This window comes from Micromys minutus (assembly GCF_963924665.1).
Source record: "Micromys minutus genome assembly, chromosome: X".
Classification (NCBI taxonomy): Eukaryota; Metazoa; Chordata; class Mammalia; order Rodentia; family Muridae; genus Micromys; species Micromys minutus.
Window position 1 is genome coordinate 105,574,161 of NC_137970.1, and position 70,035 is coordinate 105,644,195.

At 39.7% G+C, this 70,035-nt stretch overlaps 1 protein-coding gene across 1 annotated transcript; it reads left to right on the plus strand.

Moving 5' to 3' along the window:
* Positions 1 to 7,793: 7,793 nt before the first annotated feature.
* On the plus strand, positions 7,794 to 41,353 carry LOC308415176 (P2R1A-PPP2R2A-interacting phosphatase regulator 1-like; the record flags this gene model as incomplete). The annotated part of the gene is made up of 7 exons (XM_080910208.1): positions 7,794 to 7,978; positions 12,901 to 12,979; positions 24,020 to 24,076; positions 24,690 to 24,733; positions 24,832 to 24,886; positions 26,932 to 27,027; positions 41,177 to 41,353. The coding sequence occupies 7 exons, from the start codon at positions 7,794 to 7,796 to the stop codon at positions 41,351 to 41,353; spliced, it is 693 nt and encodes a 230-aa protein (XP_080766334.1).
* Between the last annotated feature and the right edge of the window lie 28,682 nt (positions 41,354 to 70,035).

The window sequence follows — 70,035 nt, forward strand, 5'->3', positions numbered from 1 at the left end:
AAGGATAGATGGGAATGCAGGGCATAGCACTAATGGAAGAGGATAGAAGTGGGAAAGGGGGACAAGGGCCAGGGCAAAGGGGCACAGGGATGGGAAAGGAGGGGGAAGGAGAGTGTGAAAGAGGCCAGCACAGAAGGGGGAAAAAACTAGGCAGCGGTAGAACTCATGTTGTCATTTTTCCCGCCTAGGACCACAAGCGCTGCTCGGCTACATTTATAGTGGCTGCTTTTGCAGCGCTAGCAGTGAGGACTTGACAGCTGGCCAGGCGGCCTCGGCTGCTCCACCTCCACATGCTCAGGGTCTCTGTCCAGTCCGCCATGCTCTGGGCCCCAGTCCCCGGGGCCCCTCAGCTCAAGGATGGCGCTTTTCACTCCCTGGTCCCTGCCCGCCCACAGGACTCAGAAGAGGGATCGGCCCTCTGCGCCACCGCGGCGCTGCTTCTCTCTCTTATTGGCTCTAATGACCCGGGGGACCCTCTGGAGCTCAAATTGATTTCTATAACCTGCCGCCTATTTTGCCTCCCACGCTTCAGAAATGGGAGCCTCCGAGGGGCCAGCTCTTCCGCAACTTGTCGCCCATTGGGCACTGCGCATGCGCTTTACAGCTGCTCCAATGGGCCAGCGGCCAAGACGCAAGCGTAATAGCCTTTCTCCGCAACTCGCCTTCAAAGGGGCGGGGCGTTTCCAGGGGGGCTCAAAATCTTCCTGCGTGGCATTGGTCCGGGAACCCTGGCGCCCTATTTCGAAAAGAGCCAATAGTTTGGAGACTGAAGCTTCAGTTTTTAGTAGTTTGGACTGATATTCAAGTAAAAGCGGTTTTCACGTTATTTCACTCCAGATTTGTACTCTGACCTTTGTGATCCACAGTCATTTAAAAAATTTTTCATATGAAAGTCTATGTGTGACTATGTGCGCCTGCGTGCATTCCTATGGAGGTCAGAGAGGTCGTTGAATCGCCCGGAGCGGCAGTAGAAGGCCTTTGTGAGCTGCTCAACCAGGGTACGGGATTAGAACTCCAACTCAAGTCCCCTGCAACAGCAGCAAACACCCCTTAATCTCTGAGCCATCACTTCAGTCCCCCTTATTTATTAAATGCCTCGATTGTGTTGGTTTTCTGTCTACCAAGGTTTGATTCCCTCTACATTATCTGCTTCAGCTCCATTAGACAAAAATAAAAAAAAATTGTTCTTTTCCCAAAGCTTATGGAGATTCTAGCAATCATAATATGATACATGTGACAGCTGGAATTATTTTAAAAAATACATGGCACTTACTATATGGAAGGAAATATCAAAACAATTGATAAAATATTAAATCATCTCATTTTAACATATCCCTTCTGAGATATTACACCTCTTTGATCATCCAAAGTTACAAAGTATGGGAAATATAATAGTTACAAAATTGGTTTGAAAATTAGCAAAACAGGGCTAGAGAGATGGTTAGAGAGTGGTTGAGAGCTCTTGTTGCTCTTCCAGAAGACCTAAGTTGAATTCTCAGCATTTCTCTCAAGCAGCTTCTTAAGCTCCTATAAGTGGTCAAGAGCATTTGCTGCTCTTGGAAAGAACAGTTCAGTTTCCACCATCCAAGTCTGGTGGCTTGCAAACACCTTGAATTTCAGCTCGAAGTGATTCAATGTTCTATTTTAGCGAGTGCTAAAATACACACACACACACACACACACACACACACACACACAAATAAAATAAATACTTTAACTAGCAAAAATAATTTCCTTGTCTCTTCAGTTTGGTTGCTCCATATTAAAGTTACCTTATACACTTGTCATTTTACACCTCCACATTTATGCTTTCTGATTATAGCATGTGAAGTCATGTATGTATTTGTTTGTTTTTATATGTGTGTGCTATGGCCCACATCTGAAGCGAAGATGACAATTGGAGGAAGCCAATCTACTCTTTTCACTCTGTGGGTCCTAGAGATTAAACTCATGTTGTCAGGCTTATCAGCAAATTCCTTTATCCTCATGAGCTTGCTGGCCTTATTATGAAGATGTACAAAGAACTTTTTGATAGTTTCTTTATTCTTTTCTTGGTAAAAAATTATTTAATAGTGTTTACTCTTTAGTCAAGCTTCTTGAAAATGTAAAGATATTAGGCAAATTAAATTTACTGAAGTCTCATGGTTGTGCAAAATTTGGAAGTAGTAAAGGTTCAGAAAGCCCCTCACAGCAACCATTTCCTTCCATCGTCAAGACAGCTCAATATTTACTCTGTCACGTGATTATTAGTAATCATTCATATGCTGGTCTAAAATGAAAAAGAGAGCAAGTCAGAGAAAGGGAATCTAAAATACACAGCTTGAAGAAAAAGGGAGTACTGGGAAATTTGATGTTGATACCAATGCCTGTGCTCAAAGAGATAAGGGATCAAGGTGAGGCCTGATCTGTACTGGGATAAAGTGAGGAGTGACCTGCAGGCAAAGTCCCACCCAGATGATCTCAAGATTTATGAAAAGAAAAGGCCTAAGAATTTTTCTGTTTCTGAAAAGCAACAACATACCAAAGCTGTGATTCAAGGGACTCAGGGTTCACCTTGGTAGTGTTGGTCACACTTTTCTGACCTTTGAGTTATGAAGGATACATGAGTAAAGGGATTATGGAGTCATCCTTCACAGTTTAGGAGAACTTCTGAGGTCAGGAATATGGTAGGGAAGTCTTTGCATGGAGGTCTTTAAGGATCACTGCATAAAGTTATAAAAGTAAAGCATGGAATATGTTGAAGACCCCAAGATGTTGTAGATGCCAGAAGCCACAGGATACCAAGGAAAGCTCCATATAAGAAGTTGAATCAGCCCGAGAAATAAAAGTTATGTTGCAGTCAGCAAAGTTAGAAGGGTAGAGCCTTCTAAGGAGTTTTCTGCCTTAGTTCAGTATTTTCCCACTATGGTCCCAATTTCTTCTTTTTAGGATGGTAATGTGTATTCTGTGCCATTATATGCTAAAAGTATGTAATCTGTCTTTTGATTGTACAATGAAGAGATTGCTTGGAATTTCAGAGAGACTTGAACATTAAACAGTATTGAGACTCAAGGACTGTTGGAATTTTTGAAGTTGTAGTAAATGCATTTTGAATTAAGATATGTCCATGAATCAGTGAAGGACAGGAAGTAGAATATGGTGGTTTGGATGAGAATTACTTTGACTCTTCAAAATACTGTAGCCATTCCAAGTGTGCTCTCTATCTCCTTTCAGATTAAGGTGTGAGCTCTCAGCTCTTCCTGTTGCCACATTTTTGATCCACTATCATGGATGCTAACTCTCTGAAACTATAAGCCCAATTAAATGCCTTCTTTTATAACTTTTCTAAATTGCAGTGTTTGGACCAAAAAATAGTAAAGTAACTAAGACAGTGAAAGTATTTTGAACTCAAATCCTTCCCCAAGTGGCACACCATTGCTTCCAACAAGGTCATACTTTGTAATCCTTCTCAGATACTTCCACTAACTGAAGACCAAATATTCAACATGAAAGCCTATGAATACTATTCTCATTCAGACTGCATAGGTACAAATTCTATTGTACCAGTGAGAATATCTTGCTAGGCTGAACATTACTGTAGTTCACATGGTTCCCTGTTGATTAGAAATAATGATTCTATTTCTCCCCTGGTAATATTCATAGCACTTTCCAGCACTATGAAAGCTAGTACAAGATCGATTGCCCCATATTATTTGATTCTAGTATGTAGTGTTTTCACAATTAACATCTTACCATCAAGTTCTGGAGGGTAACTAGGAGCAATGGTAATAGTTTATAATGTTTGAGATTGTGTGTGTGTGTGTGTGTGTGTGTGTGTGTGTGTGTGTGTGTGTGTGTGTGTTTTCGTATGCCTGATCAGGCCAGAGATACCTGTTCCCTCAGGGCTGAAGTTACAGATAGTTGGGACCAACCTTATGTGAGTATTGGGAACCAAACTTAAAGCAGCACAGGCTTTTAACAGCGGAGACTTCTATCTAGTCCCCATGTTCAGTTTTTATTCATACTATCCATGTGTACCTAGTTCTCGTTCCTTTCATCTGAATCTCCTTTAAAGAGGTATGAGTTATTTGTAGTTTGTTACCAGAGAACTATTTCTCTTTGGCTTGCTCTTATGGGAACTAAAGGTTGAATGTGACTTTAAGGTTGCTGTGACAACCCACCAAATAAAGAGCTGGTTATGACACGTCTGTGGGACAGCTTTATCAGATGAGGCCATTGGCAGATTGGCAGCAGACTGGGATATACGAAGAGAAAGATAGTATAAGTTTTAAGGTAAAGAAGGTCGAAGCAAACTATTGATCTGAGACCATGGCCTATTGTAGAAGAGAAAACACCGAGGGTGAGAATACTAATGTGTGGGTAGCGATATAAAAAAGTAAGACTAATATCTTTACATACTTATGTTGGCCATGATGGGTACTGTATTTCTCTGGCTTTGTAGTACTTGATCCTTTTGATAATATGACCAGTGGATGTAATGGGTCCTGTCTATGTCTTTATAGGCTTTCAGTTTCTAACGTGAATATCTTCTCTTGAGAAAAAGAATTTCTTCCTTTGAGTAACAGAGTGAATGTCATCTCATATAGTTAGTCATTTCCTATCTCTGTGCCATCCCTTTCTTTTCTGTTTTTTAAGTATAATGTCTTGTTTTTGTTTGAGAATTTCATACATGTATACAATGTACTTTCATTATTGTCATATCCCACCGCTCCCCCTAACTCTTCCCAGATCTGCCACACCCCTTCAACTTGCCACCTCCCCCCCCCAAACTTTACATTTTCTGATGTTCTTAAACTCATAGAGTCTGGTTCGGTATGTACTATCCCTATTCATGTGGGTGTAGGGCTGACCACTAATATATGGTCAGTCTTCTAGAGATCATATCGCTAAGACAATGGACTCTCTCAGCAGGTAGCCACCAACTGTCTGTAGCTCTTCAGTTAGGGGTGGGTGACTGTTAACCCCTCCCTCCTTCCTGATGGAATGTTGACTGGCTTGATCGTTAGGCAGGCAATCACAGCTGCTGAATTTCAAAAGTGTATCAATCCTGTCCTGCCCATTAAACACTTTCACTCTAGCCCTTCCTAGGTGCTGGCACTCAAAACTTTCCCCACTCCTCTCTTTCAATGTCCCCTGAGATTTGGGTTGAGGGGTGTGATATAGATGTCCCCTTTATGGCTGAGCACTTCAAAAACACATCTCTACATTGGGATCCATTGCAAGTTCCCTCATTAACTGTTGTTCACTGTACAAAGAAGCTTCTCTAATGAGAATAGAGAGCACTAATTACAGAAACGATAGGAGAGCAGAAGCAACGAGTACAACCCTTCTTCCAGAGAAACAGTCCCTGGTTCTCTTGACACTGGATTGTGCTTATTTCCTAGTGTTACTGAATTTATATGCTTAAAAATTCTTGGAAGTGCACGGGTATATGAAAGTTTGTCTATTCAAAATACAGTCATTAGCACATATTAACTCCAAGAATATTAATAACCGACATGACAATTAAGATGGAAGCAGGGACTTTTGTTTGCATGTGTATTTCATAGGTTGGTTACACAGTTTTATCTTGACCTGTTCTGTCTTTGAGCACCAGACTTTTCCTGTAGTCTTTTATTACTCAACTTTAATAACCATTTTTTTAAAACAAACTTTTCATATACTCACGGAATTTCCACAATGCCTTTCTGATCATGAGTCATAAACTGGATTTTACTGGTAGTAAGTACTGTATTATTAAACTTTTGGGATCTGCGTGAACTGTAAAAAGTAGTAGTGAATATACTTTGCAAGACAACTGTGAAGTATAGATTATTTAAATGTGCATATATATTTTATATAACAATTTAATGAATATGTATCATATGTTTATTAGTATAAAAATCGTGTTCAGACAAATATTCAGAGGTTCCTCATCTGTATTTTACCTTACCAGAAAGGCACAGGAATCTTGTCTTTGCATTGAGATGGTGCCTACCTCACAGAATTATTGTAAGCTTTAAATGTGACCACATATTTAAAGTGATTAGGATAGTACCAGGCACATAAGTGCCCAATAAATGGTAGCTATTATTAACCTGTCTTACATCAGGAATGGAGACTCCATATCATCCTCATGTCTGGGATTTAGATAATTTAATTTTGCTGAACATAATCAAGTTTTTCTTCTTCTATTCCCAGAATGAATGAAAAATAAGTGATTATGATCTTACATGTCATAACTTTTCACAAACTATCTCAAGACAATTCCATTAGTTTAATCTCACCACTGATTAGCTGAACAAGGCTGATGACTGAACCAATTGAGACATATGAAAACATTTTATAAACTCTAAAGTGATATTCAAATATTATAGCTACTTTAATTTTTAAAAAATCCCATTTCACTAGGTTTATTTACTTTCTTGGACATTTCTCTTTATGTTTTCTAAAATGTGTAGGTTTACAATATAATCAACATGCTGAAGTTATATCTTAGCAGTGACATTTTTCTAGTGTCATGTTCTAGGTTCAATCCCCAGTATTCCCTCTTTATCCACACACGCACTCAAACACAAAATTGAATGTGGGCATAGTGGCTTATGCTGCTAAACACTCTAGAGGCTAAAGTAGGAGCACTGTTACAAGTTCAGGACCAGCCTGTGCTACAGAGTAAGTCCCAGGTGAGGGTGGGCTACAGTGTGAGACCCTGTCCCAATAACCAAACAACCTCTCCCCAATATTACTAGCATAAAGTTAAAATTTTAGCACCCAAGGGTCATCATTCTATGATGTTGATAAAGTCTAAATGAGAAGTTAATGCGAGCTGTGGTTAAAGCTGTGGTGAATTGTGGAAGCCATGTTGAAATGAATATGGCATCAAGACTATGTAAAATGAAACACTGACTTGGATGTATTGTCAGAATTTTGTTTTAAGAAAATAAGCTTCACTATTTTATATCTGTAAATCAGCCATAGACTTGGGCTAACAGCCAATTCTAATGCACTGTAAATATTCATATCAGATTATCGTAAGAATAGTTATAAAAACCATGATTTATCTGCACATTTGGTTCACTTGGTAAAGCAATTTATCAAAGCCATAAGCACTTAGCATTTTACTCTTTTTTTCTTTCTGGTCTTTAGTTGTTTTTTTTAAATTACAGAAGTGTAGTTTGTCTGTGGTTATATGAAACATACATGCCATTAAGCAAGCTTGTTGGTTTGCGTCATTAAAGATAAGAGATCAGTCTTGGAAAAACTAAAATATAGGGCAGAAAGCAAAGTATTATATAACCGACATCTCTGAACTCCTTCCTGAATGTCACAGTCAGCATAGGAACAAATAAATGCCCTTTAGCAAAGCACTAGGAAGCACTTGGGAGAAAGGAGCCCTGGAAAGGCTGTTCCTGGAGGTGCTACTCTGCTGCTCTGCTCTTGGGCCATAAAGGATGATGATTGCTTTTGTAGTTAGTATGTATCATTTGACTGGATAAAAGATGTTGGTGGAGGCATAACTGCCCTGTTTCCTCAGGACAGTTAATCTGTAGTTTTGTTTTGACAGTTACTTGTTGCCATTAAAAAGGGAGAATTTACTCAGTCACTTGCATTAGTGATTTAGCCCTTTTTGGCAATTAGGGGTCCAGGTGAGAACTAGGAGGTTTTAAGGTGGCTCTACCCAGATTTATGTCCACAGGTATTAGAGACAGCAGGACACCAAAGGTGAGTGGCCCTAGTCATCTAAGGGCTTCTGCCACCATTTTCTCACTCTCTGCCATTTGATTTTTTTCCTTATAGCATCTCACCAACAAGACATGTCTTTAAATGAACAAGAGCCAGATACCCTCCAAAATTTCCAATTTGGCAGAGGTTTTATTCTCAACACCAATGTGGCACAGGAGGATATGGAAGTGGATTTAGGCCTGGTACCAGATTCCAGCACTGTAGAAATCAGCCACCTTAGAAGATCCACCAGCATCCCTTTGATCAATGGATTTGGGTGAGCAGGGTGGACATACCTCAAAGAAAAAGGTGGGGGGGGGATGTTGGATAAAATGACATCTAATAGAATTTCCTTGCTTTCACTTATCAAGGTCTTACAAGCATCTCCCATATCCCTGATGTCTAAAGACCCCATCACAGCCTAGTGGATGGGGCAAACTGAGGGACAGCATTCACCCCATCTTGATCCATCCTTAGCTTAACACGTTTGAACAGTCTCTTCTGATGGGTCTACATGGACCCAAATGTTGGTGTGGAACACGGCATTGTTGCAATTTCACTTTGTCTCTTAGCTAATTCTCTGAAGAAGCTGAGCATCCCTCCACCCATGCTTCTAGATTTATTATAACTATTGCTCTTTCATTTTCTCAGCTGACTTGTCACCTTTGCTTGACCTTCACCTCCTGCACACTGAAGATGGAAACTTTGACTTTAAAAAAATACCTAGTTGTTTAAAAAACACAAAAATTTAGATGCTATAGAAAGTTGACCTCTTGAATTATGAAGTATCAGTGGGCAATATCTCCCAGCCTCCAAAGAGGAAATAATTGATTCATAAGTATATTTTACTCTTTGTGTGTGTGTGTGTGTGTGTGTGTAAAACATAGGTATACATGTGATATATGAACAGATAAGTAACATATACATGGTTATCTTAGTTATTTCCTATTTGCTGGGATAAAGCACCATGACCAAGCAACTTTAAAAAGAAAACATTTGATTTGGGGATGGTGGTTTCATAGGGTTAGAGCCCATGACTAATCATGCCAGCAGGCAGACAAGCCTGACACTGGGGCAGAGCAGAAAGTTCACATCTTGAGACACACCACAAAGCAGAATGAAAAAGAAACACTGGGGATTGTTTCAGCCTTGAAACCTCAAAACTGTCCTCTAGTAACATCCTTCTACAAAGCTGTATCTTTTAACCTCCCCCAAACAATTCCACCAACTGGGTACCAAGTGTTCAAACATGCTAATGCCTGTGGGGCCATTCTCATTCAAACCACCACAAGGGCATTAAATTTTGCTGTCTGGGATGGAAAGATAGTTCAGTAGGTAAAGTGCTTAATACACAAGCATGAAGATCTGAGTTCAGATCCCCAATAAAAGCCAGTTAGGCCCTGTAATGCTAGCTAGTACTTGGGGTTCATAAGCAGGTGGATCCCAGGGACTAGCTAGCCAAGGAGACTAGATTAAATGATAAGCTTTGTACCATTAACTCAATTTTATATATAAATGTTACTCCATGCAATAAGACCTTGAGCAATAGAATTTATCTCAAATTGCACATTAATATTAAATAAAACCTTTCAATCCTACACAACAAAGAGGTCTATGGAAAAAGAACATCTCTCTCTCTCTCTCTCTCTCTCTCTCTCTCTCTCTCTCTCTCTCTCTCTCTCTCTCTCTGAGTGTGTGTGTGTGTGTGTATGTTTGTGTATGTGTGTATATGTATGTATATGTGTGTATGTATGTGTGTGTATGTGTGTGTGTATGTGTGTATGTGTGAGTGTATGTGTATGTTTCTGTATGTGTGTGTATGTATGTATGTATATGTATATGTATGTGTGTGTATATGTATGTGTTTATGTGTGTGTATGTGTGTGTGAGTGTGTGAGTGTATGTGTATATATGTGTGAGTGTATGTGTGTGTATGTGTGTGTATTTGTGTGTGTGTGTGTGTGTATGTGTGTGTTGGTGTTGGATATCTTCCTCTCTCTCCACCTTGCTTTTTAAAACAGAGCCTCTCACTGAACTGGGAGCTCATCATTTCACTTAGTCAAAACTTTTGACCTTAGTATGTTTACTAGTAAATGATGTACATAAAGCATAGCAGGATATTTGACTTGTTAGTTTTTGTTTTGAGAGTCCCAGGACTAAACCTAGAGACTCTAACATACTAGGTAAATTCAATATTACTGAATGATCTCCTCAGCCCCAGTAGAAACTTCGTAGAAACAGTAAGACCATTTTGCTGAGTTCACATTTAGGAAAATCACTTCTGTAAAGACTGCTTCCAGAAAGACATACTTTTCTATACACAGAATTTGTTGCAAAATTAGAAAATCACTCGGAATCTGTGTGGCAGTGTTGGGCAAATTGCAGATAGAATAGTTAGTTCACTGCTAGATGAAGCTTGGAGGGTAGATGGACACTAAGAATTTGAGGCACGAGTAAAGGAATAAGGTGCTCATGCAACTGGAAATCTAAGATGGGGAAATAGATTTGACTAAGGCTCAGTCAGTCCTACTTTAGACCAATTCTTCCTTCAGAGTAATATTCTGACTTCACCCTTGCTCATAAATATACCATAAACAAAAAGTCCTCACATAGGCAAGTCTCTGACTTCATGCATATTAAATATGATTCCCATGATGTGACAAATGCTTTGATAGCTGAGTGAGGTGGGTCATACTCATAATCCCAGCATTTGGAAGGCTGAAGGATCATCATGAGTTCTTTATACTCTCAATGTCCACTCAGTTAACTTAATTTCTAATGTCAAAACTTTGGACAGACTCTTACAGAACAGGCTGTGTTTAAACTGGTGATTTCTTGCCTCCACCTCCTAAGTGTTGGGATTAGAGATATACACCACCATACCTGGCTTCAGTATATAAGGTGGCTTTTCAATACTATATTTAAAAGTAAGGTTTTTATATAACTTTTCCTCTGGTCCTTATTTAAAAGCTTAGAAGTTTGGATAGTGATGCGACTCTCCAGTAGAGAGCTCGCCTAGCATGTATGAAAACCTGGAATTGATCCCCAGCAATACACACAGGCAAACAAATAGAACCTACCTGAGCTGCAAAGTGAGTTTGAACCAGCCTAGGCAACTCTAGGGAACTGAGAACATAGGCCAACAGTAGATCACTTGGTTAGCATATTCTAGCTACTGGGTTCAATACCCACTACCTCAGTAAAATAATAAATAAAATATTTAAAATTGTGGTCAATAATGTTTAAAACAATGAATTACTATTAATTGTATGTATTTGTCACATACAAGATCATTCAATACATGTACATAATATGTAATCATCAAATCAAGGTAGTTGCTATTCCTATTTCCTTAAAATTTTAAGGATTAACACAAATAATTGCATTTTCAGATTCTCTATATTTGAATATATGATAATGTATGATCATATACATTATAATGGTATATGATAATGGTCAAATAAGAGTAACTATATTCTATACTCTTAGCTACCTTATGTCTGTAGCCTCTACTTTCCTCTTTTGTAGTTGGTTCAAAACTACAGACTAGGTTGCTGTGAACTCTGCTCACTTCACTGTGTTATACTTGGCGAAAGAAAAACAGAAGCTATGTTTGTGTCTAGGTTTTGTTCGGACATTCTCTTAGTCCCTGAAATCCAAAAGTCTGTAGCCAGAGTGTGGAGGGCTTTGAAAGTCATAATAAAGACCTGAGTGTGGCAGATAATAACCACTAAAAATTGTAAGCTAGAGAGCAAGCTGTTCTTTAGGAGGGTGACCCTGGCAGTCTACTAAATAGCTTGGAGTAGGGAAAGAACAGAGGTGAGGAGGCCAAAGAGACTATTGTGCAGTTTGTGTATAAGGAAAAATGCTTTGAAGTGTTTTTTGGCTACGGTTCTAAAAAAGAATAAGATTGATAGAAAATAGAGTTTAGGGGTACAGCCTAAAAGACTAGCTCTTGATTGGATATAAACAGCAAGAAGAAAGTGTTTTATTTTTGAAAGGGGGGGAGGGTGGGAGGGGGAGGGAGGAGGAGGGAGAGTGGGAAGGAAAGAAGGAGGGAAGGAGGAAGAGTGGGAAGGAAAGAAGGAGGGAGGGAGGGAGGGAGGGAGATAGACACAGAGACTGAGACAGAGAAGGTTTCATGTAGCCTCAAACTCACTATGTAGCTGAGGCTGGCATTGGATTCCTGATTTTCCTGCCTTTACTTCCCAAGTGCTGGGACTATAGGCACGTATTATCAGTTCTGGCTAAAGACTAAATTATTATAGTCAGTGGAGAAACCTGGATAAACAATACATGGGAACCATCTGTATTCTTTCGTGACTTCTTTGGAGTTAAACTGAAAAGTCACGATAAAAAAGAGACATAAAAAGTTAAAGATGACTGATTCTGGGTGACAAGGTCAAATAGGATTGAGGCCACCTCTGAAGGCAACAGTCAAGCTGGGGACATAGGCTCCATTTTCAGTGGGCCGTAGTTGGCTGCTCAACTTGTCTGCTCTTGTTTGCAGTGTGGGAGTGTGGCCCGGGGTTGGACAAACTTGCACATTTTCTATTGAAGCTAGAAATATTGAGTCTGGATTTTTTTCATGTGAAATCTTTTAGAGTACACAATGAATTCAAAACCATTTTAATACCCCAGGGCAAAGTTTACCTGCAGACAATGATAGACCCTGTGAGCCCTGCTATTGGTTATGGTTCTGTTTCAACAGTTCAGACATTAAGGGAGAATCTGTGCTTGTACCTTGTAGCTCTGATCATAAAATTAAATCAGTTACAGGTTTACACACACACACACACACTCACAAATGTTGTATTTCCAAGGTTACAGTAAATTATGCCTATTCTCAGGAGAACAATTAGAGGTAAAATGGCATCTCTGAGAAATTCTTACCTTATAAGGAAACTTGTTTAAGCTTAGCTGAGTAAGTCCCTCCCCCCTTTCTCTCTCTCTCTCTCTCCCTCCCTTCCTCCCTCCCTCCCTCCCTCCCTCTCTCTCTCTCTCTCTCTCTCTCTCTCTCTCTCTCTCTCTCTCTCTCTCTCTGTGTGTGTGTGTGTGTGTGTGTGTGAACATCTGCACAGCTGTCACTTATATTCACCCAGAAGTCACTTATATTCATAGTGTCACTCTTTATAAGGTATATTTGTTTTAAAAATTGGTAATGGGTTTTATATGCCAAAATATCTCCTTTTGTCTCAGTGATAATTCACAGGGATTCTGCATCGACCCCAGAAGAATGAGAAGGAACGTCTCACCGTTTGTGAATCAGCATGGTTTGGTAAGAAAATGCTTATTATGGCATCCCTACGTAAGACACACCTCTTGGTCTTCAGTGGTGGCTTTCAGACTTCAGTGTAGAATATGGAAGGCTAGTTCATAGGCCTCACCCTGCAGAGTTTGTGAATTACAACATCTAGGATGAAGCCCTAGAATGTATTAGAATGTTCTCGAAAGTTTTGGCTTTGAGAAACAACTTCTCTAAATATTACTAAGGGAAAGCAAACACATTCAATACACTTACAATTATTTGTCTGCAGCTGCAACTGGATTAGCTTTTAAATCCCTCATGTGAAGTCATCTAGCTTCCATCTCAGGATCCCTTAAAAGGTTTAGTCCTTTTCAGTTCAACTGCTCTCTCACATTCATCTGAGATTGTAGTTAAAAATTCCAACTTGTAGTGTTACCATCTGATCTCTAAATTATAACTCCTTTTCTGATCATTAAAACTAGGAAAATAGGAAACATTCTTATAGGTCACTAAGTCAAAAGAATAAATGATTCATCATATAAAATTGTTTTAGATGATGTAAATTGTTGTTCACACAACATTCAATGAGCTATTTTAGGGAGGCAATGAGCCATTCAGTGCATTCACCCTGCGTTTGAATCACCATCTCTCTAGTTTCAACAAGTGCATATCTTTGTCTTACTGATGGAATGGTGGGCGGTCTTTTAGTATTCCACCAAGGACTAATCTATGAAGGGCCTTTGTCATGCTAAGGAAGTTCCCAGCTACTCCTACCACTTTGAATTGTTGTATTTTTTTCTGCATCATTTGAAATAATTGTGTGTTCTTCCCTTTTGTGCTATTAATAGGGTATCTTATGCAGATTTTCTTATGTTGAATCACCTTGAGATTCCTGGGATAAATATTCTGTCATTAGTCTACAGTTTTTATTCTCCTCCCCTACAGTTTTCTTCTGATAGTTCTACTGGCTTGGGTATCAGTAATGCTAGCCTCATAAAACACTGGGAAGCTAGTGATTCTTCTCTGCTTTTCTTAGACCCCTAATGCGCCTTCCCTCCTCCTCACCTTTTCCCTTTCCTACACAAATGCCTTCCTCACTTACCTCCTCTTCCTTGTTCTTTTGATTTCCCCTCCTTTCTCTCTCCTACCCCTCTTCTGTTCCTTTCACTCCCCCTCCTCCACTTCCTACACAGCCTGCCTATTCCCTCTTCACTTCCTTTCCCCCACACTTTCTTTCCTGGTCCCCACTTCCCACCCTACTCCCCCCCCCCATGCCCATCCAGTTTTCTTCCTCTTACTTCCCCTCCCTTTCTAGTCTCTCTTCCCCATCTCATCCCTTCTTCCCCATGTTCCCCTCCTTCTTGCTTCTTCCCCTCCTCTCCTCTCCCCACTTCTTCACTTCCCTCCTTACCTCTTCTCCTTCTCCTACCTAGCTTCCTGCTCTCTCTGTTTCTCTACCTCCCTCCCTCTTAGTTCTTCCCAATTCTTTTATCCTTCCTGATACTCTGCATCTGCCTCTTTCTCCTCCTTCATTCTTTTATTTCTCCTTCCTATTCCTTCCTCTCTCTCCTTCCCATTCTCTAGTCCACCTCCCCTCCCCCTCCTTCTCCCTTTTCATTCCCCCCCCGCCCCCCCCCCCGTCCCCTTTCCCATCCTCCCTTCCCTTTTCTCCTGCCTCACCCCCTCTTCCTTTTCCTCCACCTCTCCTCCTTTTCCTCTAGTTTTCTTCCTTCCCCTCACCATCTCCCTTTCTGCCATTCTCTCTCCCATCTGCCCTGCTTTCCCCATTCACCTCTCCCTCCTTTCACTTCTCTGTCCTATACCCCCCTCCCCCTCTCTCCTCCCTGGCTCCCTCTCCTCAACCTCTCCTCCTGCTTCTCCCCACCTCTTCCACTCTGGTTCTTCTTTTTTCTTCCTCTTCCCCTGATTCTCTCTCCTTACCCTTTCCTCTTATCACCTCACTCTTTCTCCCCCCCTTCTCACCTTCACCCTACACCTCTTCTTCCTGCTTTGTCTTCTTCCCCTCCCCTCCTCTTCAATTCCTCTTGCACTTCCTTCTCTCCTGCTCCCTCCCTCTTCCCTTCTACCTCCCCTCATCCTCCCCCTTCCCTCCCTTCCTGCTTTCTTCCCTATTTCCCTAATCTCCTTGTCTCCAGAGTCTGGCATCCTGTGTTCAGTCCCTAGGACTGAGGGAAAGAAAGCAAAAACTGACTCCTGAAAGTTTTTCTTTGACTTTAAGATTTATGTGCAATGGGACACATATACCCACACACATACACAAATAACAAATTAATAAGTAACCATTGAAGAAATAGAGGCCATAAATTTGAAGGAGAGTATGGGAGTACATGGGGAAGGTTGGAGGGAAGAAGGGAAAGAGAAAAACAATGTAATTATATTTTCATTTCCAAAAATAAAATATTTAAAAATCTATGAAAAAGGAAAATAGCATATTTGGTGAGCTAGAAGTAAAATATGTGGAGACAATAGAGTATGTGCAGATTTGGAAAGAATACATTGTAGCTCGAATGCATGGAAGGTGGGAAGACATATGGGAATCAGGAGACTAGTATAAGATCTTAAACAATGAGGTAAGGTAGCACATGCCTGTAATTCCAGTTTGTGGGACACTAAAGTAGAAAGATTGGGAGTTTAAGGGCAGACTGGGCTCTATAGCAAGGCCAAGCTGAGTTATACTGTAAGATTTTATCTTAAAACACACATACACAAGCATGCACGAACACACACACACACCTAAACAACAAAACAGGACCTTTTTTTTTGCATTCTACTCTAAGAATTCTATGTATGTCTTATTTTATGCGCAAGGAGAAGTCATTGAAGGGTTCTAAAGCAGAGGTTTGTACGATGAAATTTGCAGTTTTAAAAAAATCACCCTGGGGGCTGGGTGGTGGTGGTGGTGCACGCCTTTAATTCCAGCAATCAAGAGGTAGAGCCAGGTGGGTCTCTGAATTCCAGGCAGGTCTGGTCTACAGAGGAAGTTCTTGGACAGTTAGGGCTCCAAAGACAAACTCTGTCTCAAAACGACAAACTAATTCTCCTGGGGACTGGGGGTTGGAGCTTGGAGGTTAAGAGAACCTGACACTTTTTCAGAGGATTGAAGTTTCTAGCACCCATGTTTCATTTCCAATACAATTCCTGTTCTTGGGGGGGGGGGTTCTAACATCTTCTTCTGGCCTCAAATATGCACTCATTTGCGCCCCCCCCCACACACAGGCTGGAGGTATAGAGTGCTAGCCCAGTATGTACAAAACCCTCAGTTTGATCCCCAGCACCCTATAAACTGGTTATCATGATTCATACCTGGAATCCCAAAGCTAGGGAGGAGAAGCAGAAAGATCAGAAGTTCTAACTCATCCTCCATTACGTGCTCAGCAAGTTCAGTGCCGTGCAGACTGCATGGGATTCGATCTCAAAACTAAGTAACATACATTTAAAAATGGTTATATTACCTTGCCTTTAGAGTCAAAGGTAGATTAGAAGAAGGCAAAGGTAGAGGCAAGCCAAGCGTATCTTGCATCTTCAATGGGAAAGTGCTACTAAAATAACTGGCAAACTGGCTGATGATGGGGCTAGAAAGATGGCTCAGTGGTTTAAGCACCTGCTGTGTCGGCCAGAGAAACTGGGTTTAGTTGAAAAATTAATTTCATTGCAGAGAAGTGTGAAATACAATAAAGCCATATTGGTTTTTGTTGAAGAAGGATGGAAAGTAAGGACATGACCAACACTGACTAGGTGGTGGCACATGCCTGTAAGCTGAGCACCTGAGAGGCAAAGGCTGGCAAATTTCTAAATTCAAGGCCAGTTTATTCTATAGAGAGAGTTCCAAGAAAACCAAGGCTTCACAAAGAAACCCAGTCTCTAAAAAACAAACCAATCAAACAAATAACTCTTTGAATATGAATTCAGTTCAGTTGTTTGGGGTCAAATTACCTTTTCTAAGCCTTAATTATATCATCTAGAAGACCAGAATGTGATAACATTGTCATTTTAGGTTTTACGATAACTATGTCTGTAGTAATAAAGCATTTAGCATAGAACTTGAACATACTGAATGGTCAATAAATATTAGATTGTGTGTGTGTGTGTGTGTGTGTGTTTACAGGGGTGCATGTGTAGGTGCATGTGCAAGTATGTATGCATAAATGGGGAGGGCAAAGTTTGATATCAATTGCCTTCCTCAATCTTTCTTCACCTTATTTATTTGAGACATGGTCTCTCACTGAACCTGGAGCTCACCAAGTCAGTTAGAATGGTGGAGCAGCAGATTGCAGGGATCTCCCCATCGGTCTTCCCAGCTCTGGGATCTCGGGTGCACACCATCACTCCGGGCTTTTATGTATGTGCTAGGAATCTGTACTCAGATCCTCATGCATGTATAGAAAAACACTACAAATTGATCCATCTTTCCAGTCCTGAGATGTTTTTAGTTCTGACAGTATGTGAAGACAGTAACCATGTGCCCAACATTTTAATACAAATCCATAAGGATTATAGATTCTTAATTTACATAAGGTTCAGCTTAATGCAGTGTGTATTTAAAAGAAACCATCTTATATAATGGGTTCTTGTTGCAAAGAATTAAAGTCATCTAACGTATTTAATGATGGAGATTTCAAGGCTGATTGATTTAGCTTGCTAGGATAACACAAGGCATATGTTTTTATTGTGTTGATGTATCAATTCATTATTAGTATAAGACATGTAAGTACATTTACATTAGTACAGAAATGCTAAGTTATCTACGAGAATGGCATGATTAATTACAGTGCTATAGGCAGAAGCAGTAAGATGCAATTAGAAGAGGCTTAGAATATAAGATGGCAGATGATAGAAGAAGTTCCTGGATTGGCTGATTCACTCATTCAGTGATGTCATTAGAGAGCCAAATTCCTGCCACATCTGCACACTTTATTCCTCAGTAGCCTCACTAACAATCGATGTCTCTAGAAATTAGACCCTGGTTTAAGATTGTATATCACACGATCATATATGTGTTTATCAAACTGTTGTTAGTAGCTATCTCTGGAACATACCATCATAGGAACAAGTTTAACTTTTACTTTCTACATTTTATAGTGTTTAAATATTCTCATTAAAGCATGAACAATAGTTTTTATTAGTTGCCTTTTCCCAGACTACCGCAACCCTATTATTTCCATCTTCGAAGATTCTTACTGTGTAGCCTAAGATGGCTTTCAACTTGTGATCCTTCTTCTGCCTCAGCCTCACTAGCTTTTTATGTCCTCAGATAAAAAATAGCTCTAATGTGTGGCTAGACATTTTGTAGAGACCTTCAAACTTTGGTCATAGACTTAAAATCTACTGGTTTCACAGTATAACAAACCCTTTGTGTCATTACTTGGAGAATGTGATTTTCTAATCATCCCATCCATTTTCCTTTCCTTTTCTTTTTTCCCTTTTCGTTTGTCTTCAAACTTGAGATCTTTTGCCAAGTTGGAGTTGCAGACTTGTGCTAAACCGAGGGCCCAAACATTTTTACCTATATGATCCCTAATACCTATCTGATCACCAGCTTTGCACACTGGTGGCCACAAGCTCCAGATCAGTTTATGCTCCTCTAATAGCAAGTACGCTGTGTCATTTCTAGTACCGTTCTGTGTTCTCTCTATGCAGCCTACATGACTCCCTGTTAAGGACTAATATAAGCTGCCTTGAGTCATCATTTCTGGAACCAGGCCGAGTAAACTTAAGCATAGTCCACAACCCTTCCTTCAGGATTATCTAAGCATTCTGTAGCAACTGTAATAGGAAATGGGTTAAAAATAGTAAAACTAGAATATTTGTAAATTAATTCATTTTTTAAAATTTTCAAAAATTTTTATTATTTATTTACATTCCAATCGTTGCCACCCCCTTAGGTCCCCACTCCAACGGTAAATTAATTCATTTTTAAAATATCCATCCACTTTGGTTTTTGTTTTCCATTTATCTTATTTCTGTGTATAGGATGAACTCAAACTCAAGACTCTGCCCCAACCTCTAGAGTGCTGGGATTCATAGGCCATCCTATCCAGCTGTGCTTTTTGGAAAGCAAATCCAGACTTCCTTCATTTCTCCAGTGAAATATGCTCCTTGGGAGTGAGCCTTAGCCAGCACACCCTTCAACCCCCAACTCCACTTCCCTTAAACATCCATAAGCATACACGTACTCCACCCTCCTGACATCATTTCTTGGCACTGGCACTCTTTCTTCCTTCCAAGAATTTCATCCTCCTTGATGAGGAGAAAAAGACACAGTGAGAACGTATGAAAAAGACACTCTCGAAGTTTATCAGTATCTCAGAAAATGACGGAGGACTGAACTTATAGCCCTGGGCATGCTAAGCAAGCCTTCTTAACCACCGAGCTTCATAACTCAGTCCTGTTTTGACATCAATATCTCATCCCACATAAGAAAAAAAGCACAAAGCACTTTCCTTGCCAGCAACACCGGCAGTACTTTACTTTGGGGAAAACTTGCTTTTTCTCCCTCTGGAAGCAAGAAAATATCTGGTTTTTCCTCTACTAAAAGAAGCTGCCAAACAAATAATTGAGCATCCAACTTAAAAGTCTTCCAGTGGCCTGTGGTTCTGTAAGTCCCCTTTAGTCCCACTCAACACAGTGGTATTCATTTCATTTCCACTGTCCTCTCATGAGTTCCTGAACAACATTTTCCAATAGGAATTTCAGATCTTTATCTCACACTAAATTGTCTCTTCACCACCTATTTGCTATCAATTAAAATATCTTTTAAAAATTTCCATAATGAGTTTAGAACAATTTCCCACCTCGTTCTCTCACTCACTCACACACACTAACATGTAATGAAAACTCAGATAATGCAAAGTTTTTGAAATAGAAATTATGTATATATTTCAGTTCATGTTACCACGACTTTTCAATTAGATTATAAACATCATAAACATTAATGTTTTATACTATCTATTGTGAACTGTCTAGTAATTCGAATTATAAAAACATGAGTGTTCATAAACTTTTTGCAAAATAGCATGGTCCTGGGCATCAAGAAATTAGCAAATGGGCCACTAAGATGGCTCAGGAGGTAACACCAGGTTTGACAGTGAATGCATATAATCTCAGCACACAGAAAGTAGATCTCTGTGAGTTCAAGGCCAGTCTGATCTCTTTAAAGTTTCAGGCTAGCTAGGGCTTCATAGTTAGAACCTATCTCCAAAAATCTATCTCTGTCTCTCTATTTCTGCCTCTCTGTGTATCTCTCTGTCTCTGTGTGTCTCTCTGTCTCTCTCCCTCTGTGTGTCTCTCTTTTTCTTACACACACACACACACACACACACACACACACCCTGTTATTGAAACATCAAGCCAAAAACAAAAACATGGCTAGAGAGGGCTGGTCCTCTGGCTAGAAACTAAAGCATGTTCAGAGCTGAATATCTGCGTATGTTCATCCCAAAGCTAATGAAGAGTGCCACCGAATATAACCTGCTACTTGCTCCAGTCCTGTATTTACTGGAGTCAATCATTTTTCTGTCCTTAAAATTTTGAGTGGAGATTATAAAACTCTTCATCATTTTCAACTCTTTTGGCATCAGAGCCTTGTCTTCTTTCCCTCCCTTCCTGGATGCACAACAGGTTAACATTCTTACCTAAAATATGCGAACAGTTTTTACTTTTCTGTGGCATAAGCTACCAAACTCCTCACTCTACAGGGCCCAACTCAAGTCAAACGCCACCTCAAGCCTTGTTTTCTCCGTCTCCTACTCTTCTGCATGGCCACTTACCTTTGTGTTGTTTTCAGTCCCATTCTACTTTCCTTCCATTTGACATTTACTTCTTGTCTCTTTTTGTTCTTTTTGTGTGTGTAAATAATTTTTGATGTGTGTGTTTTTAAACATTTACATTACTTTTTCAAGTGTGTGTGTGTGTGTGTGTGTGTGTGTGTGTGTGTGCACACCTGTGTAAATACAGATGGGGTTCAGAAAACAGTGTTGAATTCCCTGGATCTGGAGGTGCAGGCAGTTATGAACCACAGACATATCCTGGGCACTGGGAACTGAACTCAGGTCCTCTGCAAGAGCGGTGCACACTCAAAACTGCTGCACTATCTCTCCAGTCTCTGACTACATGACTTTATTTGAAGAAAATATTTGCACTAGGTAAGACTTTATTTTCTCCACTTCAAAATAAAACAGCACATTGGGAGCAAAAATGTTTCAGATGGAGTTCTGTATGTTTCTCCAGGAATCTGGGTGTTCTAGATTATTCTGAAACTTCCATCCTCCGGCTTCAGGTTCTGAGTTGTTGTTGCATCGTCGTAGCCAATAGTTCTTGTGGTTTTGGATTTTTTTTTTGTGTGTGTGCTTGTATGTAGTATTTGCTTCCATCTTTGGTTTCCTAAAGTCATCATAAGGTTAAGATCTATAGCTTATTAGCTGTTGTTTTAATCTCTTCTCTTCTGATTGGAAACACACTCCTTAGATATAATAAGGGCGTGACTAATGATAAGACATATGAATTAGCCATACTTCTACAGTGGAGGACTATGGTGAAACTGTGGTGCTAATCTTCATGTGTAATTTCTGTGGGAACTCAAAGTTCCCTTTAAAAGAAAAAAAAATTCTTGGTGACAAAGGGTTTTTCTGTGTAGCCCTGGCTGTCCTGGAACTCACTCTGTAGACCAGGCTGGCTGTGAAAATAAAGACATGCTTGCCTCTGCTTCCCAAGTGCTGGGGTGAAACGGATGTGCCACCACATCTGCTGCCACCAGGAATTTCTATGTTTTGAATTTTCAATTCATGTATGACTATTGTGTTGCCATTTCTACACTCTTCACTGTTTTTCCAGCTTTGGACGAAATACCAGTAAGTGAAGTAATCTGCTCCCGCAAGAGTCATGTGGTAACATTTAAAAACTTAGTAAAATATAAAATCATCTCTTTCATAAAAACATGTGTTTATTTGACACATATTCATCTTCACTTCTTGGCCACAGTATGTCTATGATTTTCCACTTTGAGCCTTCAGCTTATCTCATCATTCCAAACCACTCCTGTCATCCCAAGACCCCTTTTTCATTTAAACCATGAACTAGTTTTTAGACCTTCCTTCCTTCACTTGAAACTTTGCCCACATATTGCTGCTACTTTTTCCTTTAACCTTTCATAGCACACAGAACTTGTTTATTTTAAAGACCTTTGAGATTTAGGAATGCTAAGAAGCCTATACTTTATTTTCTATTGAAAATAGAGGCTAAATTCCAAAAATTATAATTCCATTTTAGCCATTTTTCATCCAATTTATTTTCTGTCCATTCCTCCCAGTATGTTTTCAATACCTTAAGCTTCTCAGTGCCTCTACCTGAGTAGTTTTTCCCATTGGAATACTTTCTGTACACATTAAGAATTTCTACCTTAGGCTGGAGTGTTGGTGCAGTGGTTAAGAGGACTTGCTTCTCTTGCAGACAACTTAAATTTAATATCCAGCACCCACATGAGGTCTTGCAGCTTCTGACCTTTAAGGGCACAAGGCACATATGTGGACTCATATACACATGAAGACAAAACACTCAGACACATAAAATAATAAATAAAATAAATCTAAAAACAAAAAGAATTTTTGTCCACTCTGTGAGGCTCTGGCACTTACCTGGGCTTGTTTATTGTCGTTGTTTTAGACCCTCAAGTCCTAGCAAAGTGCTGTAACACATAGCAGGTACTCATTACGTATTTTTGAACTGCTCCACTTAGTATATGTTCTTAATATGCCTACATATATATTTATATACTTCATATATATGTATATATACATATATTGTTTATATACTTAATATATGTTATTAGTATATAATGAAGTTTGGGGTATAGCTCAGTGGTGGGACACATGCCTATCTTACACAAAACCTTAGGTTTGATTCTCCAGCACTACAGATAAAGTCAGAATGTGAAAGCCAGATAAGACAAATTCACAACCAAACATTTCAGGAAACAACCAGGCTTGTTATCTATTCTCCATAAATTCCTAGGGTAATTTAAGCTTTGTGTCCATACTTAGCTTTAAATCCTCTCATTGTTTCACTCTCCTCTTACACGGGCTTTCAGAAGCTTTGAGACAAGACAAAAAAGGAGACAGTAGCTCTGAAAAAGAGAAAGGACCTAGGCAACAAGTATCTTAGCAACGAAGAGGGAAATGTTGTAAACTACTTGAAAGTATTTGCCTTAAGTCAACCCATATTATGAAAATTAGTTGTCACCGGCAACCTTCTCAGATATTTGATCAAATTATTCTGTTCATGTTTTCTTTGTATGTGAGGCAGCCTGGCTGCTGATTCATTAACTGTTTGAGCTTTTTGCTCTGGTAACACCTCTCAATAAGCTTTAGTGCTTGGCTAAAACCAGCAGGAAAATGAACATTGATATCTAGTGTCTTAAGAAAGGAAAGTTGGCAATGGGGCTGGATGTGATCGTGTACTTGAGATCCCAGTATGCAGAAGCGGACAGGCTCATCTGTATTAAGAGTTCGAGGCCAACCTGGTTTACATGAGAATCTGTCTCAAAAACAGATTAACTTCACAGTTAAACAAACATCTGTATTGATGTTTTGCTTCATGTTTCTTCTGTTAGCAATTGTAATTCTCAACACACACACACACACACACACACACACACACACACACACACACACACACACGGGGGTGGGGCAAAGAGAGAGAGAGGCTTCTGAATAACTCAATATTTTAGTCAAGATCCAAATTTTTATTCATTTATTTTTAGCTTTGGTTTTTTGAGATAGAGTTTCTCTGTGTAGCTCTAGCCATCCTGAAATTCTCTATATAGACCAAGCTGGCCTCGAACTCCCAGAGATCCACCTGCCTCTGCCTCCCAAGTGCTGGCATTAAAGGCACCACTGCTGCCAAACCCCAATTTTATTTTGGGAAGCTTTGAGGTTAACAGATGCCATTGCTGCTGTACACTCAATAAGTATTTTAGACAGTATAACATTAACTCCATGTTTTAAATGATTAATCAAAAACATTACAATAAAATCTAACTCCTATTTTAATTTTTAGCTGTTTCTACCTTGCCGCCGTCGTATGTCTGCCAACCGGATTTTTCAAATCAAACAGGTTAGAGAATTTTCGAAATGAAGTTACTCATTTTAAATTAGTTTGGGGGGATTTATTTATTTATTGGTGTGTATGTGTGCCTGCATGAGTGTGTGTATGTCTGTGTGTGTGTGTGCCATGTCATGTGTGTGGCTGTCAGAGGACAACATATAGAACCTGATTCTCTCCTTCCTCCGAGTACTTCCTGACAAACAGGTCATGATCAGGAGGCTTGGAGGCAAGCATCTTCCTCCACTACACCATCTCACCAGCTGCACTATTTTCATCATCATCATTATAGCTGTTTTTATAATGCATTATTACTTTTGGGGGAAAATGGTAACAAATAACAAACGAGGTTTTCTTTAAGCTAAAAAAGAAGAGCAACATGTAAGTGGGTCAGAAAAGTCAAGGACAAGAAATGATGTGGAGCACTTTGTAAGGTAACAAAGAGCAGAGCCAGACACTTGCATAAAGGGTTGTTTGTAATGAAACAATGTAGCTCTTCCATAGCCTGGAGAATAACAATAAAGTACATCTTTGGGAAAATAACAAAACTCCCAACCCAAATGCAATTTTGGAGAAGAGTAGTAATTAGGCACCCGGATGACGATTTCTTTCCCCTGCCTTCTAGGAAGAAGGGATGGATATAGCTAGCAGAGAAGCAATGCATGAACGGTGAGACTATGCTTGACTTAATCTTTTCATCAGTTGCATGTTCAGTTTCATCTTTTCCTTCAGGTGGGCTGACTACAGTATTCATTTCTTTTCTCCAGGGAGATGCATACTGCAATTCAGATAAGTCAGAGTTGGGAAGAATGTCTAAATCTGGTACGGTATTCACGTTTTAATTCTTTTTGTGGAAAGTTTCCATTTTCACAAACACAGTATTTTGTTAAGAGCACCCAAATGGCAGTGCACACTCTGCTATGACAGCAGTCCAGTGGCTCTGTCACCTTCTTCTGACCCCTCTGGGTTCCTGCACGAATGTGATGTGCAGAAACTCACACAGGCTCTCACAGATATACAACATTTTTAAAGGATATTTACAAAGATACAGTTTATGGTTTTACCACAAAAGCTAAATGTCATTATGTGAAAGAGGGGTTGAAATAACATTGTCTTCTGACCCTGAACTACGGATGTAGCTGGGAGTTGTAAAATGCTTCTGTAGATGAAATCAACAGTGGAACAGCAGAGAGAAAGGAATTCTTTGAGCCTAGGAATAGTAGGCTAGCGGAAAACATGGTAGGAGGGAGAGAAGGAGGGAAGAGAGATCGATCCAAGGGCAGAGAGATACACAGAAGACAAAGAGATATCCAGAGACAGATGGAGATACACAGAGAGATAGAGATAGAGAGAGGAGAAAGACAGAGAGGGACAGAGACAGAGAGATATTGATTGGGGTTGATTCTGTTGTGGACCATCGTACCAACTTGCTCTTTGTTCTGACCAACCTAAGAAAATTCAGTTGTTGCCAGCAATGGGTAGGTAAAAACAGGAGGATCAGGAGTTCAAGGTTATCCTTGACTATAATTTTGAAACTCTATTTTGTTCAGAAACTATAAATTCAAGTGTTAAGGGTAAATTTACTGGGCTTTATTCAATAATTTGGAATATTTCCACAAATATTTTGACATACAGCCTTTAATCTAAACATTTAGGCCATAGGTATATCCCCATTTTATGTTTTTAAATATCTGTAAACATTATGGCTACTTAATTGTCACATGACTTTTTCTCTTCTTTACTGTGAACATTTGTGACAAAACAAGAGTTAAGCTGAAAACTGAATAGGAGAGATTCTGGCTAATGCCAACCTCAAGATCTGGGGGTCAGTAGATGAGGAAATGTGCTGGCAGAAGACATCTTTTCCTTTCAAAGATGTCTCACATAGGCACCTGGCCCTCATTTCAAAGTAGACAGTGAGTTGTGTGTTGTTTAGAGCTAGGTTATATGGTATAATCAGGCTTTTGGGGGGGTAGCTACTATGTGGGAAAAATGATAACAAATAAGAATCAAGGTTTTCTTTATGCTAAATATAAGAGCAACATGTGTGTCAGGTAAGTCAAGGACAAGAAATAATAATGTGAACCTGGTGACCACTGGTCATTACGCCATCTCAGTACAGCCACAAGAAGATTTTATCTAACTGTGCTCTGTGGGAAATGAGAACAAAACAAAGCAAAAAACAAACAACACCAAAACAAAACAAAACAAAACAAAACAAACAAACCTGGAGACTTGGTCCTTCTCAGGCTTCACAGTAGGTCGATTTATAACTTCAGTTAACACTCTTTAATTGAGCAGATTCTACTTACTCTAGGTGTTTTTATGCATGAATAAGAGAACCTGAGTGTTGGGTGGGCGAGTGGAAGAGAACACACACTTTACCAGTATAACTTTACCCTAGTTTTGGAAAAGAATATATTTTAAAATACTGAGTTATGGGAGTAATTCTTTGTAGGAAAGGAGCAAAGACAATTTAGCTGGAACTAAAATATAAATGAAATATTATGAATAAATAGGTTTTCTACTTTATAGTTTTTCATCATATAGCCATAGACGCAACCATAAGGAAAACATTAATTTAGAGCCTGAGTACATTGTATATAGTGCTCAACATTGACTGTTCACAATGCCTTTCTGGGGCACCAGGTAAACACCACATAGCTCTCTCTTTTAAAAGATCAAGAGTGCCATTGCTTTATCTACATGAATCTTGCCCTCCGTACTTGCTTCATAGCAAGACATCCTCACTGTAGTACTGTGATCCTGTACTAAATATCCCCTTGTTCATCCATAGCTGTTGGTCCCCGGTACTTGATTAGCATGCAGCTAGTTCTGCACCTGTACACGTCTTTCTCTTTACACAGAATGATGATATCAACCCCGTGAAGTCACCCACTATAAGGAGCATCAATCTGAACCCAGTTTTTCCAGTGGCTTCCTTCACCAAAAAACATAAGAAGGTAAGAAAGGAGTGCCTAAAAGTCTGTTTCTTGTAATGTTGAATTATATCAAGAGTCACCCATTCAAGTCTTGAGGGGACTATATTTGACTATTATATAGCTGAGTATTTGTGATGTTTTCCTGGTGACAACTGCCTATAATCTGAGAAAACTGCCTATAAAGTCGAAAATCTGAAGCCTGAGTATCTCAAGTGTGAGGCCAGCTTGGGTTACACAGTGAAACTGTTTCAAAAACAAACATGGAATAACTCATGATATAGTTTAACTTTCAATTTCATTTCTTAAACATGTTATATGCACCCAACTAAATTCAGCAGCTTTTAAGTGTATAGTTAAATTAATTTTGGAATAATGCAAATTTCTGTAACCATAGTGAAGATATAGAGCAGTTCTCATGCTAATTTGTTGCAGGATATTTGATCATTGTGTGAACCCCAAGATTGTGTTATCCACTGAAAAGATTGTCTAATTGTGGTATGGCTCAGCCCTTAAGACACATCTTTAATCCTTCTGGTTGGAATACAGACACATGCTTAGTACACACCTTTAATCCCAAACAATGAAGGTAAAGTTAGTTTGTAGAAGGAAGCACCATTGTTTGAAAGTGCCGTCTAATTGAATGACAGATGAAGTGATGAATCAGGGAAATATTTGACAGAATAGGATTTGCCCAACACTCTCGAGAAGAGGAAAGGAAAGCTACTTGATGGTCAGTAAAGTGGGAAGGAGGCAAGCAGTTTTACTGGCAGAGTTTATACAGAGACATGTTTTAGATAGAGAACAAGTTAGACACACGTGAAGACAGAGCAAGGCAGAGAATTGGAAGGAGACAGAAGATTAGAACAGATTGCTAGAGTTAGTTTAAGGCCAAGTGGAGCAATGCAGTCAGAAGGTGAGAGAATCCAGATTGAATCAGTCAATTTGGAGGGGAATTTGAGCCAGAACAGTTGTGTTGACCAGCCAGCCAGAGATCAGAAAGAACTACGAAGGGGTGAGCTTAATCAGCAGTAAATCTCAGAGGCTGAAAACACTCTAGGCCTAGGTAAGACTACAGAAGCTTCCAGGCCTAGACCCAGTTTAGCAGACTGAGGCAGTAAGTCTCCAAGACAACAATTACATCAGGAGAATAAAAGATTCTTTACATCAACTCCCTTGGGATGTTTTGTGTTCAGTCTTCTCCCATCATGTCTGCCTGCACCAGGAAACCACTGATTTGCTTTCTGAGAAAATTATTAATTTAAAAATGTCTATTGCAATTTGATTTTAACAGTGATTTTTCTCTATCCTTACAAATGTGTGGGAATTACAATGGTTTGCCTTCAAGCCCCAATCACAGCTTTTTTGTTATTGTTATTGTTTGTTTATTCAACGTCATTCTCTCTAGACTGGACTTGAACTTGTGGTGATCCTCCAGCCTCAGCCTCCAAAGTGCTGACTCATATATGGCTACTTCTTTCTTTCTTTTTTTTCTTCCTTCCTTCCTTCCTTCCTTCCTTCCTTCCTTTCTTTCTTTCTTTCTTTCTTTCTCTCTTCTTCCTTCCTTTTCCCCCCATTTCTTTTCTTTTCTAGACTAGAAGTGGAACTCAGGGCCTTGTTCATACTAGTCTAGCAATCTACCAGTAAACTATACCCTTGGCCTTTATTTTACTTTTTATTTTGAGACAGGATATTGGTTAGTTACCCAGGGTGGCCTTGAACTCACTTTATGTGTCAGACTGGCCTTTAATTTGTCATTTCCTTGGCTTGATCTTCTGAATAGTTAGGATTGTAGGACTATCAGGCTAAGTGACAATGGCAATGTTCAATTTAAGTTTATGTTGTCTGGAAATACTAAATTATTTGTAGAGTAAATTTCTTTCTCAATGCTAGGGATAAAATTCAGGCTATTGTTCAGGCAGGACAAGCACTCTATGAATGATCTCACTTCTGGCCCCCAAGTATTTCAGTGGCTTAAAAGAAAGTACAGCTCAAAGTTCTGTATAAACAAAGAAGTTATTTCTCTTCAGTTAAATTAAAATGCCATTTGTTTCTATTAATCATTTCAATTACACTGAAAAGAGACATCAAGTGACCAGCAATATATAATGAATTAACCTTGGCTTGACCATAGTCTTTCTCTAACCGAATTTGAATTTGTTCTTAAGCACCAGCTACCAATAGTTCCTTATTTATTTACTTTTAAAACAGGACCTCATGCAGTCAAGGCTATCATTAAGCTCAATAGGTAGCAGGGAAAACCTTTAATTTCTGATCATCAAACCTCCACCTCCTAAATACTGGGATTACAGGCATGCACTACCATATCTAGTTTATACAGTGCTGGGGATGAAACCCGGAGTGTTTACCATGCTGGCTAAATATTCTACCAACTCACCTATACCCCTAGCTTTCTAAAGCACTTGAAAGAAAATCCCTGGGGATCTGTAGCTTACTGGTAGTACTCTGAAGTAGTTGCCTATCATGCACGAAATCATGGTTCAATCCCCAGAACTGCAAGAACATTTTCATCTGTGTTTTTTAAATCTAATTTCATATTAATGTTTAGAGAAAAGCAACACAGAGACGTGATATTGTATAATATACATAGTTCTAATTAGTATATAGATTTAATTGTTTATAATGAATTGATTTTGTTTAAATGTTTTCTTGTAACAATTACGATGGTTTTATTTTTAGAATTCACAGGATCGTCAGACCTTTTAAATCAAGTATCCTGGAAACATCCAAAAGTAATGGTACCTTTACATTCTGACAGATATAACTTTAAATTATAGTGTAGAATTAGCTAATATTAAGTGTTAATCACTTTTTGTTTTTATTTAGTTATTGTTTTTGTTCTTTTAAACTCTGGGTGACATGGAACTTAATTTGTAGGCTAGACTGGCATCAGACTCATGGAGATCCACCTGCCTTTGCCTCCTAAATTCTGGAATTAAAAGCGGCCACATCTGGCAGAAAGCTTCCTTCCTTCTTTTCTTCCTCCTTCTTTCTTTCCTTCCTTCCTTCCTTCCTTTTTTTCTTCCTCCTTTTGTTCGTTCCTTACTTCCATCCATCCTTCCTTTATTTATTTAAAATGTTTAATATTTGGAGAAGTTCATACAAAAGTATCATATTTACATATGTTCCATTCCTCCCTATCATTATGTGTTTGTGTATATGTCTGTGGGTGGGCATATGCATATGGCTACAGCCGTCATCAGAGGCAAGAAAATGTCAGATCTCTTGGAGCTGGAGTTACAGGTGGTTGTGAGCTGCCTGGGGTGGGTGCTGGAATGGAACTGGGCCTCTGCAACAGTAGTTGAGCTCTCAAACACTAAGCATCTATCCAGCCTTCAAAAATTGTCTTAAAAGCATTTTTAAAAATATATTTGATAAGTTACTAGACATCTTTCATTTTATCCCAATAGAAAGACATTGACAACTATAGAATTCTATATAACTATGAAATGGAAAATTTAATTACGTATTCAGCTCAGCACACATTATACTTTCCACACATGACTCTAAGCTATGTTCTTTTTCCTATGTAAATATGACTATTGAACTATGTATTTAGTACAACGTTCAACTACTGTTGAGGGGAGAAAGGGTAAATAGTAAGGAACTTAACATTGTGTTTGAGAACACTAAATTGCGGTAGGGAAAGAGAAGAAAAATATAGGAAAAAGATCGGTACATATCTCAATAGTTTCTGTATTTTAGATTAATTAGTGACATTGTTCCTGACAATGTGTCTATCTCAGTTGTGCCTCTTCTATTCTCAGTAGGTAAAATTGGGCTGTGCATGGTGCAGCACACCTATAATTTCAGCTACTGGGAATGAGAACCAGAAGGATCTGGATTTCAAGGTCATTATTAGGTACATAGCACATTTGATGGCAGCTTTGGCTACTGCATGTCTCAAAGGAAAAAAAAAAACTAGATACATTTTGGAAATGTATTCAAATATATGAGCAGTTTAAGAGCTCTTAGAAAGTTAAAGTCATTTGCATATTTCAAAGTATGGGACTGGGAAGCATAGATAATTTGGTGAAGTGCCTGCCTAGTATGCAAGAAACTCTGAGTTCAATTCCTATCAGGGCATAAACTAAATCTGGTAGTGCATGCCTGGGATCCCAGCATAATGGAGGTAAAGGCAACAAGATCAGAAGTTTAAGGCCATCTTTAAAAAACAGGGGTTGTGTCTCAGCAGTGAAGTGCTTCTCTACCATGCTTCTGGTTCTGGTTTAAATAAATGCATGAATAAACAAATAAATAAACAAATAAACCAATGGTATGCTTAAATTAGAGAGAGGCATGAAATAAAATGAAAATCAGAGAACAATGGCATAAAAGTAAAAAAGAAGATTCTGGTCAGAAAAACTGTTAAAAAATTTGAGGATTCAGGAAAGTTTCGGAATACAAGATGAAGATTAGTCTCTCAAGTGTGTGTGATAAGGAGCAATTCAGTCTCATAGGATAATCAAGAGCTGATAAGGCTTCAATTGGCCAGGCCAAGACATGAAGATGCTAGACAGCTGTAAAATACTGCCTTTAAACCAGTACTAGGATCACCAAAGCATATTTCAAATTTTCTTTTATGAGGAATGCATTTTTGTTTTTCACGTTTTCATTTTAAGTGAAAAGGGGAAAATGAGTCATTTTTTTTTTTTTTCTAAAGCAGTCTAAGCATCATTCGGCAAGTGACAAGGTACACTGTGGATGCTGTGCTTTTCCTGTAAGAAGGGCTAGTGAACCTATCTCGTAGGCACTAAGTAGTTATTGTGTTACTGAGAACTGAACTCAAGGACTTTTCACGTGCTAGGCAAATATTCTATCATGGAACTTTAGGCCTTCTGAGGTATTTTTAAATGGTAGCCCTAATTATTCATCATTCACAAATACTTACTCTACTTGAGTATCAGTTTCTTCTCATGGGCAGATAATATTAGAAGAATGTCAACTGCAAGCAGTAATACTTACATCAACATAATGACTGTAGCAATTCTGCCTTTCCATACATACAACTAGGGTTAAACCCAGGGCTGTTTTTTCACAGGCAAATGCTTCTAGTCAGTATTTTGAGATGTGTTTATTCAGTTCATTGCTTGCTGTAAGAGAAATTTATCTATTTAGTTATAAATATGTTTATAACTAAGATGTTTACAAAATATGTTTAGAAAAATAAAGCTTAGTGACATGTGTTTATAATTCCAGCACTCAGGAGGGCAAAATCAGAAGACTTCCTGGCCTACAGAGTGAGTTTAGACTAGATCGAGCTACAGAGTGAGAACCATTCTTAAAGTAGATAGACAGACAGACAGATAGACAGATAGATAGATAGATAGATAGACAGACAGACAGATAAAAATGTCAAATTATGGAATTTGGCTAATACTAAAAATGGTAGTTTCTTAAAGATAATTCACTTTATTCTAATTAACACACAAATAGAAATCATACAGCTAGTTTAAGGCAGCCTCTTAAAACACTTGTCCAGTCCCCAAACTCTACAAATACAGTTAAAATAGCCATTCTGAAGACATGGAGTTGTGCTTTAGAATTCACATTTTTACTATCAAGTATCTACGGGGAGGGTATTGGGGGGACTATGGTGGAGTTGAAACTTAATTCATAATTCATGTATCCAGAGCTCACATGCTTGATTTTGTGTTGAAGTTATACTTTGTGTTGTTTTTCCAAATAAAATCTATGCTGAAGATCCAGTCATACACCTTGCAGTTACCAATACCTAGAAAATGTTTCACTATTAGTTTTTGCTTGTTTGAGGCAAATTCTCATGTAGCCCAGGTTGGCCTTCATGATCCTTCTGCCTCCACCCTCCCAGTTGTTGTGTTTACAGGTATGTTCTAACACACTCCCACTACCCCCTTGATTTTGCTTGTTTTGTCTGATTTTATGTGTTTGGAAACAGAGTCCAGGTTTTTGCACCTGCTGGGCAGTAACTCAATGAGCCACAATCTCAGTGCCTTCATTTGGTTTAAGAACTGAGGTCTGGATTTACTTCTAGGAGCAAATCAATAAAATTATTAAACATATAAGACCGTAGATTTTAATGAAGTGTAATTGTTCAATTATCCACCAAGGAATATAATATTAAAATTGCATGCTTAAATCTGGAAGTGTAGCTCAGTGGTAAAGCACTTGACTGGCATGCCTGAGGACCTGTGTTTGAGCTCTAGTACTGTGAAAGAAAAAAAAAGAGAGAGAGGTCCTTAATGTCCATACCTGTTTTAAATAACACTTTCAGTAATTGCTAGTTTCCACATAGGAAGGAAATGTCATCTATCAAAGCAATTATGAAAATCAATGCACTTAGTTATCCACAGATCCAAGGATTGCTTATTTTGCACAGGAATCTTTGGGTGTTTAATTTGTTGGGAAGGTGTAAATAGAGAAACAGCAAGATGAATAAAACTAATTGAATAGAAAGAAAATTATAAGTAATTGGGGCTTCACTGAACTTGTGTTCAACTGATTAGCCCCGATCAACTTTACATTCTAATTAAGTGTGGGGGGAAATAGAAAATGTCAACAAATTGTAGCCTTTTACATTTTTATGAATTTTCTGTTGCTCATCTTCATGACTATTGCTTGACTTGATTAAATACATGGTTTGCTATATTAGGATTTTTGAAACAAACAAACTAACACAAAACAAAAACCAAAAGAATCCCTCATATTTACAGGTATTCATTAATGGTTTTTCTTTTTTAAAACCTCAATTATTTTCTTTCTAAGAAATCTTAATGATTTTTAAATAGGAAAAACATCATGTTAAAAATTTAAATCTAAAATAAATTCTTTAAGTAACTTGATAATATTAGCACTTTGAACAGTAGAAATGTACCATCATGAAATAAAGCTAAGGATTTGTTTAAATAGCCCTAGCTGATGAAATAGAACATTGCTTAAAACATTAATGAAACATGCTTTATCTTTAAATATAATTGAATGATGAAAATCTGATATAGGCCTGGGGAATGATTGTGCTGTTGTTTTTTGTTTGTTCATTGTTATTTGAGACAATTCTCACTGAGTTGTGATGGCCTTAAACTCACAGCGACCCACCTGTCTCAGCATCCCAAGTGCTAGGATTTCAGGTATTAACCACCAGGCCCCTGCTGATAAGATTTAAAAAACAGTGACCCTGATACATATGAGTATGTTCATCTGTGATGCAACTGAATTCTGAAACTCAAATCAAGGGTTTTGCACAAACTAGGCAAGCACTGTACCACTGAACTACATTTCCAGCCCTTCAATGGAGAAGGAATGAAGTATGAGCCATGATAGTCCCCTGAAATGAGACAGGATTTTATAACCTGATGAAGTACAAGTGAACTAAAATATTTTCTTTGTTACTCAACTTCATTGCTTGCCATATCTTTCATGCTTCAGTTAAGAACAGATGAGGGGATCTTCAAGGAATGAGGTCTGCTTGCCATGGTATTTTTTCATGAATATGTAGGGAACAACACACATAAAGGTTCACCAATGCCATTAGCCATTTATCCCAAAGAATTTTGTACTATAAAGGATGATACGTTCAAGTACAAAGACTAACAATGAAGGTAAATAGTGGGGACTGACAAGTCAAGCTTGGTGGCATTTACCTGTAATCCCAGTACTTGGGAGATGAAGGCAGGCAGATTAAGAGTTCAGGACCATTATAAGACCATATAATAAGTTTAAGGCTAGTCTAGATGACCTGAGTTCCTGTTTTGTAACACACAGATAGAATACAAGGACAACTTGGCTAAGGCATCTGTGATCCCATTCAATGGTAGGGATTATACAAACAATCCGGCTAGCTAGGTGTGTGTACCCTTCCTCTCTCACTTCTCCTATATGCCATCACTGAAACTATGTGCTTGGACAAAGAGTATGCCATTTCCCTACAGAGGAGTATATGGTCTTTAATCATGGGTATACATGCAGCTGTGCTCCCCACAAATACACACACACACACACACACACACACACACACACACACACACATTCACTCACTCATCACTCACTGGGATGCAGGGAGAAAAAGAGAGACGAACAGATACTAAGAAATACACAGAGACAGAGAGCCCAAAATGATGGGCTATGAGACCACTTTTGAATTAAATAAAGAACTTGTCTTGCCAGCAAATAACTATCTCACTTTATTTCCACCTTGGGTAAATACTCTGTAGTTGTCCCAGTTCTTTGGGAGTTTGGTGTAAAGTACTGGGAACATAGTCTTGTGACACAAAGCAAGCCAGTTTTAACTGGTTTAGTTAGTAGCACACAAGAGTGCCACAACTCATTGAGATATGCTAAGAATCAAAGATAACATGGCTCTTCATTCTCTTTTCTTTTGAATTTGTACACTGGAAATATTTGCCTTCTCCCTCTGCCCTCCTCCTCTCATTTGCTTTTTAAAAATTATTTTTAATTGTTTTTGAGGCAGGGTCTCATGTTGCCAAGGTTGGCCCCAAACTCACTATGTAGTTGAGGATCGCCTTGAGTTCCTGTTCCTCCTACCTTCTCAAGTGTTATGATTACTTAGTTTCTATTCCTTAGATGATTTTGTTGTTGTTGTTGATTTTCACATTATAGCAATTGTAATTTTTTTCATGATGTTTTGTGTTTAAGTTTTGTATTTTTAAAAATTGTACCACAGCTGTATTTTGTCATCTTAACCAAAATCTTTGTCATCTCAGTAAGTGTCATATTAGTTTTTCACAGTGAAGTGTTCCTACAGATAGTTTGACAATGCACTAGAAGCAGGTTGGATGAAAATCATGCAAATGATGGGAAGAAAAAGATAATAAATGGGATGGATATTATCAAAATGCACTCCACACATGTATGAAAATGTCACAAAAACTCATTATTTTGTGCAATTAATACACACTAGTAAAAATGTCCAAAATGGGCTAGGAATATGCTATTCCTAACTCTCCAATATTTCAAAGCATAATGTTTAAGCCCAATATATGTATTTAATTACATTCTTATCTTACTCATGACTTTATAAATGGATAGTAATCTGTATTTACTCGAGTAACTCACTGAGATTAAACAAGAATATTCACTTTATTAATAAGTTGAATTGCTGGATCAAAAAAAAAACCAGAGTTCTTAAAGAAATTATGATTTTATGATGGATAGCCAGGCATGGCTATGCATACCTGGGAGCCCAATACTTGGGAGCTAGAAGCAGAAAGATCAGATGTCAAGCTCATCCTCGGCTATGTATGAAGTCTGAGGATAGCCTAAGCTACTTGAAACCCTGCCTCCCAACAAGAACAAGCTTTATAATAATTAAAACAACCAAAGCAGAAATTTCAAGTATTTTCAACAAATACCTGATGACTCTCTATGAATAACTTTTAAACTAAAAAATGTATGATATACAAAGAAACTTGAGATACTATCCCTATCTTCTGGTAAGAGCTACCAATTATTAAGGACATAAGGCAATCTTTAATCACATAACCTCAAAGACATGAATGAAGGTTCTTTATACTTTAAAGGCAGCATAGAAGGAAAATATGAGAGTCCAGCATGTGGTGATCCCCTGTAATTATAGAATTCAAGAGACTAAAGCAGTAATGTTGCAAGTTCAATGCCAGCCTGGGCTATAGAGTGAGACCCAGTCTTGAAAGCAAACACAAACGAGAGAGAAGAAGAGGAAAGATATAATGGTGATATTTCAACAAAGCTAGAACAGTTTGCATAGACTTTGCAAGGGCCTGTAGGAAGGTGAAAGTTATTAGATTATTAAACTCATAAACTCTTTAGAATCTAAATTTCTGTTTATATAGTTTTCAGTCAGTTCCACAATTCTCTTGCCTCCAGCTATTCTTAAAAGGGAAGGACTTTGGAAGCATTATTAATCAATCTCTCAATAAGGTAACTTTTGTAAAGATTTCAGGCAGATGCCTAGAATTCAGTGGTCCAGAGAGTGAAGCAGAGGACAGAGCATTCCACGGCAGCCTAAGAATCATAGAAAATTCCTGCGTTTAAGAAAAAAAGACAAACCAAACAAACAAGCCACAGCAGTGACACATGCTGTAATCCCAACACCCTAGAGGTGGGCAAAGGATGCGGATGTTCCTCGGTACATAGCAAGTTTGAAGCTAGCCTGGGCTATTCGAGGCTGTCTTAAAAAACAAAAAACAAAAACAAAAAACAAACAAAAAACCCCACAAAGCAAACAAAAACAAAGAGAAAGCCAAAGCAAACAACAACAACAACAAAAAATCAATCAATGGATTCCAAAAAGATCCTTTCAGCCACAGTTTGAAATCTTATTATGAACTGTCCCAGCAGTTAGTTCTCTTCTTGAATAACTCTCACAATTAGAGATCTCCTGTCTTAAAAACTAAGGATTGTCTTAGGTTTAAAGTTTTGGCTGGGCGGCTTGTTTCATTGGCTTCTTACTGCCAAGGTAAATCAAGTAAGCTATTAACAGCGCACGCATTAGGATTCTAATCTGCATTAATCTTTGTCCCTGCTCCTTGAATTATTTGTACTCCCACAACAGGATATATTTAATCTCATCGCCTAAATGAAAAATTTTAATTCACCTAGAAGCAACTATATATAAATGCATGATGAAAATGCATCTATGGTATTGGATATCTATGGGGGAAACTAATTATGATTCCCCTCAAGTGTTTTAAATTACTTTAAAATCCTAGAAGTTGTGCTTGAAAATTCTATTATGTAGATAAATTCGGTTGTCAGATAGTTGAAATTGTGCATTTAGAAAAGACCAGGAAGCCATATGAATGCCCCCCAAGACAGCTTATCCCTTGATAGTCTTATGATTTAAAAGAAATCCAGGCATTGGTCGTACAGACTTGTAAGCCCAGCTTTGTGGAGGCTGAGGCAGGAAACTGTTGAAGATCAAAGGTCAGCTTGCCCTACACAATGAGTCCTGGTCCCCATAGTGAAACTCTGTCTTAGACAAAGTAAACAGAATTGATTTTTCAAAAGCCTGCAACACACAAGTACAGAGATTCATTATCCATCACATAGGAATCTTGGAAATGTGCTCCACTCCTTTAATAGTAGGAGACTTAATGACCCTGGTCTCTCAGAAACAAAATGTTATAAGAATGATGCTATTAGTTGGATCCTTAAAGAACTGACCAATAGCTACTTGAATACAGTTTGGAAATCTCTGTGGCTTTCCTGATGTAAAAGAAACTGCTAACAAAGATCACATAATCCTTTTGCTGGGAGGGTCCAGCCTGTAACTTTTTGAGATAGTCTCTCAATATCTAGCCCTGGCTAACATAAAACTTGCTTTGTAAACAAGGCTGACCTTAAACTCAGGTATCTAGCTGTCTGTTTCTTCTACTTCCTGGGAATTTGGATTAAAGGCACGAATCTCTATACCCGGCCCAGATAGATGTTGTTTGTTCGTGTTTTGCCTGCATGTCTTTATATGCACCAAATATATGCCTGATACCTGAGGAGGCCAAATGGCCTAGAATTTCCTGGAACTGGAGTTACAAGTGGTTTGTGAGCCACCATATATGTCCTGGGATGTGAACCCAGGTCTTCTGCAACAGCAGTGAGTGCTCTTAACCTCTGAGCCATCTTTTGCCTCCAGACTATTCTTAATAAATACAGGAGTCCTGAATTTTGTAGCTCAAGTTTTGTTGGGGTTCTGTGTGCCTTTGAACAGGTCACTTCAACTCCTTGGACTTCAGGTGTTTGATCTGGAAAATAGAGTTGGACCGGACATTTATAAGGCCCTTTCTGCCTCTTAAATTTTTATTGAGTGTGTGAAAATATGTCTTCCTCCATCTTTTCTAGGACGACAATAAAAGTTGTAGTGGCATGAAATTTAGGGACACTTAAAATATTTAGGAAATTAGACAGCTTTGTAGTGAATATTTTTATTCTTCTTGGCAACAAGAAACTAATTTTGTTCAGCTTCATCAATAGTCTCCTCTATTCCCTAAATTATGCATGATTTATGATGAAATACAGAAAGCTAATTTCCCCCTGGTTTCTTGTTTTGTGTGAATAAATGGTCCTCTCAGGCTTTCCTTATTAATAACAAGTTCCAATGGACAGAGCACTCGCCATAAAATTTTCTTTGTACTGTAACTACAGCTTGAGACAAAACAAAATAAGAGTTATGCTTGGTATATTTGTTCCAGAGAATCAAGAAAGACATGGCCAAAGTGCCATCAAGTGTAAAAATGCTGCCCTGGGAAGCCCTAAAGAGGATGCTAGCAGCAAATGAGCCTTTCCCTTTTCCTCAATAATGACTCCATGGCTAGAAGACAAGCGCTCAAAGGTTAATTTAGTTTATTTCTTGGCGTGGGCCTTTGCTTGGTAAGTCTCCATTAAACACAAATAAAAAAGGACACACTTGAAAGTTGCAAACAGCTGGCTTGTGACCGTGCTGAGGGAGGAAATACTTAAAAATGTCATTATCCAGCAGAGGGACCTAATTATACTTTCCATTTCTAGTCCTGCTCTTCAGAAAGGAAGGCTTTGGTTTGCTTCCTTAACTAGACTTGTAGGAAACTCCTCCTGGCTTTACAGCAAGCCCTGTTCTTGAGTTCTCTTCCCAGAAGCCTGAGAGCTTGGGAAAAGCAAAGTACAAGGGCTAGCAAGTCAAAGGCGCTTGAGCTAAAACTCCCTTTAGTTTGCTTTGGAATCCATTTCCATGTGCTATTAATTAGAAGAGTTTTGTTTGTTTGTCGTGTTTTGTTTTTAATGTTAAGAAAATGCAAAGCTGTTGGGAACATGGGGAAAGTGGCATTCAAATTCAGTATGCAGTATCTCCTCCACCACCTGTTTTCCCCTCTCCGTAAGCCCTCCTTCTTCATTCCCTCCTTCTCCATACCTCCTCTTTCATTCACTGCTTATGCTGCTGGTGCTGACAATAAACCTCAGGGATGCTCACACACTAGGAACATGTTCCACGCAGTACACAATAGTCCCACTCTTCACTCTCCAATATAGCAAATGCAGATTTTTCTTAGGGAAAAATATGAGGCTGAGGCTGAGGCTGAGGCTGTAGCTTAGTTGGCAGAGTCCTTGTCTAGCATACAGGAATTTTGGGTTCGATCCTTGACACTATATAAACAGAGTGTAGTGGTGAAACCCCCTAATTCTAGTACTTGGAAGGTGACATAAAAGAAACAGAAATTTAAGGTCATCCTTGGCTACATGTTGAGTTTGAGACCAGCCTGGAATACATGAGAAGCTGTATTAAAAAACAAAGTCATTATAATATTATTTGTAAATGTGAAGAAAAAAGATTATTTTCTTCAACGTAAGATGTTGGGTCTCTGTTGTACATTGTTTTGGGCTGTTAATCCAAAAGCTGCTGATTGGCGCTCACTCAGGAATGGCAGCATTTCTTTCCCTCAATCTTTCCATGGGTTCTTTTTTTTTTTTTTTTTTTAAGTGCAACCTGGACATCTTTTAGCTGGCTGTGGTGGCACATGTAGCCGTTGAGAGGTGTGGAGGCAAGAATATTAGGAGTTCAAAGTTATCCTAATCACAGCAAGTTTGAGGCCAGGCTAGAGTTTCAGGAGACCCAGAAAACCAAACCAAACAAAACAGAATACAAACCAAAATGAAGCTAAAGAAACAATTGGGATGGTGGGGCAACTGAAAAAAAAAAAACTATATTCAAATAATGATGGTCAGCCATGCAGGCTGAGTGTTGACACAAAAGACAGCATTGATGAGTCTTGAAACAGTAAGATAAGCCAGACATAAAGGACTAACATTATATAATTTAAATTATATTAAATAGTTAAAAGTATCCTATAATAATGGTGGAAGGTAGATTCCGTTAGAGGTTACCGGTGGCTGGGAAGGGGATATGGGAAGTCATTCTCAACGAATGTATTTTCTGCTTGGAGATGATCAAACCGTTTCAGAGGTAGGCAGGACTGGGGATCACACAGCAGTGGAAATGCAAATAGTGTCAAACTTTAAATGGTTAGTTTTAGGTGACAACACAAAATGACATCTCCCAATACCTACCACTGGCGTCAATTACCAGTCTTAGCATCTCTCTGGGTATTTCACAGAACATGAACAAGTCAGTATCCCACCAAATTAAGAGGCCACCTACAGAGAGTCCGGGGTCAAGAAATTTCATTCAAGCCAGTTAAACTCACCACAGACAGGGCAGCTGGGCAGTAACAAGAGTACGGCCTGCAGCCTGCAGTCCTCTGTCATTGTGAAAGCCCGAGAAAGGGGATGTGGCGTGGAGGATGTTCACACTGTCTCCCCTATGTCCTCGTTTCTGAGCACCCATTCTGTGGCATTGGGTGCCACACTTTGGGAAACGCTGGGCTAAATAAAGTGCATTTCATAGAAATCTCCACACATCCTAAGAACGATGTTTCCGCCATGTGTCACTTCTTGTGGAAAGAACTCTGACATGAAAGGATGTTTGTGACTGAAGTATTGCAAAAACACTGTGGCTAACGGAATCTTACTTTTGTTTTTTAAAAAAAGTATATGGGTAGCCTGCATTTCTCCAGATCGGGTATAGGTATATGAATATGTTTTATGGATGGGGTGATGACATTTCTCAAATTTCCACAAATAGGCTTTCAGACCCCTAGTGATCTGTATCAGCTTTCCACAAACATGTTCTCCCGTGGGTTTGCTACTCCCACTACTGTTTCTTTGAGTGTATATGCGTATGAGTTCAGGTGCCATAAAGACCTGAAGGAGGTGTCGGATTCCCTGGAGGTGAAGCTGCAGAGTTTGTTTCATAGCTGCTGGGAATCAGATTCATGTCCTCTTGCTCCAGCCTCCTGCCGTTTTCCTTTGAGATGTCTTCTCTAATAGCTATTTTATTGATATCCTCCAAGCGTAGCAACCAGAAATTACCATAATATTCCATGCATTTTTCAAGAAAGTACTACCCTTAGTTCTGAGCAATTTGGGTTATATATAAAATTGCATATAAGACAATTTGGTACCAATTGTTTTAATCAGATCTTGAAAAGCATTTGTCTGGTCCCATCCTGATTTCTGCGTTGCCTTTGGATTTCATAAGTGCTACATAGCTAGCCTCTTAACGATCTAGTACAATCTAATTCAACATTTTTTTATATTACCTAGTTTAGTATAACTATTCTGAATCCTACCCTATAATTATTTGAAAGACATTTGAATAATCACCTTAGTTTTCCTCCTTGAGACAGAATCTTGCTATGTAGCCCAGGCCAGCCTCTAACTCAGGATCCCCTTTCCTGAGCCTCCACAGTGCTTGGATTAAAGGCAAATTAAACCATGCCCATTATCTACCATCTTTTTATTTCTAAGGGTGGACAACATGTTCCAGATCCTAACACATTCCCAGTCCAATTCCCTGCATTTATTAAAGTGTCATGAGAATTTTTTTTAAGACACAACCTCATTGTGCAGCCTTGGCTAATTTGGAGAAGACAATGATCTGTCTACCTCTGCTTCCAGAGGGCTGGAGTTAAAGTTCCTGTGCTACCTCAATGGGCCCTATGTTATTAGAGCTTTTTATCAAACACTGAGAGAAAAGGGAGCTTTCATACTGATGAGGAAGGCAAGGGACAGCCTGGCCATAGAATTTGGAGTACCTCTTGCCACATACCACTTCCTACTTATTGTTCCTGTTGTTGGTATCAATTTTGTCTGACTTTGATTCCCACAGAGCTCAGTTAAGCTCAAGGTACGTAAGGACAGGCTGTCTTCTCCTTGTGGCTGTACCAAGATGGCAGTGATGGTCAGGGGTCATGGGGTTCACATTATTACTTCTTGTCCATGATTTATCTGACACACCTACATGTTGCTCTTTAAACTTTTTGTATTTATTTTTGTTCTCATTCTTCCCATACAGTAGCTACCCGCTACCCCAAAAGTCTGTTAAAAGTATATGACCTAGCTTTAAACTGCACACAACTCCACTACTTACACCAAACCTGTGCACTGAGGTTTTCCAGAGTAGCTGCTTCTTTACAGTGGTCGGATGTTGGGGCACATCTTATACAGAATGCTTAGTACACAATATTTACGTAACAGATATAAGTTTGAATCTTCAACTCCTTAAGATTTTCCAAGCATGCATAGTGGCACATGTTTATAAATACAGATCCTAGGAGATGAGGTCAAGGGCATCAGAAGTTCAAAGTCATCTTTGACTGTATAGTTTGTGGCCAGCCTAGACTCCATGAGAACCTGCCTCAAACTATAACAAAACATTTGCACCGATTTGAAGCTCGCAATCAAAAACTGCAGACCATTTCCATGGCTACGTAACATGTCCTCTCGGGTTTATCCTCCTGCTTGTCTACCACTGGCTCTAGGCAACCACTTACCTATTTCTCATCACGTAGGATCTAATGTACGCCACCATAAAGTGGATCGTTTCTGTATCTGGTTATTTTTAGTTGGACTAATATCTCTGGGATCCATCTGTGTTGCTTCCTGTATCCATGGCTCATTATTTTTATTACAACTGGTCTCTTCATTCACTTCAGAACTGTTACTAGGAAGCTGCCGTGAACACTGCTGTTTTAACCTTTATGTGAATTAAGCTTTTTAAAAATATTTCTTTTGTGCACGTGTGTGTACATGTGTATGGGGGGTATTTCTGTGCCAAGGCATGTAGGGAGAGGCTAGAGGACAACTTGCAGGGGTCAAGTTTCTCTATCCAATCTTGTGGTCCCAGCAATTGAACTCAGATCATGAGTCTTGGCAGCAAGTGCTTTTACTTACTGGGCCAAATTGCCAGCCCATGGATGTATCTTTTACTTTCTCTGGACTAAATATGGTAGCAGAATGATTATATGATGAATGAATGTTTAACCTCATGAGGAATTGACAGCCTACTGTTTTCAATATGAATTTACCAGTCTTTTTTTTTCCACACACAGTGAATGGTCTTTAATATAGTTCATATGTGAATTGTTTAAACAGAAGATTTTATTTTTCATTTTTGGTCACTTGTTTTGATGTTGTTGCTTTCTTTTGTTTTGTTTGTGTATTTTAGAGAGAATCTTCATATATATTCCTGGCTGGCCTCAAACTCCTGGGAACTTTGGCCTTTGTCTCCTGGGTATTAAAATTATAAGCATTTGCTGGGTAAACATTTTTACATTCTGACATCTAAATTTTAAAAGTTGTGTCAAATATTACTTGGGATAATAAAATTATCAATAATAGCAGAAAATATGTTTGAATATTTTATCAGAATTGTTAATCTGATTATATCTGATTATATCATGTATTGGCTTTTGGTATTTGTTTAAACTTAGTTATCTGTCACTGCTCAAAATGACTGGCTAAAGAGCTTTTGGAGTTTATTTGGTTTGGTTTGGGGTTTTGGTTTTATGAGACATAGTATCTCAGGCAGGACTCAAATTGTTGGTTCTTCTGCCCCAGCCTTCCAGATTTAGAATGATAAGTATGAGCCGCAGCACACCTGGTTGTATTTTCTGCTTGTTTGTGTTTTTGGCCCAGGATTTTACTATCTAGTCCAGGCTGTTTTATACCTCCTGAATTCTAGATTGACTGGTATATGCCACCATTGCTGCTGAGGGCATTTTTCTAAAACAAAAATCTAAACTGGGGACAATAGGGTACACTTATAATTCTAGCACATGGGAGGCTGAGGCAGGAGAATTGTAAGCTTAAGGCCAGTCTGTGCTACATAAAACCCCATCTTGAAACAAAAGCAGAAATTCAAGGTAGGTCATACCTAACTAAAGAGGACTTGTGACTTGTTGAAGTTCCAGTGACATATTCAGTGTGCACATGGCTTTCTGAACTCTCTAATTTCCTGACAAGAAAAGAATCTGACTTCACAGAAAGACACTTGCCAGTGTCTCACTGGCTATCTGGAAAGCTGCCAAGCATAGTATTACAATTTGGATCTCAGTGACAAGGAGAAACAAAAAAGCTAAATCAAATAGTAGATGCACTTGCTCTGTGTTGACCATAGCAAAGATCTAAGGGTTTGCATGGAACACAAGTTACCAAGTGACAAGCCTCTTTTAATCTTGCCTTACAAATAGAAATGGTAAGTGCCAAGCTTAGTGGAGTCTTGTTTGGGACCTCCCCAGTGTTGAGTAGGAAACAGAAGCCATGTGTGTTCTAGGTGGTGTAGTCATGCTCTCAGCAGGCTGGTAACTAACGGAACTGTGGCCTAGCTTCACTCATAGGGCGAAATCGGCCTTTGGGGATTTTTACTGTGAACTTATTTTTCCTGCTGTGATATAGGGTCCAGCTCATACATCACATCTGTCGCCAGTAGGCAATGCCTCCTCTGCCAGAGATTAACCCTTCTACTCTTAGCTTTTCGATTTCAATGGGAAGCTTTTGTTCAGTCTCCTGTTTTCCTCTGAGCAATTTAAAAATATTTAATCTATGCAAAGAATATCTTTCCCTTTATAAATAGACTGTTGAAGGACTGCACTGAAAATCCCATTTCAGGATTTCCTCCATTACACTGAGCTTTGGTTGGGAACCTTTAATGAACTCTGGGTGACTCAGGAGTTCTCATTGTGGAATCGGGGGGAAACGTACCTCTAATTAAGTCTTTGCTTTAGTATGGCAAAATCTAATATTAATATTATGAATGAAAATTACTTACGTGTAAGAAGTTGAATCCATGCCTTTAATCCCAGCACTTGGGAGGTAAAAATGGGAAGATTAGGAGTTGGAGGTTGGTCATAGCTGTGTAGTGAGTTTGGAGCCATCCTAGGTACTCATGTAGCCTTTAAAAAGGCAACTTCTACAAAAATGCCCAGTAATTAATGATACACACCATTAATACCAGCATTTCATGAAACTGACACAAGCAAATCTCTATGAACTCAAGGCCAGCCAGGGATACACAGTGAAATCCGATCTATCACAAAACAAATAAACTTCAAAAAATCTACTAAGCTGGGAGTTAGAGACAGGAACATTAAGAGTTCACGGTCAGTTTTTGCAGTGTAGTGAGTTCAAGGCCAGTTTGGAGTATGTGAATCCTATCAACAAACAACTCTCCCTCAAAACGAAGTCTTTTCTTTTTACCATACCAGGCTGAATTCTCAGGAAATTGAAGAATAGTACATATATCTCCTGAGAATTGTCGGGTAAACAGAACCTCATTCGTGCCTCTCTCTCCTCAAAGAACTCAAATTAGAGACAAATGAACAGGACAGTTTATCTCCAGCTTCTCCCTCCCTCCTTTGTTGTTTCTTTCCTTCCAGCCACTCACCCTCCTCCCCAACTCTGATCTGGCCTCTCCTCAAAGAAGCCCAGGTCTTTCTTCTTCTAATCAACCCCCCCCCATCTAACAAGGCTAACATCAATTTGGACATGCCAATTAGCCTATTCAAAGGACAATTAAAAAGACCAATAAATGTAACTCTGTGGAGAGGCATTTGAGTTTTCAAGCCATATTCTGGTTCAAATCTCAGCCATTGGGAGAGTCAGTGGTTGAATGAGAGTCTCTGTTATTTTCCTTCCCCACCCCCCACCCCAGAAAGCTTCCCTTAATCTTGGAAATGGGACAGGCACTGGCTTCTGTCCTCGATCCCCATTACTATTTCTATTTGTTTGTTAGAAACAGTGGCAAGGGAAGGTTAAATACGACCCAGGTTTCTTCCTAAGAAAACGGGAACAATGCAATGATGTTACCTATTTCGTAGGATATTGTAAAGATGGATTCATGTTCTCTGTGTAAAACAGTAGGCTGCCTAGGAAATAATGAAACATGCAATTTAGGAAGCATTTGTGATTTACAAAGTGGTCTCTGAGAGGAAGAGAATAGACAGCTACGAAGTGTCTCTCCTTGTGTCCCTTCCTAGACTTTCATGGCCTATAATTCTAGGTTTTTATTCATGTGACTGTTATGAAGTTCCCTTGAAAATAAATTATAGTAAGAAATTAAAACCTTTAGGTACTGGGTATCCAGTCATATGTAGCTATGTTTAAAGATGATAAATGTAAGCAAATGATTATTTGATTCCTCTTGTAGAATAAGTTCAAATTGTGGGTGTCACTCACTGGTACAGATTTGTCTAACAGTGACAATTCCTTGGTTCCAACACACACACATGCATGTAGATCCCAACACAGAGAGGGTGGGGGAGGGAGAGGGATAAAGAGGGGGGTTAAAATGTCACAATGATCCTGACAGGCACTGTATGTACTATTGTTCCTTGCCTATCACCACCTTAGTCCCTGTCTCTATTCTCATTCCTTTTTGTTTGTTTGCTTGTTTTTGTTACTATAGTGATTGTATGTTTGTTGTGTTTTGTTTTGAGTCAGGGTCTCATACTTCTTCCAAAGTGGTCTGGAATTCTATGCAGATATGGCCTCAAACTTATGTCTATCCCTCCTGCACATGTGGAAAACAGAGGTTGACATCAGATGTCATGGTTAATTGCTCCCCACCTTATCCTTTTAGACAGGGCCTTTTAGTAAACAGGGAAGCTCATCAATTTGGCTAAAATAGCTGGACAATGAGTTTCAGGAATCCACCTGTCTTTGTACCCCGCTCCCAAGAGTGGGGTTACAAGTATCTGCCACCATGCCCAGTTTGAGTTTGAGTCTAGCCTGTGGTACATTTTGAATTCCAGGATAGCCTAGGCTACAGGCGAAATACTATATCAAGAACAACATTAAGTCCTTAAATACCCATTGGTTTTTATTGTGTTTTTAGAACTCTGAAGCCCACTCATAGGCTTGTTCATTGCCACGCTTATGTCAGAGAATGTGTTGGAGAGCTGCTGCAGTTGTTTTAATCTCTTCCTTAGACATCACAAGGACAGGACTCATTATTGTGTAGTGATATATTTGTTTTGGAAGGCCATGGAGTATCAATCCAACTTGTTAGATGTCAGGTAGTGTAATATGTTTTATCTCATGTAATTTTTAAAAAACCTGTTAAAGAAGTTACTATAATACTCTATGCTTTGCACAAGAGAAACTGCACTCAGTTATAGAAGTTATTTTTTTAAAATTTAAGCCAGACCATAAGTAGCAAGGCTTCAATATCCTAAAATGTATTATGATAAAAACTTTGCATATATTATCCACTTTGTAAAAGGGGTATATATACATATATAAATGTGCATATGTGTATTTGAAAACATTAGAACGAAACATAAGATGGTGACAATTGGTTGATGTTGTTGTGGTTTTGTTTTTTTCTTTTAATTTATGTATTTGTTATTATTTTCTGAGATGGAATCTTACCACGAGCCCCAGCTGACTTTAAACTCCCAAGCCTCCTGCACACATCTCACCAATACTGAGTTTACCAACCTACACCACCATGCCTGGTATACTTTCTGGGTTTTGTAGCAAACAGGAAGAGGAAGTGAAGCCAGGAAGCAGATGAGTTACTTGTGTAATTTTAAAGATTGCTAAACCTGAAAAGTCTGGTGATAAGGTGGTAATTGTTTTTAAGTAAAGAGGGAAAAATGGTGAAGAGTTAAGGCTAATCCAAAGGGAAGGGAGATAGACTATGGAGCTGCATAAGGGGAAAGCAAGAGAACCTGGTACCAAAGCTCTAAGGGGAAGGGGTCATCTTGAGCCAAAGATATCCACTTCAGGGAGACTGGAGCTGGAAAGGTGAAAGGCACAGGTGGGTAGGCAGGTGGAAAGGCTATGACCTAATGACCTGTCTGTTCATTAAAATCCAAAGCTAGGTGCTGGACAGAGGGCTCTGAGGCAAGAGTCAGGTAGTGGATATGAGGAGATGGGAAGGATTTGGAACAATCACAGAGAGAAATGTGATCTGGATGTATAAAAGGACTGCCTCACAGCCCTTGGGGCCCAGCGGGGGCTGGCCGGCCAGGCTTTGTAGTGGAGCCAACTTCCTGACCTTCTCCAGCAATAGCAGGCTGCCCGAGAGAGGGTGATGCTAAGAATGCACGCTGTGCTGGGGTTTTCACAAGGCTGGAGACTGGCAGAGCAGGTGCTGCTGAGACAGAGTCAACCCAAGCAGAGCTAGCATGGCTGGCCATGGGCTGAACTGGCAGTTGCTGAAAGGAAGCCAGGAAGCGACTAATGGCTTCTGGGAAAGGAGACGGGAGGAAGGGTAGAGTCGACTGAGGAGCAGGTGGTGGAGGTGGGGGTGGTGATAGAAGGCTGAAGTCACAGAAAGAAGTGTCTCTGAGTTTGAGATGTTGAAGTGGGCCACTAGGGGACCACTTCGGGACAAGAAAGCATAGGCAGAATTCAAACAAAGCTTACCTGAGCGAGGATAACATAACATTATCTATCAGGATTACACATTCCTGCCACAAGGAGCTTTGTCTTACCCACTTGCTTCTGTGCAGGAGGACTACATAAGAAGAGACAGACCCTTGAAATCCAATTGTAGTGCATTACGTTTAGTCCATAAAGTGGAACACTATATGATGGTATAAAAGGGCGCATTTCCTGTGCTGCTATGAAACCATCACTGTGTAGTGAGTAGGAGAAGCAAGGCACAGCAATATGTGAATAGTGAACAGGGCATTTGACAATATCAGCATAGAACAGTTGCAGAGGGAGATGCAAATGAGTACTGGTTTCTCCAAAGATAGTTGCTGGCAAATGGACTAGAGCTGGGAACTTTGGCCTGGGGACAAAGATGGAATAGGATCTGACACACACTCAAGAAAAAAAAAAGCCAGGGTTTTACTATGCAGTCATGGCTAGCCTAGGACTTACTCTGTAGACCAGGTTTGCAGATCTGTCTGCCCCTGCCTCTTGAGTGCTGGGGCTAAAGGCTTGCACCTTTATGTCTAGCTCTTTTTGTAGAGTTATAAAAATTGTGTGTGTGTGTGTGTGTGTGTGTGTGTGTGTATGTGTGTGTGTGTGTGTGTGTGTGTGTGTGTGAAGAATGAACACTATTGAGTACATACCATGGTATACACATGGAAGTCAAAGAGTAACTTGTGGAAGCTGGTTGTCTTCTTCCACGACATAGCTCCTGAAATTCGAAATCAGGTCATCAGGCTGGTGAGCAAGTGATTTTTTTATTCACAGAGCCATTGCATAAAGCCTTCCTTTTCCATTCTTCTCCTATCTTTTGTATTTTGAGTCCTGTGAATATATTACTTGCTGAGAAAACAATTTAAAACAGATGAATTTCATCCCTCTACCTCAGTTTTATGTATGTATGTAATTTGTATCTACTTTATAGATATAAATCATTAGAATAAAGGCACAACAAAAACATCCACTAGAATTTTGCTTCAAACCAGTCATTCTGCCTGGATATTTGGTCAGGGTTAGGATGAAATAAAACTGACCATGTGTTGAAGTTAAGCGATGAATACATGGGGATTTGTTTTCATTTGGAATATGAAATTACTTTTTATTTTTACACAGAGTCTCACTCTAGCCTAGACTGGAGCTCAAAGGTGGCCTCAAACTTACCTGTCAAGTGTTTTGATATCAGGTGTGGCCTGTCATGACCTGTTAAAATGGCCATCTTTTGAGAGAGACAGGGTCTCACTGTGTAGCCCTGGATGACCTGGTACTCAGAGATTTACCGGCCTCTATCTCCCATGGGCAAGGAAAAAATTAAAGAGGAACAGCAAAATGGTTCAGTGGATAAAGATGCTAATCCTGCTGACTTGAGTTCTGTCCCAGAACACCTTCAGAAGGAGAGAAGTTCCTTCCAAAAGTTGTTCTTTGGCCTCCTCAAGTGCATCAAGGTACTTTCCTGTACACACACACACACACACACACACACACACACACACACAGACACACACACACACACACACACACACACACACAAATAAATAAAATTAAAAAAAAAAGAAAACACTTCCTATCAGGCTCATTCTAAGAACATTCAGGTACTTTCTCAGTCTGGACCCTGTATCTTATAATTGAATGGAAATTCCCATCCCCCGTTGACTTCTGAATCAGCATCATTACCTCGATGATTTCCCTTTATTATGGGGCCCGGGACTGTTCTCAGGATTTTTCCTATTAATGACAATCTCTGCCCATTCTGTTGGGTGTTAATTGGCTACTACCTTATTCTTATTGCTCGCAAAGCTCATCTTGTTCTCAAAAAAATCACTTCATTAGTTTTTTTTTAATGACCACTTGACATTCTTTTTCTGCCCCAGTTTATTATTAGCTACCTTAACTAATCTATGGTCATTCCCCCAACCTGGTTACCTATACTTATGAACCTAGGGGCTGATGTATCTTTGACATTCAGTTACATATCACAGCAAAGGTCATGTGTGAGCACACTTGTATTCAACCTTTCTTTCTCAAGTGGTTCTCCTTAGGAGTGCTCTTCTTATGTTACTTCAGAGGCCATAGTGGCCTCAGCCAGGATGCTCACAATTTGCTAGTCCTCGCCTTGTTGTCTGTCCTCAAGAGGAAAGTGGCTTTCTTTTCCTACAGGTTCAAGTGTTTTCCTGATATCCTAATATGCCAGCCACCTCTGCATACATGTCTCACTAGCTCCCAAAGGTTTCCCAACTGTTACAGTTTGAGTCTGGTGTGCCCTCCTCCCTCACTCATATTTTGGATGCCCGTTTCCCAGCTGGTGACGCTATTTTGGGAGGAGGCTGTGGAAATTTTAAGAGGTGGAGCCAACTAGCAAAAATAGGTCAGTAGGGGTGAGCCCTTAAAGGTGATGATCTGGCCCTTGGTCCATTGCTCATCATGATGGGAATAGTCTGTTCATCATGCTCCTCACCTCACAGATGGAACAGAGCTACCCGGCATTTCTCACTGTGCCTGATGGAAATTTTGTCTTATGTTATTTCTCTCAGGTACTTAGTCACAGAGATGCAAAATGACTACTGTAGCCAACATAAGCCTCCTCTCTTGTCAATCCTTTTGTCTTAGATGCCCAGGCTGTCTTTGAACTTCCTGAGATCGAGATCCTCATTGTCTCTGCCTCCTGTGTGCTGAGATTACAGGGGTGTGCCACTGTGCCTGGCCCAAGCTCCCTCTTTACATCCCCCCATAAAGAGGTGCTCTGACTCCTTTTCCCAGAAGTCTGAGCTTAGCATGCATGCATCCTCGAGCTCTCACAAAAACCTGTGCCACATGGCATATCCTTGTAAGAGGATACCATGTTTGAGGCCAACCTGAACAACATAGGAATGACATAGCTCAAATAAAACAAAGAAAAGAAAAAAGGAAGAAAAAACAATACATTGCATACAATCTATAGGTCCTATTAACATTTTACCTGTCTGGTGACCTATATCACAGCATCTTATCCCCAATGGTCTGTCTAAAATCGCATATTTACTTGTCGTGATTCTTTAAGCCTGGAATGATTCCCCACCTAATATTGCCATTTTGGACGACTCTGGGCAATTTGGGGTTGTCTGGTATGTCCGTCTCATGAGAGTCAGGTTATTCATATTTGGCAGGAACGAAACACTACAAAGCTGTTGATATTGATGTTCGTTCCTTGCTCAGAATCTATGTCTTCTAGGCTGGAAGAGGCAGAGTCTCTTCCAGAACCTAAGGCTTGCATCTTTTCATCTAGGCTCTAAGCCAGGAAGCTTCAGCCATCCACCTTTCTTCAGGCATTTTCAGGGATGGGCAGCTTGTTTTGTGGGTACTGTGATCTGAATGCTGGTCCTCACAATTATATGGCAGGTGCTATTAGTTGCTGAGACAGCTCTCCAGACCTGGTCTTGTGATTTTCTATCAAATCTGAAAGCAGAGAAATGAATGGAAGACACTATTGCCTTTCCACTTTATGGATAGAAAGAACAGGAGCCAAGTGTAGAAGCACATGCCTGAAATCTTAGTGCTAGGGATGCTGAAACAGGGGTATCAAGGGAAGTCTGGGCTACATAGGGAAACCCTGCTCAGAAAAAAATGGTTAAAGCAAAACTATGGGGTGTTTGTTGTTTTATGGTTCTTGGTTTTTGGTTTGTTAGATGTGAGATGAAGCCCAGGGCTGTTTCTAAGTGTGTGTGTGTGTTTTTTGTCATTCAAAGACCATATTAATTAGACCAAGGCACAGTTTTCATGTGTACTTCTGGGCAGAAGGGGAAAAGCCACCATAATTACATGGATGGCAGAAGTAGGTGGTAGGGATTGTGTTCTTTCCTGGAATTGCTGTCACACAACAATATAAACAAGAGATATTTATTATTTCATAGTTGTTGAAGCCAGAATATGAAATGAACATGTTGGCAGGACCATACTCTGCATGTTATAAAGGAATATCTTCTATCAGCTTCAGGTAGCTCCAGTTGTTCACTCACTAGAAACTGCACAACCCCAATCTGTGGCTCCACTTTAATCCTTTCTCAGTTTATACTACTGTGTATGTGTGTGTGGGGGCTAAATTACTTGATCTATTCAGGTTAGATAATAGATAAGTACCACCCTAATGACCTTTTCTTACTGTGACATACTGTCTTCATCTGTTGCACTAATAGTTGAACTACTAGTGTATTCTGTATGGTAAGCAAGTTTTCCACTACTGAATTATATCCCTGGCTCATTATCTTTCTATTAAGAGAGAATCTCATTACATTGTCTAGACTGGCTTCAAACTATATATCTGAGGAAGCCCTTCAACTTGTGATCCTCTTGTCTCAGCCTCCCAAGTACCTGGGTTTGTGGGAAGGGACTCTGACATCCAGTTTGTAGTAGTAATTTTACAGTAGAAAGTCCTTACATCTGCAGATATTTCCCACAGGACTTCAGCTATCTTTTATGGGGAATATTATTCAGTGCATTTGAGAACACAAGTGGAACTCTGCTCTCTATAGCACTTAGAGCACTGTAGACAATAACTCTAGCTCTATGTCATGTTTAGACTAGCACAACCAGAATTTTTTCTTTCTCACACATACTAGTTTTGTTTGGTTTTCCCACAATTAAAGAAGAAAAACAAGACAGGCCAAATATATCTGGTGTTCTTGAAATAGACTTAGGACATAAATTTCAAATGACAATAGCAGCTATTCACACACCTATTACACAGAGGGCAATCATAGAGAACACTCCAAGTCTGCAGAGGTCTCACCCCTGTGGTCCTTTCTATAATTCTAATAATCGTTTTAGAATATAAATAAATGTGTCACCCTTTAACAGATGGGGAACATAAATTCCAGAGACAAAGTGACTTCTTGTAGGCTATACAACTACTGACAGTAAATTTCATGCAGGAGAAGGGACATGTCTTAAGGTTATCAAATATAGTATGGTCATTCACGTATTCAGTCAAGAATATAAACATAAGGCCTGCCACATCTAACCAGATGAATGGATAACCAGATTGAATGAATGGGTAACTAAAACTTGGTCTACATCTCTTGCCTTTATTTCCTGACTGATTACTCTAGCCACTGCACCTCATGACTGACCATAGGTTGAAGTATGGGACGTTGAAGTACCAAGGCAGAGGACAGAACATTGGTAGAACTGAGTCCATCTGAGATTCTCTTGCTCTATTTGATAACACCCATCAAGATAGTCTTGAGTTGATCCTCATTCTTCTTCTGTGCCTGTTGGGCTGAGCAAAAAGCCATTGTTGTCCAGATATTAAAAATCCTTTGTTTTATGGTTTTATTTGGCATAAAACATTTGTCTGAAGTATCTTTGGACAAAAGGCAGGCTTTATCACACGAATAGTTTTGTTGTGGCAGTGTATCCAGGAAGCAAAGAATTAAGTCTGTTGGCTGCAGATGTAGATTAGAGATAGAATGCTTGCTTAGCATTCCTTGGGTTCAATCCCTAGAGCAACAAAAATAAATTAAATATTGAAATAAAATAATTCAGTATGTTCCCTTCATATGTCTGAGATGGGATGTTGGCATTTGTATTAGTTATTTTTCTATTGCTGTGATAAAACACTGTGACCAAGGCAATTTATAGAAGGAAGAGCTTATTTGGGCTTACAGTCCCACAGGGTTAGAGTTTATTGTCATTATGACGGGGAAGCACAGCAGCAAATAGACAGAGAGACTGGAGCAGCAACCTAAGAGTGAACATCTTAAACAGCAATAGAGAGCAAACTGAGAATGGTGTCTCTAAACTCTAAAAGCCTGCCTCCAATGACACAATCCCTCCCAAAAGGTCACACCTTCCTTAGTTTTCCCATCCAGTGCCAACTGTGGACCAAGTATTCAAATGTTCAAGAGTATGGGAGACATTTCATTCAAACTACTACAGCATCCCTTCTTGCACATTCCAGGTTTCCATCAGCAACAATAGATGATCCTGTGCATTAGCTTTGCCAATGAAGCCTTATCAATAAGCTACTGTCTCAGGCTTGATGCTAGATAACTGGAAGTCAAAGAACAGAAGCTTCCAGAGCAAAGATTAATGTAGCATCCATAAAAAAGAGCAGAGCAAGGAGGAGGGTAACATAGATTAGCAACTATCTAGTGCCAAACACTTTTGTAAATCCTGTAAGGGCAGGAGTTACCCCCATTTAACATGTAACATATAAGCAAAGTAAGGGACAGAGAGTTTTAAGTCAGAGATTCTTAATCTTTTACTATGTGGGACTCTTTTTCATCTGAAAAATTTTACAGGAACCTAGGTATATAAAATAAGTATACAAATTAAACATTTCCTGATAATAAATCATAAAGAAAGCGTTTTAAATAATCCTTTGGTAAATATATCATTTTACCATTTATTAAAGAAGAAGGCAAATTTGCATACTAATAAGATGGATGCCTTTGTTTATTTTTACATAAAGAATTAAATCTCGCCTCAGTATTTAATATAGTAAGGCACAGAGCATCTTTGGTGTAATAGATGTTTTGATTTTATAATCATTAGTCCTGAGAGAACAGGTTCCCATGAATACATAGAGGTGGCAGAAGTATGCTTATGGCAATTTTAGAAGTTGTGAAAACAAGTTCGCTCAATGGATAAAACATTTGCCATGCAAACATAACAACCTGAGTTCAAATCCTAGAATCTACATAGAGGTGGAAGGAGAGAACTAACTCCATAAAACAGTTCTCTGACCTCCACGGATGCATGTATGCTCCACCATCACACACCTAAGCTTGTCTACACCTTCATGTCACACACACACACACACACACACACACACACACACACACACATTTTTAAATGCTTTCTTCTAAAACGTCTATCCTAATCCCAAGTCAGAAATTCATTTACATTTTTTAAATATAAAGCTCAAGGCAGCAACTCAAACAGAACCTTTTATTTTTATTTATTTAATATGTATTTCTCGAATGGGTGTGTATGTGCATGTATCTTCACATATGTGCAGGTGCATTCAGATGTCAGAATTCTGTTGGATATTCTGGAGTCAGTTGAGAGATACTTAATTGGGTGCTAGGAACTGAACTCTGATCCTCTGAAAGAGCGACAAGTACTCTTAGCCAATGAGCCATTTCTCCAGCTCTTCAAACAATTTTAAAAACCAAACATTTGAACATAATTAAATACAAAATTATATTAATCCAATATTTATACTCTAAAGAATGATAGAAGAAAATATTTAAGGGCTGTTTTCATAATTAAACAAATATGTCCGGTTAAGTATGGTGGCACTCAGGAGGCAGAAGCAGGCAGATCTCTGCGAATTCCAAGCTTGTCTACACAGTGAAGGCCATGACAACATAGTGAGACCCTGTCTCAAGGAAACAAAGCTACTATTCTTCGATAAGAAAAGAAAACCTCGGGTTTAGTAAATCCACAGCAATGCACAGTCTTATATCAGAGCTAAGGTATTTCAGGCAGCATTCAATGGTATTGCCTGGTAAGACAGAGATCCAAGGGTGCCCTTTGTACACACAGAGAGAAGCAAGATTCAGGGAAGTTGCTGATGCAATATAGGCAAGTGTTTCCAGACAACTCAAACTCATTGTATGTTTGATTTTGAGCTTTTAAAACATTCTGGCCTCAAAGTTACAATGTAGCCAAAGATGTCTTTAAACCTCTGATTGTCCTTTCACCTTGCTAGTGTTAGGATTATAGGCCAATGCCACCAGATCTTATTTTTTTAATTAATTTATTACTTACTTACTTTACATCCCAAACATAGTCTTCTGTACCTCCTCTTCTTCCAATCCCCCACATATCTACTCTTGTCCTCCCCAGTGTCTCTTCAAAAAAGGGGAGGCCTCCCATGGATGTTAACACCGCCTTGGCACTCTCAAGTTGCAGTAGGCATATCCTCTCTTATTGAAGGTAGATAAAGCAGTCCAACAGGAGCATAAGGGTCCCAAAAGCAGGTGTCAGAGTCAGAGACAACCCCTGTCCCCACTGTTAGGAGTCCCACAAAACGATCCAGCTATACAACTGTTACATATTTGTCCAGGGCCCAGGTCAGTCCCATGTAGGCTCCCTGGTGGCACTATGCCTTGTTTTATGCAGTGATGGGATCAAAGATCGGGTTTTGCGCTTGGTAGGCAAGCACTCTACCATCTGAGCTACAACCTGAGCCCCTTGATTCAAGTTTTGACAGCTGTATATTCAGACACTATTTACTGTTGTCATTTTCCCCCCTGAGGCTCACATTGGGTCATGACTAACAGTTTAAGGGACTGTGGTTTAGACAAGTCATCCAAAGCCACACATCTAATAAATGGAAGAATTACTCAGGTTACCTGAATATAGTACGAGAATATGGGAGAAATGATTTCTATCAACTTCTCAGTTACATCAACCAGATGAGATGTGCTAAAGACATTTCAGGGAGATACACGCAATGTATACTATCAAGATGGGGCCTCTGAGAGGTAGGGTGTTTCCGGAATCTAACAGCCTGTGACAGACATTCCCATAGCTCACCCTTTCTAACCTGCACAGTACAACCACTTGCTTGTTTGATTGAAAGGGTTGGACTCTGTCCATGTCTTCTGGTATACTTGAGTAAGTATCCTAGATTTTTTATTTTGTTTTTGATATCTGGCTTTTACTCAAACTACAGCTGTTGAGGTTAGCTGAAATGCTATTCCTCCAAGAGCATTGTTTCTGGAGGCAATCTCTCATGGGTCTTGACCTCTGGAATACAGCTGCCTCTTAGCCCAGAGGAACTCCAGGCTTTGTGTGGTACCTGGTGTGAGTCATCTCAGGAACCTAAGGCTTTATTGCTCCCTTCTTCCTACCTACCATATGCTTCTTTTCATATTGAAGTGTTGAAAGAACTTAACCTTTTTCTGCTCTTTTTTTTTTTCTGCCATGGCAGGGAGAAGAGTTGCCTTAACCAGATACAGAATCTTCCCAGTCTGCTCAAGTCACCACCGGCGGATAGTTCCAAACTAGACTACACATTCATAGATTACAATAAAAGAAAGATGCATGCATTCACTGACTCCCCCTTCGCTAGTTCTGGTTTTGGGCATTTTGTTTTGTGGTATTAGGGACTAAATACAAGGTATGTTATACAAACACATTAGAATTGTCTTGGTTTCATCTCTGTTGGGATGAAAAAATACTCTGAAAGGAGGCTGAAGATGACTCACTGGTTATGAAACTGGTTACTGCTTCAGAGGACCCATGTTAGAGTCTCAGCACGCACACGGTGGTTTTCAGCTATTTATAACTCCAGTTCCAGGGATCCAATATCCTTTCGTGGCCTCCACGGACACAGTGTATAGACAGACATGCAGGCAAATCATCCATACCATACTAAAAAAAAAAAACATAAATCTTAAAAAATTAACCAAAAATACTCAGACAAAAGCAAATAAGGAAAGAAAAAGTTTATAGTTTACAATTCCAGATTACATCCTGTCACAGTAGGGAAGTTAAGGCAGGAAATTTGAAACAGCTAGTTACATTGCACACACAACTGAGAGCCCGAAAGAAATGACTACACACATGCTCACTTGCTTATGTTCAGCTTGATTTTTCCACTCATACATTTTATAATTTCCTGCTTAAGAAGTGGTGCTGCTTATAGTGGGCTGGGTCTTCCCATATCAATGAACAGAATTAAGACAACTTCAAACAGACGCACCCAGAGGCCAACCAAGATTTCTTTTCCAGATGATCCAATCTATTACATTCCACCTCCTTGTCGACTCAACACACAAATAAACCATAGCCAACATAGACAAAGACATAGCCTTTCACTTCTTGTTCCTAGAGTCTCCTTTTCATAATGTAAAATACAGTCAAACATTAAAAGTCCCAAGTATTTTTAAAAAGTTTCTTAACTGTGAAATCCTATACAAGAAAATTAAAAAGCTATAGACTTATAACATATGCAGTGGTTTGAATAAGCTTGGCTGTCCTGAAACTTGCTCTGTAGACTGATCTTGAACTCAGAGATCTGCATGCCTCTGTCCCCCGAGTGCTGGGATTGAAGAAATGAACCACCACCTGGACCTAAGTGGTTTTTTTTTTACCTTTTCACAAGATCTTTACAAGTTCAACATTGTAGTTCATCCCAGATATAGTCAAGTTGACAACCAAGAAAAGCCATCACAATGCATCATCCCTTGTCAATTTGACTTATAACCATATCTTCTTATGTCCAAATGAAAAAGTAGAACAACACCTAACATAATATAAACTATTCCTTGTTCAAAGGCAAATACATAAAACATAAGCTTAGCTGGGTGGGGACTAAGCTTAGCTGGGTGGGGACGTGCCCTGAGGTCATCACTCCCTTCCACACACAAATTTTCCCAACATCCCAGTAGCTTCCAAGAGTCTACTATCCACAGTGACACACTTCCTCCAACAAGGCCGTACCTCCTAACAGTTCAACTTCCAATGGACCAAGCATATTCAAACCACCACAGGCTTCCAACACATAATGACACAGAGCAATTAGTCTTATTTAAAAACGAGAAGTTAGAGCAAAGCACGAAATGGTCAGCCAAAATCCAGCAAGGAAAATACCAAATTGTGTAGCTCTAATGTCCAGCATTTAGGGCTCATAATGCAATCTTGTCACCAAATGGCTTAGGTAGTCCCATCCCTTCATATCCATCATGAGCAGTGCACACAGCTTCTATCTTGGGCTTAGGATGGCTTCACTTTACACCTGAAGCTTCCCTTAGTGGACATTCCATGACCTGACTTTATCATCCAATATACTGAGTTTTCCATTGAATCTGAGCTTTTACATTTTCAGCCCCCTGCAATGGTGTCTTAAGTCCCTCTCCACAAAGACTCTGACCAGGTCACAGGGTAGAAGACCTCAGATGTTTTCCACAACTTCCTCAATCTTGCATCTCTCATGTCTTCAAAACCAGTAACAAGTGGACAGTGCTTACATTGCTACGAGCTGCTGCCGTAGCCCAGCCTCCTTAGACAACAGCTACGTGAGCTTCTGGATGCTACTGAGAAAACACTTTTCTGTAGTCCCAGTACTAGAGGTTTCACTTTAGGGATGCTGATCTTCTTGAGAGTTGCAGCTATTGATTCATCTCCAGCATGATGAATACACACAGAATGTTGGTCAAATTATCACACAAATAGCCTCTGTTCTTTTCCAGGCAGGTTCCTGTCTTACCCTTTAATCCTAGCACTCAGGAGGCAAAGGAAGTAGATCTCTAAGTTTGAGATCAGCCTGATCTACAGAATGAGTTCCAGGTAAGCCAGGGTGTGTGCGCATACCCCCCCCTGTGTGTGTGTGTGTGTGTGTGTGTGTAAACAGGTAAACTCATCCATGTGGGTGCATGTGGAAGATGTCAGGATGTCCTCCTCAATCACTTCTTTATTATTTTTCTTAAATCTTTATTTTTATGCTTTAATCACATGTGTTCATGTGTGAGCACAAATGCCCAAGGAATACAAAAAGGGCCTTAGAGCCCTTGGAGCTGGATTTTCAATAGCTTGTGAGTCACCCAATGTGGCTGCTGGGAACTAACTCAGAACCTCTGCTTGTTAAAGGCTGGGTCACCTCTCTGTCCCTTTACCTTAGTTTTTGAGACAGGCCTTGTGACTTAACCTAGAGCTTGTCATTTTGGCTGAACTGTCTGGCCAACAAGCTCCCAGTATCCACTGAGCCATCTTCCTGCATACTTGAAACAAAATATAGATTTCCTAGAAGTTGCTCTTTACCCAGTCTTCCTCATTAAATCCATTTCTCATAATGATGTACACTAAAAATGATGGAACATTTGACATTGACACCATGTGTATCCACTTCTGTCCCATATTCTTACATTTTACTTTAGTAAACCTATCAATGTAGTCAAAATATTGAGCTATTATCCTTGTAGTCTTCCCCCACCTTACTTCCATCATCCAAACCCCTGCTTCTACTTTATTCTTCATTTCTAAACTTTTGGTACTTTAAAGTAAATTTTCTAGTGTGTTTATACATACCTATCGCCCTAGCTACTCAGGCTGAGTCAGGAGTACAATAAATTCAGGGCCAGCATGGCCTACATAATGATACCCTGTTTCAAAATCCACCCACCCCCCAACACACACACACAAAAGGTTAGTTTCCTCAAGAGAATGGATCAACATATCTAGTTTTGCTAAGTCTGTTTTAAAAAGATCTATTTATTATATATAAGTATACTGTGGCTGTCTTCAGAAACACCAGAAGAGGGCATCAGATCTCATTACAGATGGTTATGAGCCACCATGTGATTGTTGGGATTTGAACTTGGGACCTCTGGAAGAGCACTTAGTGGTCTTAACCACTGAGCCATCTCTCCAGCCCAACATATCTAGCTTTAACAGAATCTCAGGCTCAGTGGTGTTTACAGCTAAGCTCCCACCCCTTCTGCAATGTACAGCCAGCTGCATATACAAATTGCAAGTGTTGTGTGAAGAAGGGAGATGTTCTAAAGACAGACACTTCTCTGTCTCTCTGTGTCTCTCTGTCTCTGTGTCTCTCTCTGTGTGTGAGAGGGAGAAAGAGACAGACACACATACACACACAGAGAGAGAGAGTAATGGATAAGACTTGGGTGCCATCTAGGATGGGATTTTGCAACTTATCTGACCAAGACAGACTGGGGAGAGTCAGCTGAGACAATGAGTGAACATTAAACAGGACCACCCCTTCATCAAGACTGCATATTTAGGAATATGTCTTGTCTGGGATTAAACCTAAACCTTGCATCAGTGCCTTTGAAATTAAGGCTCGTTCTTTGTCCTTCAGCCTGAGTAAAGGAGCCAGACACAGAATGAAGGCAGAGGTATCAGGTTCTTACCCAGTATTTGATCTGCTTTGAGGCTCTTTGAGGAGTGAATACTTTTTGTTTGTTTGTTTGTTTGTTTGAAACTTAGTTTCATATAGGCCGAGTTGACCTGGAACTTACTATGTAGCCAATGATCCTCCTGCCTCCTCCTCCCAGGTGCTAGAGTGGTGGATTTCAGAGTGGGTGTCTGTTTATCTCAAACAAACGTCTCCTTTTTCTGTTCCTTTTACCTAGTATTAAGGGTTGAGAGTCGGGAAGCCCGGAAGGCTTACAGAAAATTCCAGAATTCTTTCAAAAACAGGTAAACTCACCTGGCCTCCAGCAACTGGAGTTTTCCGGAAGGACTGACTGTGGTACCTTAGGTGACTTGAATTCCCAGGTGCATTTTGAGCATATTGTCTACACACACACACACACTGACACATCTGTACAAGTAATCTAAGTGGAGCAGCACTTTTTAAAGACTTGTCTGAGTAGCGCAGTGTACAGGACACTCTGTAACCCATTGTATCAAAAACAGGAAAGGACCCCAAGTCATGCAAAGACTAGAAGGAGAAAGCCAAAGGGAAGCCTTGGCAATCTCATGGCTGGAATGAAGTTGGATGAACTATCTGTTCTCTCTTGCTTGGGCTTTGTTTTGTTTGTTTGTTTAACGTTGTTACACTTAGCCCTAATTTATCTTTCTCTTCACAAAGAACTCCAAGGGCTCCTTACCTTAACAGGGGTGCACACACAAAGCCACGCTCAGAACCTTTAAGATGTAATGTCCAGAGCTGAGCTGGAGAGATAGCTCAGTGGTTAAGAGTACCAGCTGCTCTTCCAGAGGATCCCTGTTAGAGTCAGCAGCCACATGCTGGCTCACAGCTGTCTAGACCTCCAATTCCAATGGATCTGACTCGGTGTTCGGGCATCTGCTAGTGCTATATACATGTGCTCACAGACAGACGAAGCTGTAGGCAAAGCGTCCATACATGTAATAACTTTAAAAAAATAGAGTGTTAGCCTTTAGGAAAAAACGATTTCAGACTAATGGTTCTCTCCACAGTCAGGGCCAGAGGTAGAGGAGACTTTCAGTACTGGCATTCAGGTCCAGTTCCCTATTTTCTCATGAAGAACTCCCTTGCCTTCCAAAACAATGGTCATTTCCTACATCCTTAGCTGCCTTGGTTTATTTGGGATCCCTTGTGAGGCCCTTCCTGTGCTGACATTGTAGCCTGTTTACAAGCATGGTCAGCTTGTTGGTGTTGGCTCTGTCCCACACTTGCTGTGAGGCCCTCTTGTGGAGAGCTAGGAATGTGAATTCGAAATGCCTTGGTTTTCTTACCTCCAAAGATGGACAGACAATAACTGTGTTTCTGCCTTTACAAAGATAATTGTTGCAATCAAAGGGGAACTTACAATGGCAGGGTAAAGGTTTTAAAGAGAAAATACAGTGATCAGGACATTGTTCAAATACAATGGTCACAATACTCGGTTTGTAAAGATTTGTTTTATTTTTAAATGTTGTGTGTGTGCGCGAATGCGTGCGCGTTTGTGCATGCATGTGTGCGCGTTCGTGCATGCATGCGTGCGTGTATGAACACAATCTCATGCACAAGCACCAAGGGCATCAAAGGAGACCAGCAGAAGGTATTCTATCCCCTGGAGCTGGATTGACAGGCAGTCATGAACTGTTCAATGTGGGGGCTGGGACACCATGTAGTTCCTTACCAAGAAGAATAAGTACTCTTTTTTTCCCCTCCATGTTTGACTTCTTGAATTTTTAATTAATTCATTCTGAGACCAAGTCTGGTCATGGGGCACTGAACTTGACTGGCTTTGAACTAGCAGAGCTCTACTTGCCTCGGCCCCTGGGCTGCTGCCATTAAAGGTGTTTAGCCATTTCACCCTGCCTGAGCGTTTGTTTATTTAAATTTTGTATCTAATTATTATTATGTGTATGTGTGTTTTGTCTGCATGTGCCTGTGTACTCTGTGCATGCCTGGTGCCCACAAAGGCTAGAAGAAGGTATTGGATCCCCTGGTACTGGAACTTAAGAATGTCGGGGGCTACCATGGGTAGAAACCCAGCCCCAAGAACAATTAATTACTTTTAATTGCTGAGCCACCTCTTCAGAATTAATAATATGCTGAAAAGTAATTCTTGTAAGCACCTCTGACCTGAGGCCCATGGGCCACAAGCATTCCAGGATAGCTGCGAATATGGTGCAAGACAATTTAGAGGACACTGCCATACAATAAAGAGCTGACACAATTTCATTTCGTTTTGTTTTTCTCTGATACAAAGATTCATTCTAGCCCAAGTCCACCTGGGATTCACTATGTAAACAAGTCTGACTTCAAACTAAGGATGCTCTTCTGCCTAAGCCTCCCAAGTGCTTCTGGGAATATCAGCTTGCACCAGCCTCTTACAAAGTCTGCAGTATTGTTGATTTGGTTTCATTTGTTTTTGGTGTTCTTTTTCTCGAATGTTGACTTAATTTTTAGTATTGTTCATTATATTTTGAAGTACAGGGAAAAAGCCATAGGATATTAATAAATCAATTAAAATCATCAAACTGTCAAAATAGCTATTTAAATTGCAAAAAGGATACATTAAGAATTTAACTGTGTGCCAGCCAGGTGGCTCAGCAAGTACCTGCTGCTAAGCCTGACAACCAAACTTCCACACTCAGGACCTACACAGTGCAAAGAGACAGCTTGTTACTGCATGTTGGCCTCTGAGCATAATGCCCATGCCCAGGGATGTGTATATATGTGCACGGATGTGCTCACATGCATATGTATATGAACATACACATACAAAATAACTATAATTTGAAAATAAAATTTGTTCTTGTGCTGGGAATATAGTGGGTAGGATACAATGCACAGTTAGCATTCACACAGGACTGAGTTCAATTCCCAGCAATGCATAAAACAAATATGGTGACTTGTGCTTATAGTGACAGCACTAGAGACCTAGACATGTAAATACAGGAAGATAAGGAGTTCCAGGTCACTCTTGATACATAGCAAATTAAAGGCCAGCCTGAACTACATGAGAACCAGTCTTAAAAGAAAAAAAATATATAACAATTTTCTCTCCTTCATAAAGATACCTAAGCAAGGTGTGGTGGTAAATTTAAACTTTGTAGTGAGACTCTGATGTCACAAACAAAGCAGGATTGTGGTCTCACAACCCTAAGTTATGTCCAGGTTATTTGATTGATAAAGTCAGTAGAACTCAACCTATCACCAGTCCAAAATCCAGGATTCATTTCCCAATCATGCACGTGTGTGTCGTGTGTGTGTGTGTGTATGTGTGTGTGTGTGTGTGTGTGTGTGTGTGGTGTTTGTCTGTCCATCCACACACGAATGCTGGGATGATTCTGAGGGCAGACTGCCTGTACTGGGTCCCTGGGCTTTGAGATGAGAACATTAGAATCCTGCTATAAGGTAATGAATAATCACATCAGCTCACTGCAAAATCAAGTGGCCATACTGATGCACTAATACAGGCCCCCCAAGTCATTAGGGTATCCAAAGAGCCCTTCTAATCCTACGATTAGTAGATAAAGATAAAGGTTTCTGAGATCTAATGAGCTCCCAATAACCTGGAAGTATGCTCCTAACTCAGTGCTTTTTCTACCTTTTCCAGTATATATATATATATATATATATATATATATATATATATATATATATGTGTGTGTGTGTGTGTGTGTGTGTGTGTGTGTGTGTGTGTAAAAGCTACCTACCCACAAACAAAAGAGCCCATTGTATTGGCCAGCCAGGTCCAAGCCTTTCAAATACTCCTCTCCCTGTAAAGCAACTGTTGGAAAAAAACTGTCACTCAACATATGTCTTTCCTGCCTATATGATGCCAAACTGGCCTGGCAGCCTTTTAAATGCACTTACTGATTATTTGAGTCTATGACAGAACTTCTCTTTCTTCCTGAAGAGCATGTAGTTTGCAGTTTGATTCATGTTTGGTCAACAGTCACTGGTAAGAGGGAGTAACTTTCACAATTGCTCCATTTTCCCCCTGACCACTGAGATTTATAGCTGTCTACAGGATCCCATAATAAGTGGCTTCTCAGAAGAGCAAGTGATTGGCAGCCCAATAACCAACAGTTCAGTTTTCCACCATTGTGGCTGAGGAGTGGCTGGTGCATAGATGTATATCATTTTGGTTTCTTTCTTTCTTTCTTTTTTTTCTTTTTTTTTTTTTTTTACAGAATTGGCACCAAATTTAACTGGTTAAGTGTGAGAGGCACCTCATAAATCCTCCATGGGTAGGGTAGACAGATCTAAATTTGTTAACTGTGGGATCCTAGAAAAGCCAGATACTATGTTTCAATGCTAATCAACATGTTTTATTGTTGGACTGAGATTGATGAATCAGATTGGGGCCTTAACTTGACACTATGACCAAGGATGTCCTTGAACTCTCATACTTTTCATCTTCCACCCACCAAGTATTCATGCATACGTGGGCAAATATCTACACTGTAGAGGGCTGCAAGGTTTTTAGAAGGGTATGCATTGTCTACACTCTGAGAGGCAGATGGTGCCTCTCTTGCATTTTTGGTTGTGGCCTAGCCTTTAACGGCCGAGCCATCTCTTTAGCCCAGTGTTTCTCAACTTTTACCACACATCCAAACCCCTTGGGGATCTTGGTGAGATTCTGACCCTGATTAAGGTGGTTTAGGAGATCCTCATTGCTAAGTTGCTAGACCACATATGTGCTGCTGAGACCACACTTGGAGTTTTCTTGTTTGATTCCTTGTTTGATTACTTTAAGATAGGGTCTCATATAGTCCAGGCTGGTCCTGAACTTGGTACATAGGAGGATGACCTTGATCCCCCAACCTCCTGCCTCCACTTTCTAGGTGCTAGGATTATAGGCAGGCACAAGCACTCTCAACCCTAGGAAGGTCCTTGTTGTCATTTGAAATAGCCTAATAAATAGCTTAATAAAAAGCACAACGAAATATTTCAAGCCCACACTTTATTTTTCCAGACAGTGTCTCTCTGTATATCCTGGGCGACTAGGAACTTACTATTTATGTTAGATTCACTGTAAATTTTCTTTAATCCTCCTGTGTTCGATTCTATCTCAGCATTATATTTTCTGTCTAGAATTGTTTTGCTAGCATGTATCCCTGTGGACCAGATGGATGCAATGCCTGCAGTGACCAGAAGAGGGCACTGTCTCTTCCAGAACTATATGAGTACTGAGAATGATCTCAGGTACTTTGGAAAAGCTGCCCGGGCTGTTAATGGCTAAGCCATGTCTCTGCCCTGTTCCCTCCACTCCCACCCCCACCCCATGCTGTTGACTCCTGTGTCCCAGGATGATAGGTGTTTGCCACAGGTTAAATCACTCATTTTAAAAGTAGCAAGAAGAGAGGTAAAAGGATCACTTGAGCCCAGGTGTTCAGGACTGGCTGGAATAAGACAGTGAGGATTCCTGTCTCAAAAACAAACAAAACAAAACCAAAACCAAAAACACAAATACACGTTTTGTTGTTTGATTCAAATTTATATTCCATGTTACATTTTGTTTTCCATGTACTTTATGCTCATTGTAACTATTAAGTTTTCAATGCATACTATCAAACCTTTAAAAAAATCAAGTACTGACTAAAAAATATATTCATATAGTTTTATGTAAAAATTATTTTAAAATCTGAAAAAAGTACTGACAAAAATGTATTGTATAATTTTATGCAAAAAATGCTTAAAATCTGTACATTTATCTTTGTTTTTTAAAATAAAGTTGTAAAAAAAATTATAAAACAGAGTGGGCCTTGAATTGACTCTATAATGAAGGATGATGTCCTTGAAGTCTCAAACTCTTGATCTTCTTGCTTTCCCCAACAAAGTACTGGTAGGTTATAGGTGTGTGTTCTGTGCCTGGCTTAATACATACATGCATACATACATACATACACATAACTTTCAAAAAACAATTTTTGTCTCAATATCTGAAAAAAAAAAAAAACCTCATTCCTTACTTTGATTCCTGACACATACAATTGTACCAAATAATTTATTGTGGGCTTTCATCTGCACGTGTCTGTGTGTATGTCCCTCTCTGTGTGTCTTTCTCTGCTTTCTGTCTCTTTCACCTTCACAATGTCGCCATCTACATTTCATGTCAAGATTTAGCAGTTTTCTCACACACTGGCACAATTTACACTGTGTTCAGTCAAGACAGGGTTATATTGTCTTTCCCTCCGTCGATGGACTAAAGTCTGCCCACCTCCTCAAGAAATAATTTCTTTTCACTTTGAAACAAGCCTGTCTGCCATCTACCACGGTCACATCCCCAATGCCCGCCACCTCATGTGTTCATTAAGGCAGCGATTCACAAAGCAATTACCCAGCTAATTAGAAAATGCATTTAGTGAGCTGGACATTCCCCACAGCCACCTCCCTTCCAGTGGGCAGCTTTTATTAGGCACTGAAGCTGTCATAACTCCAAGTAGGTGTCTCTTTAATGTGTTGAAAATCTTTTGACTAACCAAGCAATCAGCAAATCAGACAGAAACCAAATGAACACATGAACACAGCCAGACTTAGTAATTTTGTCCCTTAGACCAGTGTTTCATCGTTCTCTGCCTGTGACTGACTCAAGGCACCTTTGATAGCGTTAAGTGGACAAATTCTCCTCTTAATGTCCCATAGCTGGGTCTACTTCCATACTGTCTAGTACTTAATCTTGGAGACTAATGTTCTGCTCTGGCATGTTGTTTATTACTCCCAGGTTATAGGTGTATCAAATATTTTCTTTTTAAAAGATGTATTTATTTATTTTATGTGAGTACACTGTCTCTGTCTTCAGACACACCAGAAGAGGGCATCAGATCTCATTACAGATGGTTGTGAGCCACCATGTGGTTTCTGGGAATTGAACTCAGGACCTCTGGAAGAGCAGTCAGTGCTATTAACCACTGAGCCATCTCTCCAGCCCTCAAATATTTTCTTAAAGCAACAATCCTTAACTTAATATTCAGTAGCTGGGATAATGCAGTGAGGCTCTGGTGGACTCCTTCATTTTGAATCTTATATCACAGCCGCGCAATCACAGCACCTCCCCCAACTCCCTTCTCTTTTTTAGGCATGCTCTAAATGTTAGGACATTTGGTGCCACTTGCAATCTTCAATCTTTTTCTTAATAGCAATTTCTAAATCCCAGAGTCTGGTTCCATGTGTGCGCTCAGGCACCACGACTGTAGCTATCTCCCCAAAGGCTGCTACCGTCTCCCCACTTAATCGCTTGCTTAAATTTAAGTATCTAGACCTTGACCCGAGAGTCCTTCTAGAAATCACCAACTTTATATGCTGACCTTGCCCAGTTCCTTTTGAAGTGAACCTGGATGACAGGATTCTGCTAGCCTAACAATTCTGAGGTGGCAGACACACCCGCAGTGACAAATAATGGCAAGCATTGCCCTGTGTCTTTGTTGCAGGTTTCTTGTTTGGATGATTCAGGATGAATCATACTTGTTTTTCCAATGGCAGCTTTGCCTCTTCCTTTATTGAACGTTGGAAGACATACAGCCCCTTATGTAGCGGGGTCCTGTGCTCATTTCATATCCACCTCGAGCACAGACAGTGAAGCTTTCTTCTTAGTGCACTGGGATGCCTTGTGCATCAGTCTCAAGTACCTCCCTGGACACTGTTTCAAAACAACTTTTCAGAGGCTGTGGTGCTGAGCGTGGACCTTTCTGTGAACCCTTCTCTGTAATCAGACTTACCCAAACAGGAGTGACTTGGGTCACATTCCTTTGAACGCTCACAATTCTTATTTTTTACCCAAAGGAATACTAAATCTATGGTTTTATTTTTTTAAGTATTTTTTACTCCAGTGCCAGGGGACCCAACCCCCTCTTCTCCATACACATGCAGTTCTCTGTCTCTGTTCATCTGTCTCTCACACATGCCCACACAAAAAT